Genomic DNA, 61,955 nt, shown 5'->3' on the forward strand with positions numbered 1-61,955 from the left:
CGTCTCGCGCTATTTAAACCAGTGTTGTAAAATGACTTCTGCCCAGCCCAGATGTGCTCACTTGTGCACCCGTGAGCCGTGGTTCAGCCGGAACGCGTCTGACCTCTGACAGACGCACTCTGAACTTCAGATCGTCAGCGCGCTGTTAATAGCCTGAATGGGAATCATTTCTTGTTATTTAGTTACATCCACAATGTTCTGTGTGTGAGGTTTACAATGTCAGAACACCTGCATGAGACAGGTGTTAATTACAATCTGCCAGAATGACTCACCACCTTCAGATTTCTCCAACACCGTTAAAAATGATCAAATACGGAACATATCAGCGTGCGCAGGCCAGAGTGCTGAAGCTCGGCGCATTGATATGAAGCTAGGGCACATGTGGAGGACACGCGCAAAAATATACTTGTTTTCAATTACATTTATTGGGCCCACTTACTTTTTCTTTGGCCCACCCACAAATGAGTTTCTACAATAATGGTGACATATGACAGACTTCTCTGAGCTCCGCAGCCATTACACTTTTCACCTCGCGCACCCCCTAGTGGCAGCTCGCGCACCCCCAGGGGTGCGCGCACCACACTTTGGGAATCCCTGGACTAGAACCTCACGCCACAAAAGCAGCTTCTCCTTTGCTGTAAGACTCCTGAACAACCAATAACAATTTCAGCCACATAGATCTGCACCAGTTGCTTATATTCTTATGCTTATGATTGATTCTTTTTCTTCCCATGTTTCCTATGTTGACCTGACTTAAATGTAGGTTTGCACCTTGCCACCGAAAAAAATTCCTAGTAGATGAGTCTCTCACCTACATGGCAATAAACCTGAATCGTATTCTGATACTTAAAGTTTACATCACCTGTGCAAAACCAACATCTTCAAACTAAGTTCAAGGCCAGTTGTGCCAAACAAACAAAAACCAGACCTTGGATCTGGCACATTTTAACTATTTGTGTGAAAGGGGAAGAAGCTGAAGAGTTGGATGTGTCGTGTCATTAAAGGGCCAAAAAGTTTAAACCGATACTGATGATTTCCAATCTTAAATTTTAAAGCTGCTTTAGCGAATCTTCATTGAGACACTTCTGACGGAACCTGAAACCCACATTGGAAGTGCAAACGAGATAGCATGATACACCAGTCACTGTTTTCTAAGTCCAAACGTCTTCCGTTGTCCGTGACTTCAAATGCTGTTTTCCTTTTTGGGACTCTGGTAGTTTGTCCTAAAGCTGAAGTGGTAGCAGCCGGCTGTTTCTCCTTCTCTGGTATTATTGAGTGGGGAAACTCTCACAACAGTGGTGTTCTGTTGCAAAATATACGAAGACAGACAACCGGGTGGTCCAACAGTTGCCTTCGGTCCAAGCCGTATTATTGGCGGGGTTTTAAATTTGAGAGGAGCTCTTCACAAATTTTTTTCGAGTTGGTCGTTTTGATATACTATGGTAGAACGTTGTTAAGAGGCATGAAAAAAGGTTTAAGCTAACTCGTTTTCCAAATTTGCCACAGCAGCTTTAATTGCGTTACTGGCTGATAATATCGGACAACTCTAACTTACATTGCTCCACCTGGACTGGGATGTAGGCAGGTCTAGGTAAGTCCAACTAATCATAAACTGATATTAACTCTTTTCTCTTGAACAATGAAGTTACATGGATTTTAAATAACAAGCTACAAAAAAGTGCCAATTTTTAACACGTTTTCCCATGCTATCAAATAACTAAACTTAGAAAACAAAGATCTTTTGTGCGTCTTTCCTTAACTAGGCCGGACTTTCGCTCTCTAGTTCCTGTGTCAGGGTCAGTGTGGTGCCCTGCAGCTGTGTGACTGCCACCCAGCACTCCACTTCCATCTCTCCATTCCGAAAGTGCCTGAACGTTAACAAACCTCATGGGTCATTAATTTCAGAGATGGCCTGTGCGAGTAGTCCCATGAGTTACGAGGCCTTTGACAATAGAGGAATGCCTGTCTATATCTTTAAAATCAGAAGGTCACCCTCTGCCCACCCCCTGTGCCTTGCCACTGCACCCCTGCGTAAGAGTCCCTTTGCTGGGGGGAATGAAAGGAGAGCTTGAGGAGGAACAGAGGCTTGTTTGTGCTTGGGATGCATAGTCCGATCGGGGTCCCGGAACTGCGCACACAGTGTTTTGACCCCTGAGCTCTCCTCTACGACCTACACCCCCTCAGCTTACAGACAGTGGGCCTCAGGGTCCCGGCTCATGCACACTTTCTCTGCATCGTGACGCAGTAGCAGTCCTGACAACGTCATTCACGAATGTACAACAGCTCCGACATGAATGATCCAGCACTGAAATGTCATGAAAATGCGCTGAGAGTCTCCTTTTACGTAATGTGCATCAAAACAACAAAGGAACAGAAAAAGCAGATACATGGACACCTTTCCTGATCAAACTCATTACAGGTGCTGGCCAGTAAATTAGAATATCATCAAAAGGTTGAAAATATTTCAGTAATTCCATTCAAAACGTGAAACTTGTACATTATATTCATGCAATGCACACAGACCAATGTATTTCCAATGTTCATTACATTTAAATTTGATATTCATAAGTGACAACTAATGAAAACTCCAAATTTGGTATCTCAAAAAATTAGAATATTCTGAAAAGGCTGAATATAGAAGACACCTGCTGCCACTCTAATCAGCTGATTTACTCAAAACACCTGCAAAGGCCTTTAAAAGGTCCCTCAGTCTTGTTTTGAAGGCACCACAATCATGGGGAAGACTTCTGACTTAACAGCTGTCCAAAAGACAATCATTGACACCTTGCACAAGGAGGGCAAGACACAAAAGGTGATTGCTAAAGAAGCTGGCTGTTCGCAGAGCTCTGTGTCCAAGCACATTAACAGACAGGCGAAGGGACGGAAAAAATGTGGTAGAAAAAAGTGTACAAGCTCTAGGGATAACCGCACCCTGCAGAGAATTGTGACGACAAACCCATTCAAAAATGTGGGGGAGATCCACAAAGAGTGGACTGCAGCTGGAGTCAGCGCTTCAAGAACCACCACGAGGAGACTCATGAAAGACATGGGATTCAGGTGTCGCATTCCGTGTGTCAAGCCACTCCTGAACAAGAAACAGCGCAAGAAGCATCTCGCCTGGGCCAAGGACAAAAAGGACTGGACTGATGCTGAGTGGTCCAAAGTTATGTTTTCTGATGAAAGCAAGTTCTGCATTTCCTTTGGAAATCAAGGACCCAGAGTCTGGAGGAAGAGCGGAGAAGCACAGAATCCACGTTGCATGAGGTCCAGTGTAAAGTTTCCACCGTCAGTGATGGTGTGGGGTGCCATGTCATCTGCCGGTGTTGGCCCACTCTGTTTCCTGAGGTCCAGGGTCAATGCAGCCGTCTACCAGGAAGTTTTAGAGCACTTCATGCTTCCTGCTGCTGACCAACTTTATGGGGATGCAGACTTCACCTTTCAACAGGACTTGGCACCTGCACACAGTGCCAAAACCACCAGCACCTGGTTCAAGGACCATGGTATCCCTGTCCTTGATTGGCCAGCAAACTCGCCTGACCTTAACCCCATAGAAAATCTATGGGGTATTGTGAAGCGGAGGATGCAATACGCTAGACCCAACAATGCAGAGGAGCTGAAGACGACTATCAGAGCAACCTGGGCTCTCATAACACCTGAGCAGTGCCACAGACTGATCGAGTCCATGCCACGCCGCATTACTGCAGTTATTGAGGCAAAAGGAGCCCCGACTAAGTATTGAGTGCTATACATGCACATTCTTTTCATGTTCATTCTTTTCAGTTGGCCAACATTAGAGAAACAAACATTTTTTCATTGGCCTTTAGAATATTCTAATTTTCTGAGATACCAGATTTGATGTTTTCATTGGTTGTCACCTATAAATATCAAAATTAAACGTAATAAACATCGGAAATACATTGGTCTGTGTGCATTGCATGAATATAATGTACAAGTTTCACGTTTTGAATGGAATTACTGAAATATTTTCAACCTTTTGATGATATTCTAATTTACTGGCCAGCACCTGTATGTTGAAAGTTGGTTGTCTCATCTGATGCTCTCTCCTTTCTTTTCCCTTCAGTGTCTCCCAGCTGAAGCTGATGGATCGGCCCTGTTTATGAAGCTGCTGCCACCACAACGATCAGTCAAGTCAACGTCACTCCAACCGGCTGTTTGGACACATCTTCTGCCAGCTCCACGCCACAGGTTGGTGGCGAATGGAGATACAACCTTATTGAGATAAGTGTGGAACAAGCTGTGAGAGGTAACCCCGCAGAGAACCTGTGGTTTCTTGGACTGAAGGTGTAATATAAAGTAAGAATGGCATTCTGTGGTCAAGTTTGGTTACTCCAGGCCATTTTCCAAAGCAAAAAAAAAACAAAAACTTTCTCACTGCAGTTCTGTGACTTGCATGGATGTTACTGGTTGGATCAGCACCAGAAGATGCTAGATGAAAAGCAAAGAGTCATACACAGTAATTTGATAAGTAAATAAATACATTGTCATAGCTGGTATTAGCAGTCTTAGGTGTTTTACGGTAGAGAGCACCCACTCATTATGGTAATATGTTTCCGGGATAAGAGTAAGTGTGGTAGTTAGTCATCTAGCTGTTAGCTTGCTGTTATAGTTTTTTACTATAACAACTCATTAAAGAACGTCAAACTGACCCATCATTCATATCACACATATATTTCATTGTTATATTAAGTTGTTGGTAATTGAAAAAGTAGCTTGAGAGACATTGGGTGTGTCCGAATCCACAGGCAGGATGCTTATGAGGACGGGTCCTCGCCGGTCTAGCAAGGCCGGGTCCTTGCCAGACCGCTAAGACCGGAACCCAGCGGCTCTGAATTCAGACAGTAGCCTTCACCTCTACGGTGGCCCGTAGGTCCCGTCACAGCCGCGGCGGCAGCTACACGCAAAGGAAAAATGCTAAAGCTAGCGAAAATTGAGCAGGAATAATGAGGAGCTACAGCAGCTTCACGTCCATCAGCAGTGTTTGTAATTTTGTTTATTTTAGAAACTTTCAGGACTTACATGTTAACTTTGGATCGTTTCATGTATGTTTTAAGCTGCAGAATGAACTTGTTAAATGTACACAACACATTACTACAGAGTATTATTGTGTAGGTAATTAATATAAACCAAATGCATTATAAATGTTGAATACAGTCGGATGTTTTTGAATGTAAACTGGACCTTAGAACTTCTTATTTTGCATCAAATGGGGGTAAAACGTTTTAAAAACAGGCTTTTTAATGAAATAGCATTGAAGTGTTTTCAATGTGCATTTGTTTATTCAACTTAAGCCTAATAATGATTAGATCTGTCTTAAAAATGTAAATTCTCTGTAGTTTTTATTTAACTATTCCCTGCTGCTTTTCTTTAAACTGAACTGAACCAGTGTACTGCAGGTTATAGGTTTGTTTTACATTTTTCAATTTAAAAAAACTATTTTTTAATCTCTTACAGGTCAGCATGCACTGTGCTGCACATCTGCCTCTGTGCTGGTGAAGTTGTGGGTCTGGAGGATGAGCCTGAGGAAGGTGTGTGTGGAGGAGGTCAGTGGTGCTCTGTCCTGGAGAAGGCACCAGCAAACCACCACTACTGTTAACAGACAAGTCATTTATGTAGGAACCTCTATTAAAAACAACACTGTGGTTTTATTTGCTGAAGAGTCACAATTGTTGTACCAGTGGATCCATAAACCATCTCCTCATTTCATATTTCTGAATACATCTTAGAGATTTAACAGCCGTCGTCGTCTGAGCCAGCCCAGCAGGCCCTGTAGATGGACGATGGAGTGGACAGTGAGAGGAAGCGTCCCAAAGCTCTCTGCAGACCGTCCTGTATGATGTTCCTCTGACCAGAAACGTCCAGCAAAGGGGCTGCTCCAGCCCTCCATCCACGTCTGGATCCTCCTGCAGCAGATCCAGCTGCACTGTTAAAAGACTTCCTGCTCACTCAGTTTAAGTAAATGATCCAGGAAGAGTCACTCAGGTTAATCCTGCATAACTGGTCCATATATGTTTTGATCTGTAAAAAATTGTAACGTATTATAAATAATCTTGTCTCCTTACCATCTTTTCATTTTCTGTTCATGTAACATGTTCAAAAACATCTGTAATTAGTAAAACTGGTGATAAAATGAATGATCAAAAGAGTTATCAGTTAGTATTTGCTTTAATAAATGTGTTTAAATATCAAACAGCTAAATAACATTAACATGACAACAGTAGAAGGCCTCTCTCCCAGGAGGACCACCAGGCAAAGCCTCTCCTGACCCTGGACACCTGCAGACCTAAACAGAGAAATCAGAGACCACAGGATACAAATAGACAATAAACACATTTTTACATTTATCCACATGAGAAGATTAAATTTATACAAACAATTTTTACTTCATTAAAACGTGTCAGCTGTGTAAATCCCTGAATGTAAAACTACTTTTCACTGCAGAACACAGAAGAACTTCTGTGGTTGTGTGTAGACAGCTTCACTCTTCACCTCTAAGCTTAATAAAAAAGCTTATTTGCTCTGTTGTCGTTAAAAAAAATGATAAGAAGCCTAATTTGCCAAAGAAACACAAACACTATTTTAATTGTTCTTTAAAACGTAAACTGTCTGAATGTGAAACTGCTTTTCAATGCAGAACACAGAAGAACTTGTCACACCCTGTCCTGTCTCTCCATGTGGTTCAGTCTGTGTCCCTGTTGATTGCGCCCACCTGCCTCTTGTTTCCCAATCACCCAAGCTCCCAGCCTTCCTGTATTTAAACCCCTCCAGTCCTTTGTCTCTTGTTGCTTCATTGTTTCCATGTCCTGCGTGCGTGAATCATTAAAACCCTTTCAGTTGTCCAGTTTGTCTGCCTGCCTGCTTTCTCCCCAGCATTTGGATCCTCACCTCCGCTCCACTCACCAGCGCACCCTGACAGAACTACTGTACAGCTTCAGTCTTCACCTCTAAGCTTAATAAATACATTGTAGTCCCTAAAAGTAACGACAAGTTTAATTCGCCACACACACACACACACACACACGGGAATAACCGGGACCCGCGACACAAACTCGTTCTGGCTGATTTCTGCCTAAAATGTAATTTAATAAACAAATATACAAACAAAAAGCGTCTATAAACAGAACCGCTTTGAGCTTTTTAGTTTTCTACTGCTAGTTTTTAACAAACTTATGTTTAAATCTTCGTAGCTCTCCCCATTTTCTCTTCCTGTTGAAAATCCACAGCCGACGCGCAAAGCATGCTGGGATAGCCTTGTTCTGTGAGAATACAACAGACTCGTCCTCGAAATGTGGGCGGAGCGAGGACGTATTTGAGGACGCGAGAATGAGTATTCTTGGAACTCGGACAGTACTCGTCGCTGTGCTGTGACGTCATCAACCTCAAAATGCGCTCTTACAAGCATCCTTCCCGTGGATTTGGTCACACCCTTATTTTGCGGCTATTTGCTTCAAATTCATAGTTAGCATTTTTAGCTGAACGTTAGCCTCGAGTCTGCTTCACAGTAGTGATGTGTCGGTCGTGAACGAACCGGCTCTAAGAGCCGGCTCTTTGAAGTGAACGACGGGAGCCGGCTCGTCATTGGGAGCCCCCCCCACCCCCCCCCACCCCACCCCCCCACCCCCCGCCGCCTTGGTGAAAGCTACAGGCGATTGGTCAACATATGTAACTGTGTGTCCAGACTGTCCACACACAGAGCAGTAGGGGCGGGGAAGAGGGAGGATCATACTCAGACACACAGCAGAGCACATGTGGGAGGAGGGAGACGAGAGGGAATGAGGAGGAGGAAAAAGGCGAGCGAGAGGGAGGAGAGCGCGACGAAGACGGTGAGAAAATGAGCGCCAGCAGTCGGAAAGTGGATATTTCCTAAAGTGTTCAGTTATTAAATCCATAGAAATGATAAATATTTGATGAATTGCTTTTTTTTTTTACATTAGTAAATTATTTTACATATAGTTTAGCATTATTTTGGTTTTAAATGTACTCTATGCAACAGAAAATCTGAGGAGCCACTTGGGAGCCGAAAGAGCCGGCTCTTTTTGGTGAGCTGAGCCAAAAGAACCGGCTCTCTAAAAAGAGCCGGAATTCCCATCACTACTTCACAGGGCTGCTAAAGCTTGGTTTATGCTTGACGCATTCACTTTCCGTGCGGTGATGCGGCTCGCGGCTGGAACGCGCTTCACAACTCGCAGCGTTTATGGTTTGTGCGGCTCGTCTCTGCGGTGAGCCAATATTCTCCCAAACTGAACGGGGCAGCATGGAGCTCTACAGCATGCATCCAACACTACACCATAGTAGAAGTAGAAATCACTGTTTACAACATGGTATTTCAGCATTTTTAACAGCGTTCTTGTCTTTTCCGACAGTGCGAGCTATTTCTCTCCAAGAATTATTAACAACATGTTGATCACGGTGATCTCTGAGAGCTGAATCATACAAATGTCTGTATTTACGAACCTCTGCCGTGCCGGTCCGCCATGTTTTTCCGCGTCCGTCCGTCCGCGTGGTTAGAAATTTTCCGAGGTGCGCGTTGCGGAAATCTTGAGCCGTGCGGAGACGCGGTGGAGGAGCGTGGTTGTTAAAATGACGCAAAATGACGCAACTTTTCCGCGCGGAGCCGTGCGGACCTCGCGGACGCGTCAAGCATAAACCAACCTTAACCCATGCATCTGACCCTCTTCACACGCTCTCGCACCACACCTCCAATATTTCACAGTGAAGAATCTCTTCCACCCCCCACCCCCACATACACACTCCTGGCTGTTGTGGCTTCTTAAGGGTACAACAAATAACTTCTGGGTCGCTCCTGTTAACTGGCTTCAGCGCTGATGCTTTTTGTCTCCTGATTGTTAAATTACAAATGACGGTGCTGGGGCGGTAACACGCCAGACATGGCAACCACACTAACTCGCTGATTTTAAACATAACTACGTCCTTCTTCTCTTTTTATTGAAAGAAAAACAAACCCCAAGCTGGCCGAGAGGGAGGCCCGTTTCAATGAAACCTTCCACCGCGAATGAGACATTAGACTGTTTTATGATCATTTCATTGTAGGATTCTTATATATTGCTCCTTTAAAGTAATATAAACTGAAAATGTTGCTCAAGGCATTTACACAGTGCTGTATTTCAACAAGAACCAAAGACGCAAAATGTTTTCAAAGAAAACAAGAAATTTCTAGCGTGCACTGGATGACTGAGAACCTACAGGAACGTATAAGGCAAATGAAAACCTAAATATGCCACAGGTAAAACCTATGAGTTCACTGTGGAATAAGCAAGACAGAAAAACATATATTTGTTATAACTGGGCAAATCAGTTACAATGTGCATTTGTAGTTCAACCCACAACCCTGAATCAGTGACTGATCACGATGAAACATTAAACAACTTATTCAAACTTTAATATCTTCGATTTAAACCTTAAGCTTCAATCATGGGGCCCAAGTTAGTCAACAGCGTTTGCTACGAGAAACCTTTTTAGAACGATTTCCTTTCTGGTTAAAGAACACTGATGCCCCCCAGTGGTGGTAGAAAAAAAATGACAATATGCAGTTGGTGTCAATTGACCATAGAAACAATCTTTATGAAGGAGTCATCCAAAAAAAATCTGAAAATGGCAGTTTTGATTTAGAATAAAGCAAAGATCATGAAACCAAATCTATTTACTTGTTTATTTGAAATGAAACTAACATAAATGCATACATTAGTCTGCAGCTTTAACAAAAATGAGGAAAACGTTTTCTTTTGTCTTGGTTGGGAGGAAATGTTCTTCCAAGTCCATTATTGTTGAAGTGATCACATTTTAAGATTTTGTCCCCTCAGGCTTAGTTAGCGCTTCCTCTTGGCCTCGAATTTGTAGATAGCTGCAGAATTTTCCGTCTCTTTTTTTACTTTAACTTTCTTAGTTTTATCCTGAAAGAAGAAGGAATGTAAAATATTAACAATACTCATCAGAAGCTTTTGATTTTAGTACTTATTTAAAAATACTCACCTGTAGATCCTTACGAGTCTGAATTTTCTGGCTGATGACAAACAGTTTCTTTTCTCTGTCAACCCTCTGAGACAGCATCTTATACTGATGCTTCCTTTGTCTGGCCATTTTCTGTCAAAACAGAAAAACACGTTATAGTTTCATCATTGACTTGAACTTACTGCAACAAAAGAAAGGTGAGATGATTATAGATTAAAAACTACTGACCTCTTGGGTTGGAGTGTCCACAGCTCCCTGGATGCTCTTGGTCTCCAGCGTGTGCAGAGTCGGTCGGTTGTAAACTCTGTCCACCAGCTCTGGAGCCGTGTTCAGATGGCTAGCCAGGTCAAATGTTTTTACTGAGAACACAAAACCACAGAAAGTCAGAGAATGTTTCATTATTATCATTATGCTAACTTTGAACTCATTTGCAATGTTATTTTTTTACCTTCCTTCTTGGAATTCACAAAAAAAGTGTGTTTGTTCTTTTGCTTGCTCTCAGCATCCAGAAGATGGAGCGCTCCTTTCATCCGTTCAATTTTCTGAAAGTACAAACATTCAGGTTATGAGTTTAGTTTGTTCTTGTTAGTATTTGTAGTTAGTTACTACAGCAGGCAGCAGCAGGACTCGATTACAACTGTTGTAAATCCACTAGGAGGTAGAGTCGTGGAAACTTATTGCTTTAAAGGTGTGAGAAATGTTTTAAACAATACATTTGCAGTGGTCTCTAGTAGAAATGAGGGCCTTGCAAGCCGTACTCAAGGGAAAAAAAGCCCAGAAAGGCCTGCATCAGCACAGACAATCTGCCACATCAAATAGGAAATTAGCACGGCAGGATTTGGAGACTTATTCCCTGATTTTTTTGACATCTTGCCCCAGATTGGATAATAGCAACGCGACTGTGCCACTAACCCTTGCTCTGCAACGTTGATGTTTTATCTCCACAAATAACACAAGCTCGAACTAGCTTCTGCAGTGTGGTGGAGTTGCTAATGTTAAAAGGTTAGCTTCCACTAGTCGAGACGTTCCCTGCTGATTCTGGACACTAAAACAACAGCCTTCCCCAAAGCGAGTTAGTATGGGTGAGTCCAAGCGACAGCTAGACGTGGTTCTGGCAGGCTTATCAAATCCTAGAGTTTCACCATCTATTTTCTATCAGAAGCTAATGCAGGAGATAGGTGTAGGAGACTATTTTCAAGTTTGGCCTGCATGTAAACTCATAGTGATGGATTATAATCAGAAATTATCATAAAAATATTTTTTTCAGTGTCCTAAACCTTAAACATACAAGTTGAGGGTCCATCAAAAATACCAAATGATATCAGAAATATCCTCTCACACCTAAAAACCTTCAGTCATTTTGACACCGATGATGTTAAAGACTTTATTTAATTGAGACAGTTTAAGAGAGATGTCAATTTTGTGTAAGATTTTAGAAAAGTAATGTTAAAAATGATGTTTTAGTACATCTTTGCTGGATTTTCAGCTACAAGTAGATCTGATTATTACACAAAAGGTTTTGTTTTAGAGTACCGATTTCTGAATAATGATTTATCAAACAAAATCAATGTAATACTTTGTGAAGTATTGAAACTATAAATGGTAGTTAGGAAGATAAATTAATATTCTGTTCTAGTAATTATTTCACTGATTGTGCGTAAACCCCATTGACTGCACAGTACACGTTAATCATTGTCATCACACCTTCGCCTCTGCAACTCTTTTCATCTCCACATATTTGATATCCTGCGTTCTCATCACTTTCTTCTGCTCCTCCGTCACCTCCACCTCGGCTTTCTTCATCATGTGAACTCCATCCTGTCAACATCCCAAAGACAATGTCGATCAAATGACACGTTCAAAGAATGGCTTCACATGAAAGTGATCCTTAAATTATTTTTTTACCTCCAGTTTGGAGCTGATCATCTTGAAGTAAAACTCATCCGGGTTTTTATCCAGAGCTTTTTTCCTCAGGGCTGCAAGGGTGTTTTGTTTCTTGTGATAGTCACTGTTATAACAGAGTTTATGTCAGCTTTATTAAGCCACGGTTGGCAAAACCACTTTGAAATGAAATTTAAACAGAAAACTGTTCAACTCACTCTGCTCGGAGTTTGTAATCTTTCTTCTTCTCCAGCAATCCCAGATTTTTCCTGAAACCAGGCTGGAAAAAAACACGAAAGTTGACACGCTTTTTAAAATGTAATATTATGTCTAATTAAAGTGTAATATGATTAAAAACACAGTCAGTCGTGATTAATTTAAGTCTAAACTTAAATATTAGGTTGCCAGTTTGCTTGTTAGCAAAGCAGCTAACTAGCAAAACACTAAAGTGCTCACCTGAGATCTTTCATGGTGGTTTCTCTGTCGGGACTTCAGCGCTTTCCTAAACGAGGACATGTTTGAACGTCTCCTCAAATGTATTTCCCCTAAAATCAAGTCAACTCAGGTAAATGTGAAGGTTTTCTGACATAAAACACACAGTTCACTGTAACTGCAATTAGCTTCCGGTGCTTCCATGAGAACACATGGGTGTCTGCCTACGTCACAACGTATTTTCTTTTTCAGGGTCGCAGATTCGCAACGTCTAAATAAATGAAATGTGTAAAAAAGTTGAACTAATAAATTGTTTGTACATAAACGCCATACTACTACTTTAAGAAGTCGAATTTTTAAATAAATATTTTCTGTGATTTAAATACATTTTGTAAGTGCAATGCGATTTCTCATAAAACCACTAGAGGGCAATGTCGCTCAAATATGTTTGTAGTTGGATTTGCATCAAGTTAATCACATAAATTACAGAAGCATCAGGTACTTTCGTAAAGGATTAACGTTTGATGTTATTAAGAAAATAAAATTTTCTGCGTGGAGTTTATGAAATAAAACTAGGTAATTATTTTGAAAGTCAACAGAAAACTTTGTATTTAAAAATAAATAAAAAACATTTTAAATAGCACTCATTGGTTTTAGAATGAGTGCATACAGTAATATGGGGGGGCTTCTGAATAATGTGTATAGAACAAGTATCAGAGAAATGCAAATGATCCCCAGACTGGTTGGCCTTTCCTCATATTATGTTTATTTATTTAGCAGATGCTTTTATCCAAAGCGACTTACAATTTATAACCTATAGGGCATGTTGTGATCTGTGGGGGAAACCGGAGTACCCGGAGGAAACCCACACATGCATGGGGAGAACACGCAACTCCACGCAGAAAGGCTGCAGCCGAGTTTCTAACCTGCAACCTTCGTGCTGCGAGGCAACAGTGCTAACCACTTCGCCACCATGCAGCCCATATATTACCTTGTGTTACTGGGTTTAGTGCCTTAATTGTAGCAAAGATTTTTTGTGTTTTCAATTCATTTATCACATTGGAAATTTTTAGTTTAGGCCTAAAGTTTTTCTTAAAGTTACGCAATTTCAGTTCTAAATCCATGCGTAAGTCCTGTTGCAAATTTTTTTGGGTTCTACAGGTTTTTTTTAATGCATTTAACTCATGTGGTGTCTCTGTTTTGATGCCTTTTCAAACCAACAGACCTTGAAAAAAAGCATAAGAACTTTTGGTCAATCGTGCAAACTCTCAAACAGAAAACAATCTACAGATTCTCGAGGAATCACAAACCCCACAAGTACTCGGATTACTCTAAGATGAAAGGAAGGCATATCTACACATGTTGTTTTTGTCTCCTAAGAAAGTACAGAAACACAAAAGATGACCAGGGGGTCACCGCTTTACCCTGGGAGAAAACGCTTTCCACTTCCTGAGATGATATTGCGGTACAAGTAAAGACAAAGGCAAAACCACAGCGGCGCAGTCCGCTAATCTCACCCAGACCTCCACCTCTTTGAGACAAAAGTGATGTTCCACTAAAAGCCTCTATCTGCTTCCAACCTCAAAGAATCTGTCTTGTATGTGTAAGATGTGCCTGGCATGCTTGATGTTTTGTGAGCGATGATCCATCTGAATGAGATCAGTGTTTCCACATTATGTCACAGGCTGGTTTATCAGTCTGGGTCCTGAGAGCGTTTCAGCCTTCCGTCAGGTCCATTCAACCACAAACGTGTTTGAAAAGGCAAACACGGTCCGTATTTACATGTCACATGTCCACACTCCGACTCACTGGGCTCCGTTCTGTTTAATGCGTGTGAGTATTTATCGTTGCAAGTGAAATGCCTGGTGAGCCACAGCGGGGGTAAGCACTACTTTGGAAATCAGAGGCTTGTAACACGCTGATGCAAGAAGGCAGCTCTGGAGCTTGTGGGTTTGTTCAGGGTCAGCAGCGGAGGAATGCCCTTGTGGAGCAGATGCAGAACCACTTGGTTTGCTAATATGACCCTGTAAAAATAACACTGCTGACATATTGTAAGTCTTCTTTTCTCGGGCTGAGCTAAGGACTTTGGTATGTTTCCTCAAACTTTGGTTGGTCTTCATCTCGAGCGAGCTGCCAGGCAAGCCCAGTCCCAAAATGCACACACCAAATGTTCCTCTTGTGTGGTTGTTTAACTCTTCTGTCTTTAACTTCTTCTGATGGTTGATGTGGAAAGTAATAAAGTCCTAAATCTTTTAAGTGTTTGTACATTTTGATGCTTTAGGAAACCTTGGAGCTTTGAATGCTACAGCAGCTCATCACTCCACTGACTGAGACATTAGAAAGGGTAAATAATGAAATTAATCAAAACACAATAGTATATCAACATTGTGGATTGGGATTTGATGTTTGCGATTTTGATTTAGAACCCAGTGATCGATATGAAACGATGTTACAAGTGATTTTCTCCATTACCTTTTATTCTCACTGCTCGCCCCGCCACGGGATTCTATTAATTTTTGCATTTTGTCTTGATGACCAAATAATCGACGTAGATGGGTGTTTTGTTATACTTCTAGTCATTATGATCTGATTAGAAAAAAGCTTGCATTTAAGTTTATTTTCTCTATTTTCATTACCATCTTGTCGTAGATCCAGGCCCGCTAATTGGGGGGGGGGGGGGGGTAAAGTAAAAAGTAAAAATACTGTATTTTTTTGGGGGGAGGGTCCATCAATGATAATCTCATCCCAGGCCCATGACGTCTCATCCCAAGGCTTTCAGCTTCCCTTAATAGTGCTAAAATGCTGTTGTTTTGGGGAGTTTTCCCCTCCACTGTCGCTACATGCTTGCTTAGTATGAGCGATTATTGCAATGTCTCTGGCACCTCTATGCAGTCGGCTGGGTGTCCTTGGCTAATTGGAACAATTAATTGACCTCAATGCACTGATATATAAGTTGAATTGTAATGTTTACTTCATAACCGTCTCAGTGGCCTAGTGATGGAGTGTCCATTCTGGGGGCGGTGAGCTCGGGGTTCAAATCCTGGTCGGGTCGTACCAAAGACCTTAAAAATGGGACCCAATGCCTGCCCGCTTCACGCTCAGCTTTGCTGCAGCTCACCGCTCCCCATGGGGATGGGTCAAAAGCGGAGATGTAATTTCACCAATGTGTGAGCACTCACAACCAAATCCAGCCTCTCATAGTCAAGTAGGGTCAGAAAATTTACAGCTTCTGCAATCAACCAATGAAAATAAACCAAGGGAGTGTGGTGAAAAACTAGTGACGAGTCTACAATGAGAGTTAGCGGTAGCAACATTAGCAACAATGGAAGCTGTAGTTACAAAATAGCAAGGCAAAAATGATGGGGCCCTCCTTTTTGTACTTTGGGTCAGAGTGTAATAAAGACCCGTTAACGCTACTGCTTTTACACCTTTACATCGTGCTCGTCTTCAGTGACTGTCGGCTTTAATGACGTACGCTGTACCAGAGCAATGCTTTCCGACGCCCTCGGTAAAACTAAGATTTTACCAAATTGTGACCTTTACCCTCTTCCTATTTAACCTTCCCCTCTCCCCCAAACTAACCTTAACTCACTTGCACATGCAAAACTTTGTTTCTAGTCGTGTCGTTCCTCTCAAGCGCGGTTAACGGGAGATTTGGAACGAGAAACTGGGTCAAGGTTACGATGGGGGTGCGGCGAAGGTTAAGTCGCTAGAAGTTAGAGGTTGAATGTCAATAAAATGTCAGTTTTACCGCGGGCATCGGAAAGCGACGCTCTGGCACAGTGCATTTCCTCACGACACGTTGGGAGCCCCAACGCACCGGAAACAAACGCTTGGTCACCCTTTGTCATTTTTAGCCACTTCGGGTGTGAGAATGCATGGATTGCACAACATGGATGCCGTCAGAGCTGTGCTCGCGTTATGATTCGTCCAAGTGCTTTTTCACTTTATACTCCAAAACTTTCATGGCGGTTAAAACGAAGAGTCGGAGTACCCGGCCCGGAGGGTTACTGGGGTCCCACCCTGGAGCCAGGCCTGGGGTTGGGGCCCGTGAGCGAGCGCCTGGTGGCCGGGCTTTCGCCCATGGGGCCCAGCCGGGCCCAGCCCGAACCGGATACATGGGCTCGTCCAACTGTGGACCCACCACCCGCAGGAGGAACATGAAGGGTCCGGTGCAATTCGAATCGGGTGGCAGACCAAGGCGGGAGCCTTGGCGGTCCAATCCCCGGACAAGAAAACTAGTTTTTGGGACATGGAACGTCACCTCGCTGGCGGGGAAGGAGCCGGAGCTTGTGGCAGAGGTTGAGCGGTACCGGCTAGATGTAGTCGGACTCACCTCGACACATTGCATTGGCTCTGGAACCCGAGACCTGGAGAGGGGTTGGACACTCTACTTTGCTGGAGTTGCTCCGGGTGAGAGGCGGAGGGCTGGGGTTGGCTTTTTGTTAGCCCCGAGACTCTCTGCCTGTGTGTTGGGGTTTACCCCGGGGGACAAGAGGGTAGCTTCCTTGCGCCTTCGGGTCGGGGAACGGGTCCTGACTGTTGTTTGTGCTTATGGGCCAAATATCAGTTCAGAGTACCCACCCTTTTTGGAGTCCCTGGGACGAGTGCTAGATAGTGCTCCATCAGGGGACTCCATTGTCCTGCTGGGGGACTTCAATGCTCACGTGGGCAATGACAGCTTGACCTGGAGGGGTGTGATTGGGAGGAACGGCCCACCTGATCAGAACTCGAGCGGTGTTTTGTTATTGGACTTCTGTGCAAGCCGCAGTTTGGCCATTACGAACACCATGTTCGAACATAAGGATGCCCACCGGTACACTTGGTACCAGGGCAGCCTAGGTCACAGGTCAATGATAGATTTTGTAGTCGTATCATCTGACCTGCGGCCGTATGTTTTGGACACCCGAGTGAAGAGAGGGGCGGAGCTGTCAACTGATCACCACCTGGTGGTGAGTTGGATCAGATGGCAAGGGAACATGCCGCGTAGACCTGGCAGACCCAAACGCATAGTGAGGGTCTGCTGGGAACGCCTGGCAGAAGAACCTGTCAAGACGGTCTTCAACTCCCACCTCCGGCAGAGCTTTGACCACGTCCCGAGAGCAGTGGGGGACATTGAGTCCGAGTGGGCCTTGTTCCACTCTGCGATTGTCGAGGCGGCTGTTGCTAGCTGTGGTCGTAAGGTGGCCGGTGCCAGTCGTGGTGGCAACCCCCGTACCCGCTGGTGGACACCAGAGGTTCGGGGAGCCGTCAGGCTGAAGAAGGAGGCCTACAGGGCGTGGCTGGTCTGTGGGTCTCCGGAGGCAGCAGACAGGTACCGGATAGCCAAGCGGGTTGCAGCAGTGGCAGTTGCCGAGGCTAAATCTCGGGCGTGGGAGGAATTTGGTGAGGCCATGGAGAAAGACTATCGATCGGCTCCAAAGAGGTTCTGGCAAACTGTCCGGCGCCTCAGGAGAGGAAGGCAGCAACTCGCTCACACTGTTTACAGTGGGGATGGGGAGCTGCTGACGTCAACTGAGGCTATAGTCAGACGGTGGAAGGAATACTTTGAGGAGCTCCTCAATCCCACCAATGCGCATTCCGAGGAGGAACCAGAGCTGGGAGGCCTGGGGATGGACTGTCCGATCTCGGGGGCAGAAGTTGCTGAGGTAGTCAAACAACTACACAGCGGCGGAGCCCCGGGGGCGGATGAGGTTCGTCCTGGGTATCTCAAGGCTATGGATGTTGTAGGGCTGTCATGGTTGACACGTCTCTACAACATTGCGTGGTCATCGGGGGCAGTTCCTAGGGAGTGGCAGACCGGGGTGGTGGTCCCCATCTTTAAGAAGGGTGACCTGAGGGTGTGTTCCAACTATAGGGGGATCACACTCCTCAGCCTCCCTGGAAAGGTCTACTCCAAGGTACTGGAGAGGAGGGTCCGATCGATAGTTGAATCTCAGATAGAGGAGGAGCAATGTGGTTTTCGTCCTGGCCGTGGAACTGTGGACCAACTCTATACCCTTGCAAGGGTGATGGAGGGGGCATGGGAGTTTGCCCAACCAATCCACATGTGCTTTGTGGATTTGGAGAAGGCTTATGACCGTGTCCCCAGGGGCACCCTGTGGGGGACGCTCCAGGAGTATGGGGAGGGTGGCTTTCTGTTAAGGGCCATTCAGTCCCTTTACCAGAGGAGTGTGAGTTTGGTCCGCATAGCCGGTAGTAAGTCGGACCTGTTCCCAGTGAGGGTTGGACTCCACCAGGGCTGCCCTTTGTCACCGGTTCTGTTCATCACTTTTATGGACAGAATTTCTAGACGCAGCCGTGGTGTGGAGTGTGTCGAGTTTGGTGGCAGGAGAATCTCGTCTCTGCTTTTTGTGGATGATGTGGTCCTCCTAGCTTCATCCAGCTCTGACCTTCAGCTCTTGCTGGGTAGGTTCGCGGCCGAATGTGAAGCGGCTGGGATGAGGATCAGCACCTCCAAATCTGAGACCATGGTTCTCGACCAGAAAAGGGTGGCTTGCCACCTCCGGGTCGGGGGAGAGGTCCTACCTCAAGTGGAGGAGTTTAAGTATCTCGGGGTCTTGTTCACGAGTGAGGGTAGGAGGGATCGGGAGATCGACAGGCGGATTGGTTCGCCGTCTGCAGTGATGCGGACGCTGAGCCGATCTGTCGTGAGGAAGAGGGAGCTGAGCCAGAAAGCCAGGCTCTCGATTTACCGGTCGATCTACGTCCCAATCCTCACCTATGGTCATGAGCTTTGGGTAATGACCGAAAGAACGAGATCGCGGATACAAGCGGCCGAAATGAGTTTCCTCCGTAGGGTGGCCGGGCTCAGCCTTAGAGATAGGGTGAGGAGCTCGGACATTCGGGAGGGACTCGGAGTAGAACCGCTGCTCCTCCGGATCGAAAGGAGCCAGTTGAGGTGGTTTGGGCATCTGGTCAGGATGCCTCCTGGACGCCTCCCCGGGGAGGTGTTTCGGGCATGTCCTGCCGGCAGAAGGCCCCCGGGTCGACCCAGGACACGTTGGAGAGGTTACATCTCCAATCTGGTCCGGGAACGCCTTGGGGTCCTGCCGGAGGAGCTGGTGGACAAGGCCGGGGAGAGGACGGCCTGGAGCTCCCTAGTTGGGATGCTGCCCCCGCGACCCAGACCCGGATAAGCGGAGGAAGACGACGACGACGACGACGACTCCAAAACTACACTTAAGAGCAATTCTACCTCCTTATAGGTCCACACATATGAGCTAGGCGCCATGTTTAATGTTTTGTTAAAGTTGGATTAGATGCAGTAACCGCTTTTTGTAACAGACACAAAATGTGACTTAAACAGTAAAACTTTAACTTAGGCCTAGTCCACACGTAGCCGGGTTTTTTAAAAACGAATATCTGCCCCTCCAAAAACTTGCATCCACACCACCTCGTTTAAAAAAAACTCTGTCCACACGTACCCAGATAAATACGTTGTTAAGGACATGCCAGACCTGTAGGCGGCAGTACTTCCCCGTTCTTAACCTCGTCCTTCGTCTGTGGTCTTCCGCAAGGAGCAGTAATTCCGCTTGCAAAAACAAACAAGCAAAAAGCGCTTGGACAATTGATAAAGCGAGTGCAGCTCTGAGGGTATCCATGCGGTCGGCTAGTGTAAACACAGGTCGCACACGTGATGTCAGCATTTTTTTTGTCGCGGAAAGTGACGTTGCGGACCTTAAAACTCCGGTTTTGTCTGTCCACACGCAGACACCCAAAACGGAGAAAACGCAGATCTTCACTTTGGCCGGAGTTTTTAAAAAGATCCGTTTTCGTGTGAAAAAAATCTCAGTTTTCGTGTGGATGACAGGCCAAAACGTAGAAAAATATCTACGTTTTGGCAGATCCCCGGCTACATGTGGACAGGGCCTTAAATGCAGTGTTTAACTGCATGAACACCCTAATGAGTTTTGTGTGGGGGCATGATGCTCGTTAGAGTTAATTTCACTCAGGTGTTCACAAACCACAAATTCTACCAAGAATCTAAGGTTTCACAGTTAATTCTATCTCATTACAACCCTGTTAACTTGTTTTTCACAGTAAAAAAAAATATTTCCCCCCACTGGAAGATCAGAGACGCGACTCCTGACCTTTTAAACAGAGGAAGACAGCATGTAAGTTGTAATACAATGTCCTCTTTGAATCGACAGGCATGTGTGTCCTTTAATTTGTAGCGCACAGTCTGACAGGACCACGCCTCAGAGTGTAAAAGTAGAATTTATAATTAGGGGGTTGTGGGGAGTTGAGGGGTCAGAGCAGTGCGGATCACATTCTTTTAGTTGTCACTGAAAAACACAAGATACTAGATTTGGTCTTAGTACTATTTTCAGCCGTTGCATTAACAAATTGTTTTTTCCTAATTTGTTTTATTTTAAAAATACCGATGAGGCAAAAAAATAAATATACAGTTACTATGTTTGTATAAATTAGTTTTTTAGTTTTGGTTTATTATCATGAACCAGTGGTCCAATTCAACAAAGAACACATATAAGACGTCAGCTTCACGCAGACGTTTCTGTAGATTGAAAATAAAAAGGCATCAAGTTCACTAAACATAACGATGACTATCAAGGATATTCAAAAATCAAAAAGTACGATTTAAAAAGAGAAGAAAAGTGGAAGAAATGAAACAGAGCATATTAAATTTGCATGGTGGCGCAGTGGTTAGCACTGTTGCCTTGCAGCACGAAGGTTGCAGGTGTGAAACTCGACTATGGCCTTTTTGCGTGGAGCTGCGTGTTCTCCCCATGCATGCGTGGGTTTTCTCCGGGTACTCCGGTTTCCCCCGCAGATCACAACATGCCCTATAGATTATAAATTGTAAGTCACTTTGGATAAAAGCGTCTGCTAAATGAATAAACATAAACATAAATAAAATGTTTAACTATTCATCATCCAACCCTCCAGTTTCCTGCTCCTTCGCCCTACTGGTTGAAAGTGAAATTATGTCATAAGCAACCCTGCAGCTAGTGCTAACAACAAGCTAACACTAACATGAACCAACTAATATCAAAATAAGCCACAAAGTAAAGAGATCCACACTCTTGGACGAAAATATTATTACTTACAAGTCCAGTAGCAACAAAGCCTGGTCACCATTAGTCCGTGATTTTGTAGCCTCCTTTAGCTCCCTCAAACTAGCGCAGGGCTGCGCCGATGCTCACTCTGGTTTTAGCTCTTTGCTTCACCTCCAACGACATTACTCTCTTACTTTTACTTCCAGGCTCCGCCATGATGCCAACACAAAGCAAACTTCTTTTTTCTTCTTCTGCTTTTTATTGACGATCGTCAAACTGAAAGTGCTAACTCCTAGCACAACAGCTAACAGCCGTAAAGCAGGTAAAGAGCTCCTTTATGGGGCACCTAACTGCTCCACATAACTATTGAGTGTGTTTCCTGATCAGCATAGGGCTGTTCAGGGTGAAGATAGTAAAGTTTATACTCACACACTCACCTAAACCCACTTTGAAGGAATAGCTTAAAGTGTTAATTGCTACTTTCAAGGGGTTCTAGAACTACTTTTTTTTTTACATAGGAAAATGTTCTTTGAGCCTCTACGTAGCATGTGAAACTTTGTTGGGGCTCAAAATGGCCCAGGAGCTCTGATAAATGACCAAACACAACCACATAACCCCAATCAGCCAGGACATGAATATTACCAGCATGCTAATGTGTGTGGGTGTGTGTGGGTGACTGACAGGTTGTGTGTTATTTGTGGAGATAAAATATCAATGTTGCAGAGCAAATGGAATCAGTGGTAGAGTCAAGTTGCTGTATCAGGACATACGACTCCAAATCCTGCCGTCTGAAGCTCAACTCTGATCTGGTTTCACTTCTAGTTCCTGAAACAGGAGCACCTGAGCTTTTGGTCCCCCAGAGTACAACTTACAAGAAACTCATTCCTTCTAGAGACTACTGCAAATCTATTAAAACATGAGTAAAGTTGACCTTCAATGAAAAAAATACATAACATGAGAATAATCATTTTTAAAACAATGCGTTCCAGCTCCATTGGCCGGCTAGAGGTGCACGTTTATGAATGAGAGGCGCTGCGCCCAGTCGTAATCACAGTAGTAGGGCGTCTAGATGATGCCCTCTGACAAAAAACTCTGGATTTCTGCTTTAAGAATCTGCATCAAAGTATATTTCAACTTTCCAGATGAAAGACGCATCTCTTGCATGGAGCGACAACTCACTACTCTTTGAGTAATTACACTATTGGTGTTGAAATTCCTCCAAGTTAAACTTCAGCATTTCCCAGTTTAATTAGACTAAATAAACTCCAGGAAATGAGTTGAAGGATGAGTTTGACATAGTCCCTGCAGTCTTCAGAAACCTGTGAACAATGTTATCTATCATACTGCAGGATTGTGTTTTAATGCTTAACTAAGACTAATGACTCAGCTGATCGTTCACGAGTGACACACTGCAGCCAGCTGCATCTGAGGGCAAGACACCACCCACACCTGCTGAGTCATGACAAATATGAAACTAAAAATGGAAAGAGGAATTAGAAAAATGTGAGGTCACTGCCCTTGTTTGGTCGTGTAAGGGCAAAGGTCAACGAGGGTTGTAATTCTAGTCATAGTATAGTTACTGAACGGCACAATCAAAGCCTGACTGTGTGTGTGTGTGTGTGTGTGTGTGTGTGTGTGTGTGTGTGCGTGTGTGTGTGCGTGTGTGCGTGTGTGTGTGTGTGTGTGTGTGTGTGTGTGTGTGTGTGTGTGTGTGTGTGTGTGTGTGCGTGCGTGTGTGTGTGTGTGTGTGTGTGTGTGTGTGTGTGCGTGTGTGTGTGTGTGCGTGTGTGTGTGTGTGTGTGTGTGTGTACCACTGAATAACTTCTAAAATTAATGACGGCTGCGACAGCTTTTCGTCATTCCAAAACAAACGATGGCCAAAATTTGATCAGTTCTACAGATTTTGAGTTACATTTAATCGCATTAATAGCTGAGGGTCCTTTGCAACACTTTGAGTGTAAAAGGTCATAAAGATTCAAGTGTATTTTCAAGATTTAATGGCAACAATTATATCATTATCATTCTTCTGCATGATCTCTGACTAGACTAAAAACACAACGGGGTGACTAAGTCACACCCATCTACGTCTGAATCATTGGGTTTCCTACTGCCAAAAAAATAAAAAGAATGGGAATCTTTGAGCCGATAAAATTAATTTTCTAATCCTGTTAGATATGATATAACGTGTCATGTCTGTGAACTTTAAAGACCTATTTTGATGCCAAGAAAGAGCTTATTGTCAACAGGTGGCAAAAGTTATTTTAGGGTTTTTTTTAGGTGTTGTGTGAACACATGCTGGACTACAACTCCTCGTCTCACCAAATGTCATCAAACCAGGCATGGAGAAGAAAAATGGCTGTGAGTTTAACGAGCTTCCAATCCTTCTTCCAGGATGAAAGAAGGAACATTAAACGTGTAGAAAACCACCATAAATCTTGCGATGATGTAAGCAGCAGCTACGCTAGGGGAGAGGAGATTCTGTGGTGACATCATAAATGTGACTTCTGATTTGTAGTTTTTTTTAATTATGGATATTTACAAACTAATAAATCTCAAATTACATGACATAGTCAAAACACACATCATTACCAGATTCTTACTTCACTCCCACTTCCTGTTTGAAAAATGCAACAAATTTTGTGGCCTAGCACACCAAGAGGGCGGAGCCACTAAAACACACGCACACACGCACGCACACACACACACACACACACACACCTACACACACACACACACACACACACACACACACACACACACACACACACACACACACACAGGCTCACAACTACATTGTGACATCAAATGGTACCAGCTAATGTTCTAGGATACCCCTTAGCCAATAGCGATGGCAGATTTAAATTCAAATGCAGTGCAGAGAGTTTACCTGACAACAGCACAACACTGACAGTTTTAGGCAGAAAATTAAAATTTTAACTAAAATGCACTAAAGTGTTAATCTATTGACTACACGTGTCTGCAGCACGATTAGACACTCATTTATTTAGGGTGATTTGGGGGTGACTTGCTCTTTAAGTATGTACGATGCGTGTGATTTAGGGCGAGAGGATAAATGGACCCAGAAAATAACTTTTTGACTTCATTCATTTCTTTTTTTTTTTTTCAGGAGACCCATGGCTTTGGCTACCTATAGATCATTTTGATTTCTTCTAAAATTTCAGGACCATTTTTTAAAAGTTGATCCATAATGAGCAGAGTGTCATAATTAAACATGTACTGTGTTCGTTAGCCTCAATTAAATATTACTGATCCTGGCCAGCTGGGTTGAGGTTGTCGACCATTTTCACTAACAACATTACTTATTAATTTAATGTAAACAAAAACGTCTTTAAAACTCTTCAACTATTTAAAAACTGACTCTTGTTGAGACAAATGCTTTGAATCCAGCCTCCTGTCTGGGTTTCTCCCTGCTCTCATTTGAAGTCTCTAAAAGAGAGAAAGGGAGGGAGGGAGGGGGGAGGAGGTCTGTTTTTTAGAGGGGAGGCGGGATCTTGTGACTCACCAGCAACTTCCTCAGTAGTAGGACAAAAGTAGCCGGCAAACTGCATCCATCAGAGGTCTGACTTCAGTCAGAACTTAGAAAGTTTTACAGAGACGCTGTTGGAGGACCTGACTGATCCTAGATCTGATCAGAGCTGGACTCAGCAGACAGAAAAGAGTGCTGGGAAGGTGCTTCCTCTCTCCTGGTAAGAATAAATTTACATCCCTCATGGATTTTTCTACTTTTTTTCCCAGATAAACTACTTTAAAACTGATATTTGAACAAATTCATTGGCGTGTACAAAGTTTCAGGCCCATTTAAAATACCAAGTGAAGCTTTAACAGAAAATAAAGGTTCAGAAAGAATCAATGAAGTCTGAGCATTAAAGAAATGTTGGGATTATAAGCCACTGGATATTGTTTTATAAAAGGATGGCATGTGGTGTATCAGGGCAAAGGGTGAGTAGAGTCCAAAATTTAACATACTTTTCTGTTTCTTTATGATTTCATCAGTAAAAGTGAATAAACAGGTGGTGGATAAAGGTTTAGCCTTTCAGTAAAATGTCCCAGAAAATTACAACAGATGTCTGCATTATCACACCTATTTTTGTCGCTCTGCTTAACGCTTGTCTCTTATACAGAAATAAATTAACCAGTGAGCCAAAAACCATATAAATAACATCATCTTGGTGGGAAAACGGGCTCTGCTGGCTTATGTGAGCCACTTACCTGTATTTAAGCAGGATTAAGAGCACAACATTGGTGTGTGAGCCTTCAGAAAGCCTAAACGTGTCATCTCAGTGGCAGGAGGAAGTGGGATAGAGCAGTGTGCGTCTGCTTGGGTGTGTCTGTGCTGCAGCGTCTGGAGTCGTTTTGGCTGAACATCAATACGTCGCATTACATAGTGAGCTGTCATCATCGTAACGTCTGCTAGGCACACGTGTTGCTTCATGTGGGAGCTGGAGGAAGGGCAAAGTGTTCAGACTTGTTAATAAGAAGGATGGATAAAGATGTGGGATGGAGAAACTGCAAGTCCTCACACAGTCCTTCGTTGTGTTGTCTTGGCTTTAGTTGGAAGGACAGTCAGAGACATTAGAGGCGTGAAATGTGAAACGGGCGATTATTAAGGGAACGTTTCACTTATTTGACTGATTTCTGGATATCAAAGCAAAGGATCACGTTGAATGTTTGCATCATGAACTTCTTGTTGCATCAAACCAGAAGCGACACACTGAAACTATGCTAAAGCCCTCCAACTACAATCCCTTTCCTTATTGATTTGTTTCACCTTTTCCAGGTTAGCATTCTCCACTTGTGCACCAGTTTGTGTCTGATTGGATTTGGCTCTTCCTCAGAAGATTGCACACCAAATTATTGAGAGATTTAGTGTGAAAATTTCATTCACGGCGGCTGAAAGCACAGAAAATGAGAGCAAAACTGTGCGATTAGGAGGAAAATGCTAAACCGACTTCAGAGATCATGCATCGAATGAAGCAGAGCTATATGATTTCAGGAAAACATGCAACCGCAATTTTTTTTATTGTAACAGTCAGTGATATCCACAGCATAAAGCCACATGTTGGAACACCGTCCATGGCTGTGGGCATTCAGGGGAGCATATGATTGCAGTTTGTTTCCAATTAGTTGGAATCTTTTGTGTTATTGCGGTCTCATATTGATAAATCAGTACGGTTAAAACATGATATATTGTTAAAACGTTCATTTATTTACATTTCAAGAGTAATCATAAACCCTGCTGCATCGTACATGAGCTGTGGTTGGTTGAATTCTTTACTGATACTTTAATACATGTGCAGGGGTCTCTAGTAGGAAGGAACACCTTGTAAGTCATTCTCTGGAGGGAAAAGCTCTGGCGTGCCTGTTTGAGGACGTAGAAGTCAGCCGGAGGAGAAAGACGCTTCAGACGATAGGATTGGGAGTCTTATTTCCTAAGATTTGGACATCTCTATTGGGATTTGGATGACAGCAACGCGGCTCTGCCAAAGCTGATTTTTTTATCCCCACAAATAATACAAGCCTGAAGGAGTTCTGCTGTGTGGTGGAGTTGCTAATGCTAACGTTAGCTTCTACTCTGCTGTTTGCTAGATGCTAAACTAACAACAGCCTTCCCCATTGCGAGCCAAGATAGGCGAGTCCATGAATGTTAAATGACAGTTTGACGTGGATCTGTCAGGCTTTTCTGAACCAAGCATTTTTTTTCGAGTAGTTTCTATCAGAAGCAAATGCAGGACATAAGTGTAGGAGACTGTTTTCAACATTCAGTCTGTGTGTTAAACTCAGAGTGACCGATCATTTTTAAAAATAAGAAGTAAAAAAAGGTTTTTCAGTGAACCTGCTCTTTGCATAACGTGTATTTGAACCTGAGCTCAGCCCGTCCTCACTAACACAACAGCCAAAGCCACTCCAGCTCTGCTCTTTTCTGTCTGTAGCTGCAGAATTTATAGCCTGGAGGGCTTGGAGGAATCCTGCTGTGCTCTCCCCACTGACAGGTTATTTTTACACAAACTCTTTGTCCTGGTAACAAGCAGAAATAATTCTCTAGCAGCCAAAACTCTAGTCATTCTATCCCATTTAGCAGCTGGGAAGTTTGCCTTGACAGAGCCCACAGGCTGTACAACGTATTTGTTTTCTTTTTTCCCGTCTTCCTCCCTCTCCGTTTCATTGACCATGCTCACATTCCTCGGAGGTCTCAGTGTTTTCCAAAGGTTAGCCCTTAGCCCAGCGCGATGGTTGGAGCACGGCCAGTTCTAAACTGCACTGGGATGACGGCTGAACAGCTCGGACTGGTTTTATGCGTTGGCACCATTTGAAACAGAGATAATGATGGAGGAAGTCAAGTGTATGCAGGTGGTTTGGGAGCAGAATTTAGATTTGTGTTGATCCAGTCCTCCTTTGAAATATGCGATTCTGAGGGAGAACTGGCACTTTTTAATATTATTATTATTTTTAGTTACATAGCACCACACAACCCCTGAAGCTTCTGTCAAACAGGAGTTTTCACGATCACAAGTTTGATCGTGGATTCGGACGCCGCTTCAACTTGTTTTGGATCCAGTTTGTCGAGGCATGCGTCCCGATATTTTAAAAGATGTGGGCGTCTCCCCAAATCAACATGTTTTCATGCAAACCCCAACCCAACATTTAGCTGTTCAGACTGATTCTGTTACTAACACAATAAGAGGAGGTGAGTCTAAAAATGTAAACGTCTCATTTAGAAATGCCCTCCGTATGGCGTTGGTAGTCAGATCCCTACTTGGTAGGATGTGGGAGCACGTGTCTGGAAGCAGTAGCTTGTCCGCGCTCCCTGAAAGGGAGGAAGTGACCTCAGATTTCCTGTGTGGGGATCGCCAGGTGCTGTGGTGTTTTTGTGAGGGTCGCAAGACTTCCTCCGTGGATGCTTTGTTGGTAAACGCCTGAAACTCGATCCTTTGAGCCCCTGTGGGAGGTCATTTCCACCACCCTCAGTCCTCACAGTCCAGTCCTCCCTTCTCCCCTTCATCTCTCTTCGTCACAAACTTCTGTCTAATCCTGATATTATTCAGAGAACTTTAAATATAGCCAGTTTAATAGTGTGAACAGTAACTGAATCCAAGCTAATGGAGTAATAATGTTTCTCTTGAGATACAATTACAGGTCCAAACCTGGCACTTACCTGCTGCACTCAAAGAAGTGTTGTTTCTAGAGGAAATACCAGATTGCACACAGTCTTAATACAGACTAATTACACGCCAAGAAAGAATGAAGCTGTTTTACTTCACTCCACCTCTCCCTCTGCCTGCTCCACTCTCACATCTGTCGTTTGGGTTTACTACAGGCTGAATTCACGGAACGTGTTTCCACCTTATCGGTGTTTCCTCTGATGGTTCTCACGTCTGACTGATGTTGTTTGGGCACAGGAATCCTGTCGATTCACTGCTGCATCATCATATTCTGGCTCTGCATTGAAAAAAATGTGTGATTCAGGTGTGACTGTTTCTCCTACCCTGGCCTGAGGGGTGGAGGGTAGGGTGGTGTAACAGAGGTCTGTGGTGCATGAAAAAACTAACAAGTCTTGATGACAGGAGTGTTTTGCAAATGTGCAGCCGTTAGAAACTCTTCCATGTGCCTCACTTTGTTCATGGGAACAAGATCCTGGAAAAACCTGTCGGCGTTTTTGTGAAATGCATTCACCCTTGTTTTGTAAATACATTGCTTTACAGTTGTATAATATTACTCATTTCTCCGCGATCTGGCATTGGTGCAATACCTCATTCACACTGAGTACGGGATGGATGGGGTCCAGACTCCGGACTCCGTACGGCTTCCACAGAGTCCAGAAAACGACCAGTCGAATCAGAGCATTCACACCAGCTGCCTTACAGATCTGGATGCAGTCTTTTTTTCTGGACGCCACATGCAAATTGCCATGAAGTTAAAGAAATAAAATGAGCCAGGATGGAAGTGAGATGGTATATTTCAAAATAAAACCCATGTTGAAATTTTTTTTTGCTATTATTAAAGGCCCAGTTCACTGAAAATCCCTTTTTACTTGTCAGTTTTGAAAGATGATCGGTCCCTCTTAATTTAACATGCAGGCTAAACGTGAAAATCGTCTCCTACCCCTGCTTCCTGCATTAGCCGCAGATAGACAACAAACAGGGAAACTCTCGGATCAGAAAAGCCAGTCATTGGCATGTTACACTGAAAAAAAAACATTCATGGACTCACCCATGTTGGTTCTCTACGGGGAAGGTTGTTGTTGAATTAGCATCCAGGAGAGAGCAGAGCATGGCTAGTTGAAGCTAACCTTTAGCATTAGCAATTACATCCATTTGGCAGGACTCCATCAGGTTTGTGTTATTTGTGGACATAAAACAAAAATGTTGCAATCCAAACAGTCAGTGGTAGAGTCGTGTTGCTGTTAGCCAATCAGAGGCCAATCAGGAAACAAGAATACAAAACTTGCTATCTTCTGCTTACCTTGTATCTGGCTCACTTCTAGTTCCTGAAACAGGAGCGCCAGAGATTTTTGCCCGCAGAGATTGACTCACAAGGCATTAATTTATACTAGAGACTAGGAATGTGAATTGGTGAAATCACGGCGATGCGATACGTATTACAATACAGGGAAGGCGATACAATATATCACGATATATTGCAATACATTCAATCAGACGATATTAGCTATTTTTAGACTAAATTTATGATAGGAAAATTCAATAAACAGTCCAAACTGATACTTAACATGTTTAACATGAAGTATCTGAACCATAATAGAGGAATTCACATTTCAGTGGTGGAAACCAAACCCATTGCACACTCTTTGCAGTCGGGTTTGAATTGCACCAAAACAAAAGAAAATACACAAATATTTGCATGTAAATTCTTCCAAAAGTGATATACACAGCATTTGAATATCAGTAAAATATTGCATCAAAAACATATCACAATATATTGCCATATCGATTTTTTTGATAGACTGCTTTTGAATATCGATATTATATTGCTGGAAAAAATATCACGATATATTGCCATGTTGTTATTTTCTTACATCCCTACTAGAGACCACTGCAAATGTGTTGAAATAAACCAAGTGAACTTGATCTTTAATGAGAAATACCAGTTCAGTGAATGATAGCTCATTAATAAGCCAAGTGAATAAATAATGTCCAACAAAAGTAACGTGACGGAGAAGACGAGTATGGTCTTCCTTTACCAGCTCCTCATTATCTACGTATTTGTTATCATGTGAACTCTTGTGAACCCCAGCGAATTGGTGCTTTCGTGGGATCAAATGTCCGGAGCACGAGAACCGCAATTGGTGTGAATGGCAGTCCATCCGGAAGGTGTATGGAAGCCAGACTGCATCCGTCCCATAGTGGGTGAGAATCAGGCATGAGATGTTGTCTCAGAAAAGTGTTTTTTTTTTTTACACATACAGTAAGTATAAGTTGTGTTTAGAGAAAAAAAGGACTCTTGGGGAAGTTAAATTTGCTAAAGTCTGCAGCCAAATTGCAGCCTTTTGTCCACTTGGTAATGAAGTATGTATTATAGCTTAATAGAAATAATGTCTATGTTGGGATGTGGCTGAATCACAGCCTATGATTACTGGAATCTGTTGAGAATGTTCACTGAGAAGATTTTTGTCCAAATTGCAAAATAAATAAAAAAAAGATGTTATTCTATCCTGATACATCTCTGCTCTGCTGAGAAAGATGACAAAGTAAAAACTAAGACCTATACTTTGTGACGTGACACCGCAACTTTATATGTAGCATAAAAGATAAACATCAAACTGGGTTGTGCTGCTATTAAGGGAAGCTCTGCTCCTATGACCTGTAATTTTCACGGCTTCTGTTAGAAGTATGTCACTATTAAATCGATGTGTGTGCTTTACTCATCGCAGGCTCAGTTATGAATTTACTGACAAAACGTTGAGACTGACTCCCACACACATTTACGTCTCTGATGTTTTAGTGAGGAGTCGTCAGAATAGGAGAAAAGTTATGCAGCTTTAACCGTGAGCCCACCTAAAGCTGAAAATGTGGGTTTGTTGCTATGGAAGCGACGGTGTCGCCGTTCCCACTGGATCTCACTCTGCACTGACTTAATTAGGGAATAATTTGAGAGCATGTGGCAAGAAGACTTTAACCAAACAGTCGCACACAGCAGGCATCAAATAAGGCAGCAATGCTCGAAGCAACAAAGCCACCTTTAAACGCACTAAAACTTCTGCAGATTGTGAGCTGTTAAGAGGTATTTATCCTCAACGCCGCGCTTCCGGATCCCCTCTCTGGTGCCGTATTGTTGAATGTTGGCCCGGCGTAGCTACATGTGGTGTTTGCTCCATCATCTTTCCCCACCTGCACCTCCTGCTGCTGGATGCTGTGTCCTAAATGCCCCGTAGCTAACTCCGGCTCACCAGCGCCAACTGCTCGGTGCAAATAATGAACTCAGGCCACGGCATTGCAACATTGCAAGAGTTTTGGGTGTTTAGCTTGTTTGCATTTTTATCTGCATGAATTGATTCAATGTTGCACAACTGTCTCCCAGGAAGGAACTACAAGGCCTTGAGTGTTCAGATTGTATTAAACTCTGTGTGACAAGTACAACAGTGTTTATTTAGAGTGCAGCTGTTGGAGGGAGCATTCCCCTCACTGGAAGTAAACCCTGTAAAAATGCTTGCTCTGCAGGATGAAACTAGCAAGTGATAAAAGAATGTGGCTCCTTACCCAGAACGTCTCACCTTATCTCGCTCCATCATCTGTTTTTTATGCCTTTTGCCTACTAGTATTTACAAGCAGGCACACTTGCAAGCTGTGGCTCAGCCTCTCACTTTCATGCAGGAGAGACAATAGTTTCCACAGAGGAGACAAGCTGAGACAAGCCAGACACGCTGCATATCCTGACAGCTAGATTAATGCCTGTTATCTAATTAAATTGTATATGATAGTTGTATGTTTTTAAAAACACACAGCAGAGAGAGCACTTGGGGTTGCCGAGGGACACTTTGGCTCAGAGCTTTGACGCTGTCAGATTCACTGAGGAGGGTTAGGAAGTGGGCAGGATGTTTGCTGTCCTTCTTTGCCTCCCTGTCTTCTCTTACCTTGGATGCTGACCCGCCCTCGTTCAGCGCATCGTCGGAGCCATAAATGGTAGAAAGTGTCCTTCTTGTGTCTATAAAAGGACGTCAGCCCCTCCATGAAGAAGATCATAGTGAGTAAAGACAGGGACGAGTTGCAGAGATCTACGAGGAACTTTGTTGCTTCGTCAGTTGAACCAAAATAGAGTCAAACATCTGCCAACAGAACATCACTGAAACATAAAGAATCATGCAATTTGTCCAATTTCCTAAGGTTTGATTCTAATATACTTCAGAATTCTGCAACTTGATGCGTCAGGCATTTTTTCTATGGTTTGGCTGGTCCTCCATATGAAAGTGAAGATAAAAGGCTCCAAAAACAATTCCTACAAAAGCCTCAGACAACAGTGGAGATTTTGTGGATTCTCCATTGTCAGTATTTGCTCATGGACGTGGATGACTGCAGTTTTAGGCTTTGCAATGTCACAGCTCGAGACAAAAAATGTTCTGAGATCACACGTGCGACCTGTGTTTACACCCAAGTGCTTGTTGTAGAAGACCACAGAAGAAGAATGACATCAAGAACGATTACTGCCCACCACTTACTTAGGCCCAAACTCAAAACTTGCACTTCAACCCTTGCACCCTTCAATTGCACATTCCAGTCCAGGGGTGTGAGTGCGTAGAAGCGCAGAAGTTGACCACACCCCTCTTGCTTCCTTCCATCGATGCGGACTTGGACGATCCATTACTGCGTGGGAAATTTGAGAAGAAGGCGGAACAATGGCTCAAAAGCCTTTTCTGAAAAGGTCTATTTTCAAATGAAAGTTCATTTTAGACAATCAATTATATTTATTCATGCTCTGAATGTGTTGGACTCCGATTTAATGTGAACAGAAATGAATGCAAATTCTGTCAATTGTTTGTTTGAAAGTTTAAAAAAAACGCAGCACAAACAGCAACCGGCATCTCGGCATGTGTTGTGGTCGATGACGCAGCAGACACTGTCCCAAATCGACTATTATTTGCACACTTGTGTACTGCACACTCAAAACTTTACTGTGCACTTCCTACAAGTGCACTTCGCTGAAGACCGCAGGGAGAGTATTGAGATTGGGTCTTATACCATGTCCAAGGAATGCTTTTCGAAAACAAGTTGATGATTTGAGGAACTACTGCCACCTAGAGGCTTGGCATGCCTATGAATGTGCTTCACAATGCACTGGATTATTTTGCTTAAAATGAGGTGGTTTTTCTCCTAGATGGACGAAAGTTCGGTTTTACAAAAACCCGGGTACGTGTGCGTGTTTGTGAATTTACCCTTGAAAAACGAAAGCCCTAGCATTCCTTGACCACAGAGCAGTGGTTCTCAATCCTGGTCCTGGAGGGCCGTGTCCAGCATGTTTTAGTTGTTTCTCTGCTCCAAAACACCTGTGCAGCTGCTCATCAGGCTTTGCAGAAGCCTGTTAATCACCTACTGATTGAAATCAGGCGTGTTGAAACAGGGTGAAAACTACAAGATGCTGAAGCTCATTTGATCAAAATTTCAAAAATAATGTTTTGTTTTAAACAGTGTCTCACTCTTTCAATGTCATTGCGATTTGAGTATTTGTTGTGAATGACTTTCAAATTCACCATACCAAATGCAAGTTCATTATGTGTAAAACTGACAAGAATGGCTATTTTTGGTTTTGCTACTGTTTATTAGTTGTGGCAGCCATTTTTAATTACGTGTTCCCAAATATGCATAGTGGCTGATCATATATAATCACACACATCATTGTCTTTTGTCAACTTGCAATAATGACTATATCAGTTTGTTCTTTTTAGTTGCTTATTTGTTTGCTCTGTTGATTATAATTGCTTTATTAGGTCGGATTCATAAAAACAGATTTGTTTGCACAATTTGATCTTTGATGTCATGTTTCTTTGTGGTTATCCATGTTTTGTTTTACGTTATTTCCTAAAAAGCGGCGCGGAGTGAACATGTAGGAAGCTTGGTGATGTCAGGAGATTCTTCAGTAGTTTCATGACTTCATCGGAGTCCACAACCCTGTCCTTGTGTGTGTGTGTTTGGTGGTCCTTCCTATTGATGATGAAACTGTACCTGTTTGCTCAAGTCTTATAACTAACTTCATATTTTTTGCACAGATGCATGAAGATACTTTTCTGTGTGGTTATTAGCATATCATGAGAATGTTAGCTTCATAAAACATCATCAGAAACTCCTGCAAAGGAGATGAGTTTGTGAAATGGAGTCCAATCAAAGTAAAGAAATGGAAATCTCCTTAATTTAGTTATGTCAGTTCAGAATCAAAGAGCAGAACAAAGACTGATGAGCAGAGAAACTAAAATGGATTACTCAGTTGTCCAAGATCAAAGCTAAGTCGCCCCGGAGACGTCAGAAGGAAAAAAAGGAATCGTCAGATTAAGTACGACAAACCAAAAGGTGCATCAAAGCTATAAAAGTTCTGGTATGCTGCTTTCTTCTTCGAAGGATGAATATATTTTTTTCAAACAGCCTTGTGTGAAGAAGGTAGGTGGGAGGCAAATATCTACAGATGGACCGTGTTAAAGAAAACAGCTCTTGGAAGAATTAAACTCTTTGTGAGCCAACTTTTATAGAGCATCTAACGTCACATGTATAAAAAGATTTCTATCCTCATCTGACTGTTTCCAATTCAGCATTATTAGCTCAGCGTTAGCCTCTATTAGAGTAAAACAAAAGGATTTTGTGGTTTCTAAGGGGTACAAGTAATAACTTCTGGGTCGCTCCTGTTACTGGCTTTGGTTCTTTTCTAAACACTGCTGCATTTTGCTGGCTGGTGTCGAATAACGGATGCCTCAGCTGTAGCATTAGCTGGCCCAAACTTGGAAACCCTACAAAGAGTCAACAAAGAATATGTCCCTCGTTGGCCACTTTGAAAGAAGAAAAACTGACAACCCCCCCAGCTGGATGAAAATGAAATCTGTTTCAATGTACACTTTCCTTCCAACATGATTGAGACATTAGACTGTTTAGTGGTTATTGTACCTTTAATGCCAATGAAAACTCTACGTTCTGTTCACGCCAGCCTTCCCTTGAGTATAGCAAACATCCTTCAGTCGTTTCTTCTCCACTTGTCCTTAGGTCCACCATACGTTTGCAGTTCTGCCAGTGCTCTAATGGGCCTGAGCACTCTGCTTCAAAAAGAGCCACATCCAATCTTGGATGTGGAAATTAGATCAATGGGTAAAATGCAGGCCAGACGGTGAGCAAAGCACTGCTGAGGGCCAATGACACAAGCACCATGACTTCACCGTGGAAGTATTCAATCCCCCCTTTTAAACCCCCCTTCCTCATCCCGTCTCTTGCTTTCTCAACATTGGTGAGTGGAAACTGTTTAAGGTTTAACGACAGCTGAAAAAGAGGGGAAGGAAAATGCCCTGTAGTGTGAGATGTCCTGCATGATGCTGATTGTTGGTCCCATCGTGCCCTGAGTGGGGGGTGTTTATGGTGCCATTTAATTCTGCTCAAACCAAAATTATACGCTGGTCATAAACTTACGTTGACAAGTTCTACGACCCTCAATGAAACCACAGTGTGCTCCAAAAATCCCTTCAAACTCCGAATTTCCTTAAATTGGAAAGAACGGATCTGCACTGGGATGCAACATAACTGAGCTCTGCTATCAGTATTTACCTAAACACCTGCTTTCACATTGTTTCTCTATTTAACAGCTGCTGCCGGGACTTTGCATTTTATCACTAGTAATGAATTAGGTAGGGAAGATGAATGGTGTTTTGCATCGGTGCATGATAAAGAGATCCCAGTGTGTGACACTAAGATAAGGACCTGACGGATTGCAGCTCCTTCCTGGCAAAGTCAAGTAAACAAGCCATAGGATCTCTGAACTTGCATCTCTTCTTGAGACTTTATTAAACTGCAACTAAATCCTCTGAGATCAGCTGTTTATTAAAGGACAAGAGGTCTTTTTTTATTGTGCTAATTAGTTCTAGAACAGTGCACGTTTATTAGGGATGGGTTACATTTGGTTACATTTCAGATAGACAATTATTCATGCATTTTATTGATAGATCAGTTCAAGTTGTAGCTCCTCAACCATAATGCTCCTACCCTATCCTATCCTATCTCGACTGTGGCAAGAGAGGCAATAGCTCAGTTGAGGAGGGAGCGAGAACAGCTTAGAAGAAAAGGGTAGGTTGGACAGTGACGGGGGGATGTTGTGAACAGAACTAGGCACATGGCAGAATGATTTACGGACATCTTTGAAGTATGCAGCCTCACAATCTTCCGGCTGCATTTAGGAGTTGAATCGTTCTGCTGACAGCACAGTGAGGGAAAACTGACATTTAGGTCACTTATCTACATTAAAGAGACAATGTGTTGTTTTTACCGTTGATCTCTGGAAATGTTCATCGAAATGTTGTTGAAAATGAAAATGTTGGCAAATAACCATGATTACCGGGTCTAAAGTACATAGGCGCATGTCTAAGTCTCTGGGGGACGCCAAATTAGACGCTGTGAATCCTCCTGGCCGGCTCGGGGTCCTGCACCTGACGATGATGTCACACTAGATAATTGGCTGGATGTGCAGCTTATGGAAGTTGCATTAACATGTCTCAAAAACATTTAGGCAGTAAGAAACCTGAATTTAATATCAAAACTGCTAAACTCCTTCCAAAACATATGTGAAAAAACAGGATCAAAAAAGATATGCAATAGATTTTGGCCGAGTGGTGTTGCCATAGACAATGACATCATCAGCAGGCTCAGGAACCAGAGTAGATCTGGAAACCACAGCGCCAATAACTAGCATCGGCGTTGCATTCTCTCGTTGGAATTAACTGAAGGACCATCAAAGACTGAAGGGTTAACGCCGAGGTCACATGCTTTCTGTTCCACAGGTAACATGCACCGTAATGTTTTAATTTTTTTTTTTTTACAAGCGACAGTCACGGCCATGTGGTGCAAAACTATATGTATGTACTGCCCCCTAGCACCAGGAATCTACACACTGCCACTTTAAATGTAGCTTTTTACATTCAGACTTCCTGTTTGTGGAAAGTCATCAGTGTTACATTTATCGTGTGTTAGTCGCACTTTGATAACAGAGTTGAAGCTCAAATTTAAGCAGGCAGATGTAAATGAGAAAGACAAAGCTCAGTTTTGTTTTTTTTTTGTTGCAAAAAAGATAGTTTTACATCTATTAAAGTATTATATTTTTGTTCAGACCTCTTCATCGTGCATCCTCCCTGATATTTGAATAATTCGATAAGCTTCATCACCCATCATCATAGTGTCATTACCAAGATTTTGACACTTTGTTTCAAACTCATTTCCTGAATCCATCTGATTGTTTGATTTTATCTGTGTGGCTTAAGCATCCAGAGAGGCCAGCGATCGTGGCTATGAAAAGTAATTACCCTCCACAGGAAGTCGCCACAAAGAGACTTGGTGTGTGTGAGCAGCTGCGCTCACACACACACCGCCTCGGCTCGGCTGCTGTGTTTATGTTTCGTTTGATCTCTCTGTAACTACCCTCATCTTTGTGTTTGTGTCCGTGTGTGTGCGTGTGTGTGTGTGTGTGTGCATGTGTGTGTGTGTGTGCATTAAGCTGAAGGTGTTTGACAGCTTCTACAACCGCCTGCAGGTGTGTTTGCGTGTCTCTCACTCTGTCCTTCTGCAGGGCTGTATCTGGGTGTTTAGACATAATAAGCCTGTTTGTCATTGTGACCGTGTGTTTGCATATGTGTGTAGCTGTCTTTATGTGAGAAGTCACAGACATTACTCTGTTTGGGGGGGAGCAGGAAGGAGCCCGTTGAAAGTGCAAAACGTCTCCAACTCTGTTATCAACCCCACGCTGGTGGAAGGGGTCATTGCCCATGCAGGAAATAACTATGCAGAGCAAACGAAGAAGATATGTCTGTGTCACAGGAAAGAAGCTCATCAGGGATCAAACTGCATTATTTGTCTGTTTTTAGATATTCAGCTTTGAGTGCATTGTTTATTTTAAACATAGCAATGCTTCTGAGACTGGAAAACACTTTGACACTTAGAGGCTTTGCTTTGGAAATTGTTGTTACACTTTAAATCTGTGGTTTACTGTTGGGTAGAATATTTTCATAAACTACGTCTTCACATTTGCCACTGCGTACCTAATAAACCGTTGGGGTGTGCCATTGGTCAGGCCTGTACAGGATGGAGTGAGAAAGAACATCATCACCAAGTTTATAGGCTTGGGAAATGACGGCACTGTTTACTAGTAGCCATGGAGATGAACGGAGAAGGGAAAATCAGCTTTACAACACTGGAAATGACTGCCGAGACGCCTCTCCCAGCCGATATATGGCAGATTTTTCTTGACCAACATGATGCCTAATCACTGATAGTGTTTTATTTTTTTCATTTTTTTTTCCATTTTTATTGACCTCCTGATGCAAAAGATTATTTGTACAGATTAGCTTTGAAGATGTTTTTTTCTGATTACAGTCAGTCACTGAGTTTTTCATGCAGGTTGAGCATGAAAATAGTCTCCTACACCTATCTCATGCAGCGGACGTCTGGGCTAGGTTAGCTAACCGTTAGCATCATCAACTTAACGGCAGAAATCCTTCTGGCTTGGGTTATTTGTCGAGACAAAACATCAACATTGCAAGTCAGTAATAGAGTCCCGTTACTGTTATCCATTCTAGGGCGAGATGTCCAAATATCAGGAAATAAGACTCCAAAACCTGCCGCCTGAAGCTCAGCTGTGATGTAGGCAACTTTTAGGTCAGAGAAACGGTGCACCAGTAAATTTTTTCCTCCGAGAACGAATTTCAAGACATTCATTCCTACTAGAGATCACTGCAAATGCATCGACTAAACGACTAAATTACTCCTTTAAAGCAAAACTGAAACTGCACTACAAACTCACAGCATCCCATTAAGCCTCTGTTCTGATCCGACTAATGTGTCAACTGGCCTTGCTTTTTATATATTTTTTCATGTTTTGCATCTTGCTGAATTTAGGTTTTATCTGTATAAAATTTTTAGCTGTATTTCCATTTTATTTCTTGTTATCTAGCAGTGGGTCATGTGGTGCACTTTCATCACTAGGTTTTTATCCCTTTTAAAGTTTCTTTTTTAATGATTTCTGATGTACATTATTGTGTTCCAAGACTTGAGCTCTGTTGATTGCTGGCGGGAAGGCGCTCTATAAATAAAATGAATGAATGAGTGAACTTTTGCACCATATTCTAATTTATAGAGTTTCACCTGTATAGCCTATAGGAAAGTCTTTTGCAAACATAGAAGTAAGCATCCACCTGCTGAATATTCATGCCTGTGGATGATGTGTTTACAGTGAAGGTAAACATTTTTCTTGGTCTGGGATTAACCCCGAGCTCAGGTGTCATCACTGCAGCCACGAGCTCTGAGTCTGAATGAGTTATAAAGAATTGCTTCCAGTTGTGGTCGTAGATTGCAGAAGTGCTGTGCTACTATACCGCTGACTGTGCAGGCTGTGAAACCTTCGTCGGGTTCCTCATTGTCATGCCGAGTTGTGTTGACTCAGCAGCATTAGGAGATCACCTGGGAATATTTTGGAATCTGCAATAGCCTTGTTGTGTCAGAGACAATTATAGAGCAAGTTTAAAAAATTGCAATCTCCCACTGGACTCAAATAAAAAAAAAAGACTTGAACTGTGATTTCCAAGGTGAACCTAAGTAGATGATAGGTTGAACTCAGGCCTCTTGGACAAGGATCTTGTGTTTTGGTCCACTTCAATATCTCCAAATTCTTAATATGGGCATGTCGCCTCTAATGTGCACAATAAGACATGTACTCAATTGGTGGAAAAGGTTTAGTTCATGAGGAGATGCTACAGTTAGTTTGTTTTGCCAGATGAAACCCAAGAAACGCAGCTTTAGTTGGGAAGAGTTGGCACAAACATCTGCAACTGACCCTAACTAACTCAATCACAGAATTTCTGGAGCTCAATCGCAGTTGGGTTGCGTGAACCAATAAGCGACTAAACTGCAAAAAACAGGAAATAGCCTCAGAAGATGACAGGAAGTAGCTGGAGGGGAGAGTGCAAACAAAGCAAACTGCGGTCAACTGGTTTGATTGTTCACCATTTAAATTGCTGCCCTTGCAAGGATTTGGTAGCCTGGAAAGTCATGTATATGTGAATAAATACTCTGGCCGCGACACACAGAGAGATTTCATTCAAGGAGCAGATGCAAAAATGTGACATACTCATCGTTACTGATGTCAGTCAACGGGGCAGTCCGCCATTCGCTGTCTAAGAAAACCCAAATACATCCTTTTTCTGAAAAAAGGACCTGAGTACCTCTATCTGCTCTTGACTAAAAGTAAAGCCCCAATCTAAATAGTCCAAAGTTGATGCCAAAGCCATTTCAAGCAAGCCATCGCCATCTTTTTTGTTTCGCTCAGTCGTATTATCTCACCCACCAAACTGATAGAGCACTGTGATCGGCCCACTAAACCAATAGAGTGCTGTGATTGACTTAACACCATACTGATTAGGCCAGTGGTAGACCTGCTGAGAATCCTATAGAGCGTGACTAGACCAACATGCAGAGTTAAATAATTTTGCTTCGGCTAAGGTCTGTCTAGATTTTTTCAGGCAAAAAAAATTTGGAGCAGTCATTCAGCTCCGGTCGTTTAGACAGATTATATATTCTGTGATGCTTCATTAGACACAGTTGATGTTGAGGTTTCCTGTCATCGTACAAAAATCTGCCTAAACCACACTGTAAGTGAGAACTCCAAGTCCTGTTAAAATCTGTAAAGAATGAACATTGTGTCCACTTGTCTTGAACCATGATCCATTGCCTTGGATGAGTAAGGTTACCATAAAAAGCCAGGAAATGCAATATGTTGATGTTTTAATTCTCTCATCCAGCACATACAAAAAGGTCAAAGCACCCTCAAGCTCTTCAGACTCTTGGTCCAAAATTCCAAAGCAGAATGTCAAAAGCATACATCTCAAATCCAAGAATGTGTAAATAGAGGGAGTTTTCCAAATTTGCTCCTTAGTTTTTGTGGTTGTAGCTTAAGTATTTGGAACAGTTGAGTCAAGAAATATTTGCTGAGTCTGCCTGGCGATAAAACAAAAAGCATTTTACCACTGAAGATATTACATCATAAAGGCTCTTTCTTATCTAGACAGTGATCTCATGAGCCAACATCCTCTCCTGAGGCTCACAAACCCGTAAGTCAGTCACCCAATGTGCCAGAGGAAGTATCCCAGTCTCATTGCAGACTTTTCAGCCCACTCAGATCTGAATGGAGATTGTATTTTTTCTAAATTGGGACTTTTTTTATTTACCCTCCCACTGTCTTTATGGGTGAACCCGCAAGGAAAGTTGACCATTGAGCAGGATTGATGGTTTATCCCTTAAGGTCCGCGTGGCAGGGGTGAGGTGGTGCTCACTCCTCACCCCTGCCACATGGACCCAAGGGATAAACCATCAACCCTGCTCAATGGTCAACTTTCCTCGTCACACCCATTAGGAAAGTGGGAGGGTTAAAGAGAAAAAAGGTGTTGGTGCAGAGATGGTATTTCTTAAAAAAAGGTGAAGAGATCATATTTCAAAAGGATTCCCTCTTCTTTGGTTCATGGCGTCAGGATGACAGGAAGGATGTGAAGATTCCAGGACGGTGGCAAGACGTTACACAGTGTTGCTTGGACTGAAAATACACTTGGTCAAGGAGAAATTATATCATTAAAGAGACAATATATAATTTTTACCATTAATCTCTGGAAAGATACATCAAAATGTTGTTGAAAATGGATTAAATGGTGCCCAGTTGTTGAAGAATATTGGAAAAGTCAGGTATATAACACATCAGAGCGGGCCCAAGTCTCTGATGCCATATTAGTGTTTTCCTTCTATGTGAGCCCATGAGGACAAAACACGTTGCTCCCTGGTATTTTTGACCCTAATGGCCATCTGTTGGTAAGGTCTTACTGGAACACAAAATACAGCTTGCTTGCAATGATTTAGCTATGTACTGCCCCCTTTCGCCAGTAAAAATACACACAGTCACTTTAAAGAGCAAGTCACCCCCTACAAGAAACTTACTTCACTCCCTCTTCATGTTTAGAAAATGCAACAAATGCTGTTGCCTAGCAGACCGAGAAGGCGGAGCCGCTAACAAATACACACACAGGTTCACAATGGCATTGTGACATCATAATGTACCAGTTTACGTCATAGCATACCTCTTAGCCAATAGGGATGGCAGGTTTAAATCCAAATGCAGTGCAGAGTTTTTACCTGACAACGGCACAACACTGCCAGTTTTAGGCAGAATATTTAAATTTTAACTAAGATGCACTGAGTACCAAATTATTGACTACACATGTCTGCAGCCCAATTAGACACACATTTGTATAGTTTATCAGCAAAAAAAAAAAAGTTGATTTGGAGATGACTTGCTCTTTAATCTTGTTATCCAATAGGGATGTAAGAAAATATCTATACGGCAATATATTGTGATATTTCTTTCAGCAATATTATATTGATATTCAAAAGCCGTGTATCGAAAATATCGATATCGCAATATAACGCTATATTTTTCCTGCAATATTATATAGATATTAAAAGGCCATTTATTGAAAATATCGATATTGCAATATATCGTGATATTTTTTCCTACAATATTATATCGATAATCAAAGCCACATATCTAATTTTGGGAAGAATTTACATGCAAACATTTTTGTATTTTCTATTGCAATTCAAACACCGACCGCTAGTTGGCAGCAGTGTGCAGCGGGTTTTGTTTCCACCACTGAAATATAAATTAGATGCTTCATGCTAAGTATCAGTTTGGACTGTTTATTGAATTTTCTATAATAAATTCAATCTAAAGAATCGCTGATATCGTCTGACTAAATGTATCGCAATATATCGTGATACATTGTATCGTCTCCCCTGAATCGTGATTTATTTAATGATACATATATTTTCAGAGGATAAAATCTCTTGAGATGCAGCATCTCGTTTTCAAGAGGGTCCTCTTTCCATACGACAAGAACAAAGTTGAAAGACAGCAAAACAGCAAGTGGCTAAAAAATAAAATAATATTAACAGATAGTAATAGATACCAGTGTGGATACATATCGTATCGTCATAATTTTACCAATACACATCCCTATTATCCAACTATAAAATGGTTGGAACATTTTCAGATGGGCTAAAATTTTACTTGACTCAGTTGTGTGTTTTTGTATTCTTTATTTATTTTTTCGCTCATCACATTCTCAGACCATTTTTCCAAGATCCAACCAGCAATCTGTGAAAGAATTCCTCTCTCCATTCTCACCTCTGCATTGATTTTGTCTCCACAGTCTAAACATTTACCAACAAACACCAGGACTTTTCTTCCATTCCCAGTGTAATGCCTCTGAAACCTCCACTGGCACATATGAGTTAACTGCATAGTTTCTCCAATGCAAACCAGATGTGAAGCACCAACCTATGGCACTTTTATCTTTTCTTTTTTTTCACAAAAGAAGACAGATGTAGGCTAAAAATGTCCCCCTCTTGTCATTCAGTCATAATGATATAGACATAAATATAGAGTCATTTCAAACTTTCCCTCTTGGTGGTTGGGTCAGAGCTGTATGGTTTACAGTAATTGCGATGTTATTGTTTAGGATCGTGGAACTTTGACAGGATCATGGAAAAGGAGAAGTGACATTTACGTTTTTTTTTTCCTATGGCAACCCCCTTTTGCACATCTACTTGTCAAACTTGCCACGAATCTGTTGAATGTCAACAAATTAGTGTTTTAAGTGTAGCTTAAATGACAACGTCCCATCCTTTTGATAAACGAGTCTAACCGTTTTTGTCTAGCATCGTGTTGTGCACCACCTAACAGAATGAAGGCTAATATTAAAAGACATCAAGCCAAATCCTCACTCTATAGCATGGTCATTAAAAGTTGCAGAGAGGTTACTATTACAAAGACCACGATGACATTTTCTGCAGCAGGTAGTCATTTTCGTCCTTCGTGTTTATGACGTTGGCTTTGATTTGAACCTTTTGTTGCCTCCTCTGCACCAGGTGGTGTTTAAATGCTCAGGGACAATAACAGGTTAGCATTCCAGCGTCTGGACCTGCAGCCGCTGCTCTGCTGTCCAGTCTGACCCAGAGTTCAACAGAAGAGCCGTTCAGGTGACATTTAGCCCATTTATTCCCCCAAATCTGTTTTAGACTTGGGCCAAACTGAATTCAAAGGGCTCCAGTTTTCATTTGTGAAACAGCATGAGCACATTACAGCCGGTACAGTAAATCCACTGATTATTTACCAATTGCTCCTGAACAAAGGCTCAGTCAGTGCCAATCCTGTTGTATAAACTCAAAAGACCCGAGATTGCCTAAAGCCGTACATTTTATGGAGATTACAATTTTAGTGACAAATCTACTCAAAACTGTAAGAAGTTCAAAATTTTCCCTATTTTTTCCAATTCCTGCTCAACAATAATTATGTTTATTTTCTTATTTTCAAAATAAACAATTGAAGAACTTATTTAGGCTCTTATTTTTTTACAACAAGGCCGTATAAAGGCTTTATCGCTCCTCATGAGCCATTTCCTCCTCTTCCTGTGATAAGATTAATTGCCTCATGCATCCATTTGATTAAGGGCATTCATTTGTCTGAGTCATGGAAGCCAGGGGGACAACTCACCAAACATTTCACTTCAAAATTAAATAAAAAAAGAGTAAAATACGGACATTCAAGTCCTTTTTTCTATTGTCACCTGCCAAATGTCTTTTGATTCACTTTTTGACCAGTTAGTCACATTGTTTTGATTAGACTTGATTAAACATGTCATCTGGAGTATTTGGAAAATAACTGAACATGGGTACTGCAGCCGATTTTCAAAACTACAGGTGACCCTCCGCGCTAATGCCCATAGGTTTCTGAAAAGCTGAATTAAAGCCCAGTGGGCGCTTCTCACCACCGCTTTTTAGCCAGAAAACTGGTTGGGCGACTCTGCTGCCATGTGCCTTCCAGGTTGTAGCACTTTTAACGTTAGGCTGAGGCTTTCCCAGGAGCAAGCAGGAGGCAGCCTGCTAGCTTTGACTCATCTGATACCTGTCAATGAAATGGACACACCAATTATTCATAATTTTAAGCTATAATTACACCTTAGTGGATGAGTTAGAAAACTGTCATTGAACCAGGCTGTAAACATGTTTATTTGTGCTGTGAAGGTGACATTTTTAACATGGGAGTCAATGGTAACTTTCTCCTTTCTGGATCCAGCCCCTAGTGGTTGAGAGGGGAACTGCTCTTTTGTCTCTTCCACGTTGGCTTCACAGCCCGAGTTTCCCCCTCAGTCATAAACTGTAAGTTTATGAGTAGATAAATACATTTCACTGTAATTTTAAGTTGTTGATCATTTAAAAAGTAGCTTGAGATGTCTTTCGACTCGAGTATTTGTTTCTAATTCACCGTTTGCATTATTAGCTAAAAATTGGCTAAACATTAGCTTCTATATTTCTTTACCAAATATTTTAGTAAAACAAAAAACATGACGTGGCTTCTTCAGGTTAAAATAAATAACTTCTGGGTCGCTCCTGTTTACTGGCTTCAGATCTTTACAAAACACTGCTGCGTTTTGCCGGTCGGTGTCAAATTACAAATGGCGGCGCTTCAGCACCAATGCGACTAGGACTTGTCAAACCCCGCAGGCTCACAGATTGTACATAAAGATCACATGCCTCTTTAGCTTTTTGAAAGGAGAGAACCTGACAACCCTCCAGATGGCTGAAAAATAAATCTTTTTCATTATAATCTTTCTTCCAACGTGACTGAGGCATTTTGTTTTGTGATTATTTCACTGTGAAATTCTCCCACTTTGTGACTTTAGATTCAAAAACCCGTGAGAGGTTTTTGCTGTGTAGTTAATGTTTATCTGCATTAGTCACTAGATAAAATGTCCCTGTTGTGTTCTAGAGCTGGAAGAAATACCCAATGTCTCATTTAAGAGTTCACTTTGAGGTGTGTGTGTGTGTGTGTGTGTGTGTGTGTGTGTGTGTGTGTGTGTGTGTGTGTGTGTGTGTGTGTGTGTGTGTGTGTGTGTGTGTGTGTGTGTGTTTTGATGCAGAACTGTTAAATACTTTTACCGTGTAGGGAAGAAGTTCAGACACAATCAGATGGCGTGTTTATCCAAATGCAGCCATCTCCCTTTAACCTGATTACATGTAAGCATTTTTTTAAAATTACGCATTTCCTACTTTTTGTCTTTCTACTTTTTCTGGGTCCTGAAAGCAAACGTCCTGCACTCATGGGCGTCCTTTCCCTGCTCTTGTTTGAGTCTATTTGTCACCATGAGACCCCGATGGTTAAGGATGATCAAGAGGCTTTTTACTTTGAATGTAAATTAAATCCTACTGTGCACAGTAAACTCCACACTTGCAGTAGTATCCACTTTAACTAAAAGGCCCCTCAGCCATGATGAGCTCATAAAGCTCAAACTAACCAGACTCAGGTTTTATGTTTCTACTAAAACAGTTTCCTTTTTAACAGAATAACTCCAGACTTCATTTAACGGCAGATTTTATTATTTTACATCTATTGTAATCCCGAGGGGCTGATTTCTAAAGGGGGTCACGTCGTTTTATCAGAGTCCACACAGTTACACCACCTCCATGCTGTGCCACTCTGCTTTAAAGTTTGAGATATTTCATTCTCATATTAACCATTAATAAATATATCCTTCCATCTTTGCTTTGACAGAAAATATATGGACCTTTTTTTAAGTGTTCTGAGTGTTTATAGAGCCAGTAGGGACCTACATGGCAGCACATAAAGATGCAAAATGCAAGTATTATATAATATGTCCCCTTTAATGTAAATTTTTAATATCAACTAATGACCTACACATATATTTTCATTAAAAACTTTAAGCTGAAATGTATGATGTTTTTTTTCTGAGGTAGCTATCATCGTAGGAGTGTTTTAGTTTATTTTAGTTAGTAAGAACTTCATATTGTTGATAAATGACACAACCATCTGCTCTTTGTGGTCAGGATAATCTCTCTGCCGATGGTAATTGTTGTCAAGTGCTTCATCTGGCCTCAGTACAACAGCTATTTAACAAGCATACTAATAACATACGTCAGAAAAGAGGTGAGCTGGCAGATTTGTTCCCAGCCGGCTGTTCGGGATGTTCGTTTGGAATTAGGCGGAGCGTAAGCAAAGTTTGGGCTGGGGCTTTGCAGGCTAGCCTGTGGGAACGGACACAGCTTGGTATCCTCACCAGAAACCAACCTTGACTTTGTTTCCCAGCAACAGTTTTACAGCCAGCATGCTTGTGTTGGTATGCTGCTCTGTGGTGTCTCACGGCTGGCCCTGAATCCGACTTCTTTATGCCAATCACCAAAAGCTGTGATGACTGCCGGAGTGCAGCCTTGGCATTCCTCTGCTATCTAATGTCCGGAAGTGTGCAAAGAAGTTCAAAGTTTGTTTGCAAACGTATCAGCGAGCGGTCGGCATTTCGTCATGCCGGTGTTAAAAACGTGTGCATTGATGGATATATCACTTAGATTTATCAAGATATAGACATTCGTGCATAGTCGTTCTCACAAGACAGGAGCCAGTGTGTGCTAAAACGACTCTTTACAGAGTTCATAAGAATCAAGTCACACCCCACCACCTTCTGTGGCCAGAATACCGCACTTGCAACTTCAGAGTGTCCGGACCCTGTTAGTCAATAGTAAAGTGGAGCTGACATGCTGGAGTCTGCTTCCAGCACGGTTCCTGCATGTTAAAGACAGATGATGTATTTGGTTTAGTGATGAACCGCTCCTGTAAAAACTGACGGCTGAGGGGGTGTTAGATTAAAGTGTTAAAAACTTTCACTTTTGGTCTTTCGGCAGTGACTCTAGGGGGTGCTAAAGGAGAGCTAAAACTACTAAGTGTGCATTCAGTTAAAAGGCTTATGAGACATACTCAGAATTCCCAAAAAAGTTGGTAACACAACAGTAGGATCTGACGAATGAGTGCCGAAACAGATCCTAGGGCTGCCAATTCCAGTGGCTTGGCTCCAGTCACCTGACCCTGTGTTGTTTTTGTACCTGAACTGATCCGCTCTGATTAGTACCTACGCTGTCTTGTGTATAGCAGCCGTTTCTCTAAGTATTGCCACTCTATATTATTATTTTATCATGATTATATTCTTACTTCCTATATTTTCTTATCTCTTATTTTTATCTTCCTTTTTTTAAACCATGGACCGCAGCAACTTCCCAATGTTGTGATTCTCGCTTACATGGCAATAAAACCTTTCTGATTCTGATTCTAAAAGAACAACAACAAACGGGTTTATCAATGCTGGACGAGGTGATTACTGGGGGAGAGCCACAAGGCTGATTAACTGGTGAGGAAGAGGCGAGAGGATTACAAAGAGAAACAATGAACTCAAAGATAAAACACTAACTGAAACAAGCTCTAAATAAAAAACACAACCTAAAAGGCTGGACAGCAAAGATAAGAAATCAATAACAAACCCCAACAGGTAAGAGTATGAGTTTTAGCAGCTTTAATAAAGTAAATGTCAGGACCAGGACTAGCGTGATGATTTCCTCCCAGAGGGTCGAACTCAGATCTCTGGTATTTGGAAGCATTATTAGTTGGGCTCTCGGCCTTTGGGCCCTGGACATGAAGGAGATCGACCTCTCCTAGGAGGCGAGCTCATAGAAGAGCAAAGAAAGTACAGATCAGTGAGAAATATACTCTCTTCTCTTCTCTTCTCCTCTCTTCTCTTCTCTTCTCTTCTCTTCTCTCCTCTTCTCTCCTCTTCTCTCCTCTTCTCCTCTCTTCTCCTTTCTTCTCTCCTTTTTATCTCTCCTCTCCTCCCCTCCCCTCCCCTCTTCCCTCCTTTTTATCTCCCCTCTCCTCTTCTCTCCTCTCCTCTCCTCTCCTCTTCTCTCCTCTCCTCTCCTCTTCTCTCCTCTCCTCTCCTCTTCTCTTCTCTTCTCTTCACTCCTCTCCTCTCCTCTCCTCCCCTCTCCTCTCCTCTCCTCTGCTATCCTCCCCTCCCCTCTCCTCCCCTCTCCTCTCCTCTCCTCTCCTCTCCTCCCCTCTCCTCTCCTCTCCTCTCCTCTTCTCTTCTCTCCTCTCCTCCTTGCTTCTGGGTCAGCGGTATTAGCGCCGCCCCCGGGGTCAGATGACTGACGTCATGCTCCTCTCTGTGAGACTGTGTCATCAGAAGTTTATTACAAGCTTTGCTTTGGCAAGTCGAACCCTCATGTTTGAAATGAATCCCTGCAATGGAAACTTTACAAGACCTGCCAGTGGAAACAAGCATTTCCTTTTGTTTATGAAGTTAAACGTATTTGTGGAACAGACTTTGAAGTCCTTTTTTGTCACAGTTATTTAATGAGGAAACTATTGAGTTGGGATGTGGGTTGTTTAACCATTGGACCTTTAACCCCACCTGTTTTGACGTTCCTCTGACCCCGTTTATAGCCTTTCTTGGGTTGGCAGATATGTGGTTGATACATGCACATATCTGAAAGGACAATAAACACTGTAGCTGTCTGATTTGCTTTGGAAATGAGCTTTGACTTTTACAGTCTCTGTGAGTCATGCCTCATCTCGTCTCGTTCTCTCACCTGGCAGGCAAAGACGGCACATTCTGTACCTTTTTACCACAGCGGATGAATTCATACACTCCGTATGTAAACGTCATGTGTGCTGGTCGTTGCAACACCGCTGCGTCTGGTCTGATAAATGGTTTGTCAAACTGATGTTACAACTCTGACCGTAGCCTTGCTGAAAGTTACGCAGACCAACCACAGCTGCTCCTGATATTGAGCCATAACCTCCAGATGGATACTTGATGTGAGTCATCAGATACTCCTGATGTATCCCATTTAACTATTAAGTAAAGAGACGTTGCAGTGTAGTAAAGGGAGCTAAAGCGCAGTAAACACAAGGGCGTTGAGAAGCCGCACTCTAATTTATGTGTTAAGGTCACTGAAGGGGGTTGAAAAGGCCTCAGGGGAAGAAGTGTTGTGCTGCAGAAAAAAGCCTGTGAGCAGGTGAAGTCTGTTGGATCTTGATTTTCTCAGCCGAACTCACTCAAGCTTTGCCAGAAAGCACAGAATGCTGAAACTTGAGAATCGTTTTGATGATGGATTGTTGGTGAATTGTCTCATATTGTTTGTGTGTGTGTGCGTGTGTGTTTTTATGTCTTTATTGTGCTTGTGTGAGTACAAGGCAAGCAGTGCGGTCCAAGCTTGAAGTTTGATTATGATTGCAGGATGGTGTGGATGAATAGCCACCAGTGCCACAGGACTGGAGCACTTATCACTGGGCGATCCTCCAACCATGCTGCCACTTTGGCGACCTGATGTTGTTGTCATAATGCCTGCATAATAGTTTCCTGTCACTTTGTTGTGTGCTGATTCATGATTATAGATCATACTCCCTCCCCTGCATCTGTATCCATATCAGGCTTTTATTCTGAAAGACGTATTCTCTCACATACAAGTGTTGATGCTAAATGGGTGCAATGTGTATTTTTCTTAAATATTTGCCTTTGTCTGCATTAAACAAACGTTTCCAAACATTGTAATGAACTTAAAGAGCAGGTTCACTGAGAAACCATTTTTTGAAAAGTTAAAGTCCCATAGTCATCATCACACACTGGTGAAATTACTTCTCTGCCTTTAGCCCATACCCGTGGGAAGTGGTGAGCTGCTGCAGTGGTTGCGTTCGGGAACTGGTGGTTTAACCCCTCAATCTGGTATGTGAACCCTGATCTCCCAGTCCTGGGGTGGGCAGTCTACCATTAGAACACTGAGAGGGTAAACGATCCATCACTCTACGTTTGACGTGCAGGCTGAATGTAAACATAGTCTACTACCCCTATTTCCTGCATTAGCTTCTGATAGAGGTAATTCTCCCGTAAATCTGTCTAATAGTTGAACCTCTGACCCTAAAGATGGCCAACACTCAATATTCTTAATCATTTTCTGTGGTTTCTGGTATAAATTAATACCTTGTGCGTCGTTTTCTGTGAAAGAAACAAAATAAAAACTGACACTCTTGTTTCAGGAAGTAGACGTTAGCCAGATAAGTATAGTTAGGGGAGGCAGAAACAACAGCATTGGGATTCTTACACATTATCAGTGATTTTGGCACATACATTTACTTGACATCTCGCGTCTGATTGGCTAACAACAACATGACTCTTCCACTGCTGCCATTCCTATGGTGTATCATGCATCTCTATTACATTACATTTATGTGGCATGCACCAATTACCCTTTTGTCCACTCCCTCTATGTTTTGTTCTGTGCTTGTTTCCCTATTTGGCCTCAAACAGCTCATTTGCTGTGATGCTCAAACTCATTTGCTACACAAATATTGGCAATGAAGATTCATGCAGTCACCTAAATGCTTTAATGGAAAAAGTGTCATTTGACTTGATCTCTTGTCCTCATCGCTTGTCTTCATTTGAAATAGTTTAAAATTAGTTTTCAAATTACTTCTGACCTGAACATCTTTTCTCTGCTTTACAGCCTCGCATAAACAACAATGGCCGACCGATTTGACTGTGACAGCTGTAAAGAATCTCTGTATGGTCGCAAGTACATCCAGTCGGATGAGAAACCCTACTGCATCCCCTGCTATGACAACCTGTATTCAAACACCTGTGATGAATGCAAAGAGCTGATTGGCCATGAATCACGGGTAAGACTTTTACTTTAATACAACCCAACTGTCAATCACCCTTAAAACAGTAACTTAAAGTGACAATGTGTATTTTTTCCGTTAATGTCTGGAAATGTCCATCGAAATGTTGTTGAAAATGAATAAAAAGACATCCAGCTGCTGAAAAAATGTTGGCGGCTTCGTAACATATAACCATAAAAGTAAGGTCTTATTAGATGCCATGTTTCCTTCTGGTCCGCTCTTAGTCCTGTTCCTGTTGATGACATCACACAAGATGATTGGCTTTACGTACGACTTACGGAAGTTATGTTACCATGTTCAAAGACGTTTAGGTGATAAGAAACATTAATTTAACAACAAAACTGCTAAAATCTTTCCAAAATCTATGTGAAAGAACAGAATCGAAAAAGCGAGTGTTATTGCAGTAGTATGACATCATCGGCAGGCGCAGGATCCTGAGCAGATCCGTTAACTATACCGCCAGATAATTATCATCGGCATTGCATTCTCTTGATGGAATTAACTGAAGGACCATCAAAGTCTGAGGAGTCACGCCGAGGTTGCACGCTTTCTGCTCCACAGAAAGCTACATACATTTCCATACTGAAATGTATGTACTGCCCCCTAGTGACAGGAAACTACACACTGCCACTTTAATGAACCCAGGAATTCAAATAATGAGAGAAAATGAATTTTTATGATTTTTCTGTCTAACTTGAAAAATGTTTTCATCACATTAATCAGAAAAAATAATAAAACACATCAAAGAATAACTCTTATTAGCTTCAAGCTATTTTTGTAGTCTTGCCGTTGCCTTTAGATGACTAAAACAGCATCTATGTCATCTTAATGAAGCCTAATTCACAGTAGATGAGGCGTGTTCTATTTATCTTGTGTGTCAAGACACTGCAAAAGATAATTTACCGAATAATTACGCAAGCAATTTCCTCTAAATCCACATAAGCCATCAGACTAATTTTGACTAAGACTGTAAAAATGCAGGATGAAAGAACGTCGCTCGTTCTCTTGACCACAACCAAGTTAAAATTCAATCTTCCTCTAATGGAAAACACTAACGGGGAGTTGATCATATACATTCAAGATGTGCTTTTTAGGATTCTTGTTGAGCTGGAAGTGCAGCTTTTGTTTTGTGAGGAGGCCAGTAAGTTATCGACACCCTTATGAGTGGTGAAAGGTAAATAGTGCCAACCTCTTAAAATGGAACAAGTCTGTAAATATGCTTAGTGGTACATGACACCGTCAGCAGACAGGGTGGAATTCGTTTAACTCCAACTGCTTTCAGCTTATATTGTAAACAATAGCCTACATTTACATGAAGTCTTCCTGCTATGTTCTTTTCATACCAGAAGTTCTGAACAGTTTATGAGCTAATGCATCAGAACAAATGTCACTTTGTATCTGAGAAGTTTTGTTTTTACACCTGAGTAAGTCTTCTCCTCTCCTTTCACCGCCAGGAGCTCTTCTACGAGGACAGGCATTACCACGAGCACTGCTTCCGTTGTTTCCGCTGCGATCGCTCCCTGGCAGACGAGCCGTTCACCAGCCAGGACGACTCGCTGCTCTGCAACGACTGCTACTGCAACGAATTCTCCTCCAAGTGTGTGGCATGCGACAAGATTGTCATGCCAGGTACAGCCGGAAGTCGGGGCTGCAAGATCATTCTCACCAGTGTGTGTTGCACCTGTGCTTTTATATGAAAATGTGTTTAAATCCAAAATGAAAGGATTATTTGCACAGTGCTGCACACTTTTGCATGCGCTTAACCACATGTTAAGTAAACAAATTAAAATGATAACAGTCAAATGACTTTGGTAAAATGATGCATTAGCAAATATCTGGAGGCAGGACAAATGAAAACGACAAAGAAATCCTGACAAAGAGGACATGTGTAAGGGAAAAGAGAAGAATGAGGAATTTGGGGTCCTTGTCCTAGGATATGTGACAGTTATTTGACTCGATGCCTGCAAGCCAGAGCCCTCCTGCTGGAAAACTGCCATCTGATCCGATCATAATAAAAGATAAGCAGGCCAGTTATCCTGCACCCCTGCAGCAGCTTCCTCAGTGTTCACAAAGCTGCATTGTTTCCAGAACTAGTTCCGTTTTTATTTGCGTTGCACCAGATGTCAGCGTTCTTCTTCATTATCACAAAGGTCGATGAAAAAGTATTTACTCCCATAGATATTGTTTTCTGCGCTTGCTTCCTTGTTACACTAACTTTCAGCAAACAAACTTCAGTATTAAAGGGATGCCAGGAATTTTTTTTTATTTTAGCTCCCTAGTGTCCTTTATTAATTCACTGTGGTTAAACCAAAGATGAAACTTATCTCCTTGCTGTGAATTCATCTTTTTAACACCTTAATCTAACTGCTGAAATGTCTCCTCAGCCTTCATTAGTTTCTACAGACACGGTTAATCGCTTAATCAAGCAAATCAGCTGCGTTCACAATCTAAAACATGCTGGGAGCAAACTCCAGCTCCACCTTGTCAGCTCCATTGCAATCCACAGCTCCCCCAGCGGGGAGCAGCTCGGCACTACTGAAGTTGCAAGTGCAGTATTCTTGCCAAGGGATGGTGGGGTCTGAGTGACATTTCTTTAACCCTGTAAATGGCCCTTTTAGTAAATACTGACTCAAGAAGATGATTTAAACATATGAAAAATTGCATAGTATCCCTTTAACAAAAACCAAGAATAAATACAAAGTTCAGTTTTCAGATGATGGTTTCATTTTTACAAAAGATTAAGCTATCTAAATCAAATGGCCCCGTTTGAAAATGTAGTTACACCCCTTACCAGATTAGTTTCACTAGCCCCGCCCAGACCTGATATCTGCCAGACTTGGAGAATTTAGAAAATATCTTCCATTGAAGATGATTAAGAACATGAAGCACGCTAAACAATCTCAAAAAGCTACACATCATTGTCCATTAGAGAACAAAAAACCCAGAATTACATCAAAAGAACTGCAGGCTTCACTTAGTTTTTGTTAAAGACCAAGTTCACTTATTTTTTAATGCATTTGCAGTGGTCTCTGGTATTAATGAATGCCTTGTGAGTCGATCTCTGAGGAATAAAAGCTCAGGCGCTCCTGTTTCAGGAGCTAGAAGTTAGCCAATGCAGAGGGGAGCAGCAGCTGGACGTATTTGGAGTCTTATTCCCTGAACATCTTGCTTCTGATTGGCTAACAGTAACATGACTTTACCACCAACTCCATTTGCTTTTCAACGTTGATGTTTTATCTCCACAAACAACCCAAGCCTGAAGGAGTTATTTCATGTTGTGGAGTTGCTAATGCTAACAGTTAGCTTTTACTAGCCAAGACATGCTCCGCTGTCTCCTGATGCTAAATCAACAAGCGCCTTCCCCATCACAAGCCAAGATGGCGATGTCCATTTTTCAACATGAAGTGGAATTGACGGGCTTTTCTAATCCGAGCATTTTTGTGTTTATCGAATGCTAAAGCAGGAAATATGGGTAGAAGACTATTTTCCTGTTCAGCCTGCATGTTAAACTGAGTAAGTGAAAAATGGTTTCTCAGTGAACATGGTCTTTAAAGAAAAAGTTAGAGAAATACTTCTTTTTGAAATACATTACAAAAGTCTTTCATCAGTTTTATTTGTGGACATAAAATGTCAATGTTGCAGAGCGAACGGAGGCAATAGAAGAGTCATGTTGTCGTTAGCCAATCAGATGCAAGACTTACTGAGTGAGAATTACTGAGTTAAGAGTGAGAATCCAAATCCTGTTGTTTCTGCCTCCTTTTCCTCTATAACTTCTACTTCCTGAAACAAGAGCATTGGAGGTTCTTTTTTCACAGAAAATGGCTCACAAGTTATTAATTCATACTGGAGACCACAGAAAATTTATTACGGTAAATATTCTGTGTTGGCCATAGGGTGAGAAGTTCCAATAAGAGTTGAGGGAAAATTGCCTCCACGAGTTTCAAGGCTACAATCTATATTCTGTAGTGATGAAAAAACACAAGGGCCTGTTTCACATTTACTGAAATGCGTCTTAATGATCGATTTTCAGGAAATAATCGGTAGACTTATGAGATGAAGGCAGAACATACGGGAAGATGTCCATTCATTTTAGTGTAATTCAGAAAAAACAAAAAAATAAAAATAAAACAGAAGATATCTGGAGGGGAAATGACACTTTCCCAACACTTTGTATCTGGCACTAAATCAGTATTATTTTGTCTGAAATGGAAAACAAACTTATTTAAATAAAAAGCAAACAAGGCCAGAATTTGTTCATATCCTGGTATCGACCCAGCCTCTAAAAGGGTTTGCACTTTTTGTGCAAGATATAAACCTTTGCCACTTTTTTGAAATGCAGAGCCCTCTCCCTTTTAACCAAAGTATAATTTCACTTGCAGTAGGTTTACTTTTATTTACCGCATATTTATTTAGCAGCCCGCTGCAAATGCTTGACAGCAAACTTAGTCCATCTCCATCCACAATTGGCTCTGTGTAAACTCATAATCTGGAATTTCAGGGTATTTTTGTGTTTTTGATTAGAGAGCAGAGCGGACTGAAGCAATCTGCAGAAATGTTGGCCCTGCATAAGCCGCTGCATCGCTGCATCGTAAACTCAACAGGCAACAGTGGTTGCACAGTACGATGGTTTGTCAGTGTCACAGAAAGGAAAATGGCATCATCCCCTTTTTTTAAAGCTGTCTGCAATTTTCCAGCATTGGGAAAGAAGTATGGAGCCTTTGTTATTCATATTTTAAATAAAATAAATCTAAGTGGAACAGAAAATGTTATTTGCCTCAGCACAGTTCAAGTGTTTTATTGCTCAGTTCAATAAAACACTTGCTTTTTATTATTTTTAATGATCCAACAATCCTAGAAAAATGTCCAAATATTACATTTTCTTCACATCATCAATTTTTCTCTTTGCAGGCTCAAGAAAACTGGAGTATGCAGGCTCCACATGGCACGAGGGCTGCTTCATCTGTCACAGCTGCGAAGAGCCGATTGGCTCCAAGTCTTTCATCCCAGACAAGGATGAGCACTACTGTGTGCCCTGCTACGAGGATAAGTTCGCTCCACGCTGCACGCGGTGTAAAAAGGTCTGTAAAGCTGTCAAAGCACTAAAAAACAAAACATATTCTTAGGGTTAGAAAAACGTTCATACTGCTCTGAAACAAAAACCAGAGGAAATAAACCACTTTAATGCCACTATAGCAAATCTGCAAACAAGCTAGTTTTTGAACTGAACACTCTTGGGTATCTTCCCTTGATCCACCTCCACCGGAACCAGGAACCCACATTGTCAAATGGAACAAGAGAGCGCTAAACAAGGCAACAAGATCAGCGTCTTATCATCTTCATTAATTAGGAAGACTCAGGTCTCATGTTCAGACAAGATCTGGCGAAATTCATTCATGTGTTCATCTCCAGCAGGCTGAACTTTTGCAATAGTCTTTTGGCTGGTCTTCCCCAAAAAGCTGTGAAGCAACTGCAGCTTTTTCAGAATGCTGCTGCTAGCTGACAAGAACTAAGACAACAGAGCACATCACTCCTGTACTTAAATCTCTACAGTTGTTACCAGTAAACTACAAAATCGATTTCAAAGTGCTACTACTAGTTTATAAATCACTCAATGGCGTGGGGCCAAAATACATGTTGGATCTCCTTGCAGTAAAAACCCCCAGCAAGAATCATTACGAAGCAAAATTATATCAGTTAGTCAGAAAATTCGATAACAATAAATTTTCGATTTATTGCCCAGCCTTAGGATGGTCCACTAGCTGGTTTTTACCCCGGTTTCACACTGCAAGCATCAGCGGAACGGAACAGCAGTGGAGCGGCTCACTCGCAAACTTCTAAGCAGTCCTTTTCACACCGGGAGAGTCTTGGCCGCAGCACGGCTTCCTCGCTGCGCCTCGCTGTACCCGCGAGATTCTAAAATCCCTCGAGACTTCCCGACACCTTCCTCAACGAGAGATCACAACCCCGCGAGGAATCACACTGTTGCACTTGTCGAAAGGAACTGGTGGTAAACAAAGACGTTCGGTCAAACGTACTGACGTAAGTCATATATAACATCAAAACATTGCATTTTATTTTGAAAATAACCGGGGATTTTACACTGAAACCGTGTGCTTTCCTGTCTCGCACTATGTGAACTGCGGAAATTGACATTTCCCAGAAGCGGCTCGCAGAAAAAATAGAACTCGATCCTATCTTTAGCGGCGCGGCATGCCGCTTCTGGGACGCGCCTGGAAATTACCGCGTTGCGGCTGGTTTGAAACACTCCATAGACTATGATTGTATTCTATTTGAAGCGGTGCCGCTTCGCTGCCGTTCCGTTCCGCTGATGCTCGCAGTGTGAAACTGGGGTTAGTCCGAACAGTGTTATTGGTGGAGGTTTTGAGACAAATCCAAGAGACCCACTTTATTTATTTATTTTAATCTCCACAATATATTTATAGCTATCTATGTTAGAATGCTGTTAAGAGGCATGAAAACTTTTTTTAAGCTAGCTTGTTTTCCAGTTTTGCTATTGCAGCTTTGAATTTATAATAAATGTCTTTTTTAAGGCTCTGGCTAAAGGTGGTGTGACCTACCGGGACGAGCCGTGGCATAAGGAGTGTTTTGTGTGCACCAGCTGTAAGACGCAGCTGGCGGGTCAACACTTCACCTCCAGAGATGACAACCCCTATTGCCTCAAGTGCTTTGGCAACCTTTATGCCAAGAAGTGTGAGGCTTGCAGCAAACCGATCACAGGCAAGATGACATCACTTTGTTAAATCTTGTTATACCGATGCAATAAAGTCTGCTACTGTAATAAAACTCACTGTTGGTACACTAAAGTTGAAAATTTATCACAACCTTCCTACCAGTTATGAATTTTCTGCACGAGTTTTGCTTATTTCATATGAAGCAAACGGTAAAAGTGTTGATAGGCAGAGAGGTCTCTACACAACCTGTGACCGGCGACCATTAAACGACTGCAATATATTATCACAAGTTTGTTAAAAGCAGCGCCTGACAGGCTCAGATTGTTATCACAAGCGTCTGGCAGCATTTTTGAAAGGAATTCTGCAGAGATGGACTCTTTTGTTTACGTTTCACTTTTTCTGCTCACAGTTGTGTCATCCCTTTCAGTGCCTGTGTTATTTCAGCAGATTACAATTGAAATGCATATTCCCCCTCAAAAACCCTGGATTGTGTATTTTAGTGAATATAACCTCTGACATAGACAAACTACTTGAATTACTTTATTTCCACACACCAAGGTGAAATGTTGAGCTTATGTTGAACTATTTGGACGGGACATTTAATGGCATTCTCTGTTTATTTGAGCCAGAGCATACAGAAGAAGATCTCTTTAAAGAAGCTCAGTGCTTTGGTCTTCTCCTGTTTGAGGAGACACCCTGGTGAAGAGTAAACCCAGTATTTTGGAAGCCATGTTCAACTACTCTGAAGGAGCCTCAAGGAGTCTGACTAACTCCTTTCCGGGCCAGGCTGTGCTTTTTTCTTACAATGTTTTGTGGAAACTAAAGAAATGTTTGTGTTGCTGACGCTTCACTCTACTGGTACAACAAAGTCAAGGAACAAGCAGATCAAGGAAATAATCAAGTATTAAAATAAAAGAAACATCAGTTGACAATAATGTTTTAGCACACTATTTAAGGAGGTGTTTTTCAGGAACTTAAATACACATTTAAATTAAATTTGGCAGCTCCAGGCTGCCCGCGAATGTGCCTGTTTTTATATTGACTCTGTGAAAGTTGTATATAAGTTGATGCTGGTATATTAAAAATAAGATAAATATTGGCCCAATATATTGGTCAATCAATATTCAGATATGTTTCCCAACCAAAATAAAATATAGGTCGTCTGATGTACCGATACATTGCCCAACTGATATGTCGGTATATCGGCAAACAGATGCATAATATCGTTTGGCTGATATATCGATATATCGGTTGGGCAATATATCGGAATATTGATTTATCGATATATCTAGCCGACATTTATCTTTTTTGTCAGTTGGTCTATTCCTACTTTTGTGTCCTTCAGTGAAATGTGGAATGAATTGCACCATTCAATCAATTGTAATCTATTGCTTTCTTTCTATTTCCATGCTGTGTAGACACAGTTTATGTAACTCCTGTTTTTTCCCCCCTTCATTCAGGTTTTGGTGGGGGAAAGTACATCTCGTTTGAAGAGCGCCAGTGGCATCAGCCGTGCTTCACCTGTTCTCAGTGCTCCGTCTCACTCGTGGGCGCTGGCTTTTTCCCTGATGGGGACCGGATCCTGTGTCGTGGCTGCCACAGCAGCCTATAGACCTCTCGTTCACCATAGTCTCACCAGTTGTTCCATTTTTTTCCACTTTTACAGCTTTTCAAAAAACCCAAGTTAATGTCAAGGAGGGTAATGCAGGCTAGACGAAATGAAATCCTGCCTCAGATTCCTTTATGGCCTTTTTCGTCCGCAGCTGTGCACATGTTGATGCTGCATTGTTTGTCTAAATTACCTTAAAGAATTCCTCTTTAACATGAAAGTTAAGGGAGTGCCTTATTAAAAACTGATTTTCTATGCTCAAAATGCTTGTCACTTTGCCAAATAATTTCTTTTTATACAAAAGTAAAAATATAAGTAATACTGCCACTTAAAGGTTGAATATGGAACACAGACACCAAAGTGACATCTAGTGTGTAGAGGTTATAGTTGCAACAACAGAACAAATTTTCCAGCCGTCGGGACGGCGGTTCACTGCTGATATGTGAAATGACCAGCCAGCACCATGTGACCAATCAGACAGGGTAAGGACTCATTTGTACTTATACGTTCATTTTAAAACAGTATTTATCGTTAGATCATCTTCTGGGCTCAGATCAACTTGATCAACTTGTCGAGTCCGCCATTTTACGCCTCACCTTGCCAAGCGGACCTTTTACTGCAATGATGCCCTCTAGTGGCAGATGAAAACATAAACCCAGTGTCGTGCCGTCAAAGTAAATACTTGATCTTTTATTTTAAATATAGATTTTAAAGGAAAGACTGTACATTCATTCTGCACATCTTCACATAACCCATTGAGGTATTAATGTTTTTAAATACTGCTTTTTATTAAGTTGTTCCATATTCAACATTTAAGGAGAAAACACAGAACACTGATTTCTTATTAAAACCCTACAGTTTATATTTCAAATGTATGATAGAGCTACTGTTTTAATGCTCTTATAACTGCAGTTTTATGCCATTTGAATGTTGCTTCTCATCACACGTCCATTTTTGTTCTATTCTCCTCATGCATGTGGAAAAATGTTTGTACATAGCAACAAAGAAGTTGTGACACTTTTGTAAAAATGTTTATTTCCTACCTAAAATCTAAATTTGAGATTAAGAAAAACCAAAATAAAAACTGAAATATTTGTACTTTTTGTTAGTTTTGCACTTTGGAAGGTTTTTGCTCTCATGCTAATATGTGTGCACATTAAAACACAGTTCAAAGATTTGCAAGACCACAGTTTTGTCGTGGATCTACTTAAGTTTAGTTTAGTTTTACAGTTTTATTTAGCATAAAATAAAATAATTTTTTAAAGTTTATTTAGTTGTTGTTTTATAATTGTGCACAAAAACATTTATAACCCAAAAGAAGCTAAAATAAAATGCATAGCTACTGTGCATTGCAAAAAAAAAAATGCTGCATGTCTATTTGTCGTGTTTCCTTTTGTGCTTGTTCTGTTTTTGTTAATTTGAATCATGTAAGTTAAAAATTCTAATTGATTATTACAGCTTTGATGCTGGTGAGTCAGAGTTGCCAAATTATGTTTTAAGATGGAAAATAGGACA

General features: G+C 42.0%; 2 protein-coding genes across 2 annotated transcripts; one reads left to right on the forward strand and one right to left on the reverse strand.

Moving 5' to 3' along the window:
• Positions 1 to 9,674: 9,674 nt before the first annotated feature.
• utp11 (UTP11 small subunit processome component) lies at positions 9,675 to 12,526 on the reverse strand. Its single transcript, XM_015950060.3, has 8 exons — positions 12,325 to 12,526; positions 12,087 to 12,148; positions 11,893 to 11,995; positions 11,692 to 11,805; positions 10,436 to 10,529; positions 10,216 to 10,346; positions 10,009 to 10,119; positions 9,675 to 9,929 (listed from the first exon to the last, which is right to left on the reverse strand). The coding sequence occupies exons 1-8, from the start codon at positions 12,382 to 12,384 to the stop codon at positions 9,846 to 9,848; spliced, it is 759 nt and encodes a 252-aa protein (XP_015805546.3). The 5' UTR covers positions 12,385 to 12,526; the 3' UTR covers positions 9,675 to 9,845.
• Positions 12,527 to 24,885: 12,359 nt separating this feature from the next.
• Positions 24,886 to 60,657, forward strand: fhl3a (four and a half LIM domains 3a). Its single transcript, XM_015950061.3, has 6 exons — positions 24,886 to 25,027; positions 51,965 to 52,136; positions 53,594 to 53,768; positions 57,048 to 57,217; positions 58,691 to 58,877; positions 60,292 to 60,657. The coding sequence occupies exons 2-6, from the start codon at positions 51,981 to 51,983 to the stop codon at positions 60,441 to 60,443; spliced, it is 840 nt and encodes a 279-aa protein (XP_015805547.1). The 5' UTR covers positions 24,886 to 25,027; positions 51,965 to 51,980; the 3' UTR covers positions 60,444 to 60,657.
• Positions 60,658 to 61,955: the final 1,298 nt, after the last annotated feature.

The sequence above is a fragment of the Nothobranchius furzeri genome, chromosome 5, assembly GCF_043380555.1.
Source record: "Nothobranchius furzeri strain GRZ-AD chromosome 5, NfurGRZ-RIMD1, whole genome shotgun sequence".
In the NCBI taxonomy this organism is placed as follows: domain Eukaryota; kingdom Metazoa; phylum Chordata; class Actinopteri; order Cyprinodontiformes; family Nothobranchiidae; genus Nothobranchius; species Nothobranchius furzeri.

What these genes read in the sequence shown, in the direction of transcription:
- utp11 (XM_015950060.3), bottom strand. Translation starts at nt 12,384, where the DNA reads ATGTCCTCGTTTAGGAAAGCGCTGAAGTCCCGACAGAGAAACCACCAT. An exon ending in AAAGAGTTGCAGAGGCGAAG is followed by an intron (nt 10,530 to 11,691) that starts GTGTGATGACAA and finishes TTGTACTTTCAG; the next exon opens with AAAATTGAACGGATGAAAGG. An exon ending in TGTGAATTCCAAGAAGGAAG is followed by an intron (nt 10,347 to 10,435) that starts GTAAAAAAATAA and finishes TTGTGTTCTCAG; the next exon opens with TAAAAACATTTGACCTGGCT.
- fhl3a (XM_015950061.3), top strand. Translation starts at nt 51,981, where the DNA reads ATGGCCGACCGATTTGACTGTGACAGCTGTAAAGAATCTCTGTATGGT. An exon ending in GCTGCACGCGGTGTAAAAAG is followed by an intron (nt 57,218 to 58,690) that starts GTCTGTAAAGCT and finishes GTCTTTTTTAAG; the next exon opens with GCTCTGGCTAAAGGTGGTGT. An exon ending in TTGCAGCAAACCGATCACAG is followed by an intron (nt 58,878 to 60,291) that starts GCAAGATGACAT and finishes CCCTTCATTCAG; the next exon opens with GTTTTGGTGGGGGAAAGTAC.